The sequence below is a fragment of the Pinus tabuliformis genome, chromosome 5_2 (genome assembly GCF_031772625.1).
Source record: "Pinus tabuliformis cultivar Carrire ecotype Pingquan chromosome 5_2, CPIR1, whole genome shotgun sequence".
Classification (NCBI taxonomy): Eukaryota; Viridiplantae; Streptophyta; class Pinopsida; order Pinales; family Pinaceae; genus Pinus; species Pinus tabuliformis.
The window spans coordinates 1,095,754,015-1,095,826,103 of NC_142306.1; positions in this window are offsets into that span (position 1 = coordinate 1,095,754,015).

The following is a 72,089-nucleotide window of genomic DNA, read 5'->3' on the forward strand; positions in this document are numbered from 1 at the left end:
AAGTGGAGGCATCTGCGAAGCTCTTCTTAGCTTCCATGAATGTCTCCTTAGTGCGCTCTAAATCAAATCATGGTTCCTTTGTTGGAGCCTTACGAACCTAGGAACTCTCCTCGAGTTGCTTTCCTTTTTCATCTCCTGTCGTAATACTACTTTGGACCATGATATTTACTTTCGGGTCTTCCTCGCACGGCTCAAGCCTCATCATTTACAGGTTCTGAGTCGGGAGAGGTTGGAGTGCCCCTTTATCGTGCAACCTTGCTATCAGCGTGGGACAGTCCTCAATCTCATGATCAAACTGGGTACAATATAAGCATGATGGTCTCGTCGTATTTGTACAATTGCGGGCATAATGCCCCGGTCCGCCGCAATTGTAACATATCAGTTGTCCGCAACCTTTTCTTGGTCCAATTCCACCTCGACCTCATCTCCAACCCTAAAATCCAGTGTGCACCATCCCTACAGTTTGATCGAGGTCCCATGTTTCGGTCTGAACTCTGTAGTTAGGAGTCTGATCCATCATCAGTTCATAACTTCTACAGGTATGCTCATCGTGGCCTACTGACTTGCAGAAATTACAGAACAACTGTTGGGAATTCTGCGTATACTTCTGTAATAGATGGCAGCTATCTGTAGCATGATTTCCTCCTATTTGACAAATCGAGCACCATAATGCAGGCACTGCGCTCGGTCCTGCCTATGCCTCCGGTCTCAATGGCATTGGTTCTCCTCCTGCTAGGTAGTTCATGCAGACTAGGCAATGGTCCTTGTCATGCCTCTGACCCTTGCACATTACGCACCATACCTCCTCGCGCGCTTCTTGGCGAGCTGTCCTTTCTTGTTTCAAACTTTGCATCTCAAGGCACAATTTTTTCAACTGCGCGTGGATCTGTTGAACTCCCAGGTTAGGATCTTGTATCAGGGTCTCGTGCAGTCTCATTGTGATCTACAAGGCCTCGACCTGAGTTGGTAGCTTCTGCTGTGACAACGCGTTCGTTATATACAACATTAGTGATGCTACAAACCATGTGCGGTGTTGCCCATCTGTCAAGGTCATATTGGCTTCACGAATTGTACACTTTAGTCTCTGATCCAACTCCCAAGGGGTCTCACCTGGAAGCATCATGATTTCCTTAAATCAGATCATCGACTGTGTCTATGATTTTGGCTTGATAAATTCCTTGTTTAGCGCAGCTTGGATATCCGTGATCCCTGCCTTCGAATTGTCATTGGAGTGCTTAACGTACCACGCCAATGCGTGATCCTACAAAGCACTCACCAGCATTGCTTTCTTTATATTGTCATCCGTGACTTCCTGTGGTTCCCATACAACCCTTACCATGAACCAAAACTGGTCCAGATCTTCATTCCCTACTACTTTGAACACTGAAAATTTTATTGCACTTGCCATATTGAACTGTGGTGGTGGCGGAGGTGGTGTGGGAAAAGATGGGGGTGAAGATGGTGAAACTGGTTGTGGTGTAGGTGGAAGTGGTATGCATGAAATTCATTGCTTTATCAAACTGATCGCACTTCTTGGTGAGACCTTCACGAGATCTTCCTCATTTTCTCACAGAGGTGAAATCAAGGGGCTAGTTTCTAGTTCTGTGCTACCTTCGTTTCTGTATATCCTCCCACTCCACATAGCCCCAAACATCAGTTTATTCACATAACCCACTTTTCACACAGTATCATTTTAATCCAAGTGTTCAAATATTTAACGTACTTACCTTGCGATCCTTTGAGGAAGCATCGTTCCGCTTCGCTATAGCTGACTGAAGTATCTACCGCGAACTCGGTGATAAATCCTCCTATAATTCGATCGAGCCAGTGATCCACAACATGTGCGATCTTATCTTCCGATGCTTCTAGTCTACACACCAACTCTAGGGTCCACACAATAGGTTTGTTGAGCCTACACCTTCCTTGACTGCTTGCTAGCTTTGCGATCCACTTGTACAACTCAGAGGGGAAGGACGCAAAGAAAATTTTGTGAATTTCCGCATATAAGTAGCAATCTAACCACTCTTACTTTGATAATTGTGGATTACTATTTTCCTGCGCCGCGAACTCATGAATCTCTTTGTCCAACCACTCTTCAATTCCTTTCTTTGTCAGATTCCAGTGATACGACATCAAACATCTATTATGCAGATCCTGGTCCCGGCAATGGAACCATTTGTTGGCTTATGGGGGCCTGATCCAGGTTCGAAGTTAAGTTAGCCAAAAAAATCTCAGTACTACTGGCCCTTTCGGAAACAGTCCACGGAGGGCAGACTGAGGTCTCACCTAAAGTAGTATGGGAGGGTGTTAGAACCAGGTTTCTGAACCCTGGAGATCTTTGATGAGTTCAAGTGGTCTGCGGTTTGACCCTGCACGCAAGATGCTTCGTGCACTTTCCTGTACCTTGCAGCCCAATATACTGCCTTCGTGCAGCCCTACTCAGGGGCTGAACATTGCACTTCTGCATTATTACCCAAGACCTTACTGGTATTTGCAATGTTATTTGATTATTTTAGCCTACTTGCATGCTTTAAGTTATACTTAACAACATAAACCATTCATACAGGTGCGTGCAGTAAATAAACAGTATATTTGCAAATTATATCAAACATGCATTAACCCAAGAACAGATAGACAGAATTATTATAAAACTTCTCTTTTTTAATTCCTTCCTCGGTTACAGACTCGACTCCACCCTACGCACTCAGTTGCAGGGGTGGCGCACTCAGCTGCGGACTACTAGCCTCTGCGCACTTAGCTACAGAGCCTTCTCCTACTCTATGACCCAAAGAAACACTTTACACTTGTGACTCAAACCCTTTGATTCTTTCTTCCTTCTCTACTATCTTCTATCTACTTAGAGCCTCGCTCTATTTATACAATCCCATGGTCTGCAGACCATGGGTAGGTCTATCTAGCCGACATTACATTACAAAACTAGGGTGGACAACCCTGTGACTCTATCATACTTTCACGCCCCACGCCCACAATTCGCGGAGCTTTACAACAAGATTCGGTCAAAACTTGGGCTTTGAGCCCCAAAACATGCCTTGGGGGGATTCCATGCCCAACACCCATTGAAACTTATTTTAGTGGAAGAACCATTTTGTTGAAATAAGAGATCGTTGAGAGGGGGGGCAGTGAATCAGTAATTATGAAACTATTTTCTTTTTCTTATTATTCTTATAGTCACTTCTTATTTTTCTTTACTTGTGAGAGAATTCATTCAAAAAAGTAGTGAACCAACAATATTTTAAACACAAATGTTCATACAACAATCTCATGAGAAACATACACACATTTGACATAATGTTTTTCATGTGGAAACCCATAGGGAAAAAACCACCAAATTTGTTGTTTGTTTTTGATATAAATTAAGCACCCACTTAATTAGATCTATTTTTTTGAGAGCACCCACTCATAGGAGGCACCAAACCCATTTGGTTAGCAAGCACCAACTTACCAAGAGGAACCAACCTCTTCAATGTGCAGACACCAACTTGATCTTGTCACTATTCTACTATTTCATACAATTTTCAAACTTAAAATTGTGGCATACAATAATACAAGTGAAATACCAACAATGGTTGTTTGGAGATTCAACTTTTGCACTCTGTCTTCTGTGCTCACATGCATCAGGTATTTTCTTTTTATTCACATCAACACTTCCTCTGTACTCTGCCTACTCTATCAAGGGATCTCTATTAACTTCTCTTTAACACTACCCTTGCAATTCTCCACACAACACTCTCATTGCACTTGCTGTTGTATAACACAATGTCTTCCTTGGTGCCTCAACCTCTTTTTTTCTACTCACACCACTCACACCACAACATACTTGCAATATGCTCAACTCCCCCATATTCTCCATTGTAGGCAATGATTTTGTTCCACTGAGGCACTTTGATCAAGGCAGTCTTTTCTATTTGTCCTTTAGCTGCCCAACTGTACTTAGGCATGGATCCCCTTACCAATGTTGTGTCTCCTAGTAATTTCTTATCAAAATACTCAAACAGAGATGAACCTGTAGTTCTTCATCATTTGACTACGTAGAGCATTATGCTGAGAAATTAATTCCCAGGTGACTTGCACACTCCTCCCAGAGTACTATTTTCATTTATATCTCCACAATCATTGATAGTTCATAGAGGTGACAACTCTGTTCTCATTTATCATAACCATTTGTGCACACAAAGAAGCCCATGTTCAACTCTGCCAGATGTGTCATCCCCGATTTCTTGTCACAGAGTCTTCTATAGGTTTATCCCCTTTTTAACGATCAATACCTTTGAGACTATATTCAATTTCACCATTGTCGACCCAAACATCCCTTAACTCGCTGTAATGCATTATCAGAGAAACTCCACATCATAACTTCACAAAGGTGTAACGTTATGATATTTCTTAGCCCCAATATGCTTAGATCCTGTGACACTTATCTCCTTGAGCATTTCTCCTCCATGGAACCAAGAGTTGTGACCTGTAGGTTAGCTTTTAGGCATTAAGGCCTTTTTTAGCCGAGTGCCAATCTTCCTTTTCTAACTGCTCTCTGCCCCTGGTTCTTTGGATTTTCATGACCAAGAGCCAACTTAATATCAGAAGTCCCTTTCATCGTAACTTTTCCAATATCATCTACACTGAAGTTAGTGGGTCTTCATCATCCGTTATGCCAACCTATGAGATGATGTCATCACTACACGTGGCGACTTCATAGTGATGAAACATATCACTTAGATCTAGCATATTAGGGCACCCAATAACGTTGTATCAACCTGCCATGTATCCCATCGTGCTGCCACATCATGCTGATGTCAGACGCTACTTCAGGTTCTTGGAGTCAACTTGATGCTACCATGTGTCCTACCAGAGGAGAGAGAAGAGGACCCATCAAACCTTGGTTTCACAACAAAGTTCTTTATTAATCTTCTTTGACATTCCTTGGTGCTTTATAGTACTATCAGAACTACTAGAAATCGTAACTTCTTAGAATACCTCAGTTAAGAAGTTTCGATATTTCGATGTCTCAGTCCTCCGATATTCTGATATTATGATGCCTCAGTCTTTTTGATATGCCAAGATTTCAATATCCTATGTGTCGATGTCCTGATGTGCTAATCTTCGGGGTTTCGATATTTGATATGCCCAATACGCTGATCTTTGATATCCCTATATCTAATATGCTGACCTCCGGGTTCTAATATTCCTTCCTTCCTTAGGCTTAAAATCTCTAGATTTCGGTAGATCATATCTTTTGATCCAGGAAACCATTTTTGGACTTTCACATATCATTGGAAAACTCTTCTAGAGAAATTTGCATTGGATAGGGTTCGATGTATGCTTTGATTCCATTTTCTTCTTGTGAGATGACTACAAACTCTTTTCTCCTTGACTCTTCTACTTTGTGGTTGGATAACTGAGCTCTCAACCACCATAGTGATCATTTTATGGCTTCTTTAGTAAGCCTTCTACTATGATGATTCTCTACATGAAGCCTACAACTACCATGGAATTCCATCTGGTCCATCACTGTAATCATCATTTTATGGCTTCTTCAGTAAGCCTGCTACTATGATGATTCTCGACATAAAGCTTACAACTATCATAGGAATCCTCCTAAGCCATTCATTTGTTGCATCACACATTCTTGCCAAGTTGGTTGACATTAGTGCCAACATACATGCCAATACTAAAAAAACCACCACAAATTGTCCAACAATATCCTCCTTTGGCATCGATGGCAACACCATAAGCTCCCCCTCAGGATAGAAATGATCTTCTCCGATGCCCCAGTTATTCTCCCCCTTTGACATTAATGGGAATGTATACTTCTTCAGTGCTCCGCTTGAACCATTGCAACCTACTCTCCCTTGAGTTCCACATGCTAAGTAGCTACCACCACCTACCAAAATGAGGTCATTTGGAGGGAGGAGTCACAACTCCTATTTACTGCCTGAGATATTCAAATGGTTCTCTTGTGAGTGGCTTCGTAAAGATATCTTCAAGTAGTGTTGGATGCAACCTGTCCCCTTACGAAATGGAACTTGATAGGAATATGCTTAGTTTTTGAATGCATGACTGGATTTTTGGTGATGTTGATGGCACTTGTGTTGTCACACATTATTGGAATGGTATTAGTCAGCTCTACCTATATATATATTTCATGGTTTTCTTCATCCATAGAATCTGCATACATCAGGTAGCGACAACAATATAGTCTGTTTCAGTAGTCGATAGAGAAATGGACGTCTGTTTCTTACTGACCCATGACACTAAACATTTTCCCAGGAAGAATGCCGCACCAAAAGTACTTTCATGTCATCAAGGCTTCCAGTCTAGTCTGCATCCGTGTAGGTCTTAAACTTGAATTATTTGATCTTCGCATACCACAGTCCATACTCTGTTGTTCCTTGAAGATATTTGAAAATCATTTTGACACCAACAACATGACTCTCACGTGGGAATGCTTGAAATCTGGCCACAAGCCCTACTGCTTGCATGATGTCTGGGCTTGCAGCTGTCAGATACAGTAAGGTTCCTATCATTGACCTATATTCAGTCTGATTTACCAGCGATGTTCCATCTTCTTTGTAGCCTGTAGTCATGGGTGTGCTGTCTGGTTTGCAATCTTCCAACCCAAATTTCTTCAGAGTTTCTTTAAGATATTTGGATTGGGATATAAACACTCCTTGTGGAGAATGAATAGTTTTCAGACCTAGGAAGAAGGAGAGTTCTCCGATCATGGAAATTTCAAATTCTTCTTTAATAGATTTTGCAAATTTATGCCCTAATTGTTCCATATCACTTCCAAATAATATGTCATACACATACACCACTACTCTCAGTAGATGGTCGCCTTCAGACTTTACATAAAGGTTACTATCAAGTGTGCCTTTATTAAACCCTTTTTGTTAAAGGTACTTCCAACCTTTTTTACCAAGCTCCAAGGGCTTGTTTTAATTTGTACAGGGCCTTCTCCTTTTTGCATACGAAACCTTTATTGGAGGTGAGAAGAAATCCTTCTAGCTACTTAATATAAAATTCTTCTTCTAAATCTCCATTGAGAAATGCAGACTTCACATCCATCTAATATGCCTTGATATTCTTATGGATGGCAAGAGAAATAAATATCCTGATAGATTCCAATCGAGCTACTAGTGCAAAGGTTTATTCGAAATCAACCCCTTCTATTTGGGCATACCCTTTGTAGACCAATCGAGCTTTGTTCTTGATTACTTGACCCCGTTCATTCAGTGTGTTCTTGAAAATCCATTTGGTTCAAATACCATTTTTCTTTCTCATCCTTGGAACAAACTCCCAAGTATCATTATTTTAAATCTGATCAAGTTCTCCATTCATATCTTTCACCCAGAATTTGTCTTCACTTCTTGACAGAGATTCTTGGGTTCTATCTATGATAATAGAGCCATATTCGCATAAATTGAACTCCCAACAAGTTTCCTTCTGGTTTGGACACCATGCCTTTGATCTCCAAGAATCTGACTCTTAGGATGCTCCTTCTGTACATACCTGGAGGGTGTCTTTGGCCTTGAATTCATGCTTGCTTCCTCACCTTCATTTTCTGAATCTGTTTCTTCCATATCCACAAACCTCAAATCTGAACCTTCTTCATCATCTGAGTTCATATTTCTTTTAGAGGACTTAGGCTGTGAACATATTTTCTACTTGAGCTTTAAACATCTCGAAATGCTTGAATGCCTCTGATTTTTCTTTTAAGAGGAAAATCCAAGTGGCCTTGGTGAAGTCATCAATTCAAAACATGAAATACCTCTTTCCTTTTGAGATTTTTTCTCTAGTTGGGCCACAAATGTTTGTGTGAATGAGCTCCAGAGGTCTAGGTGAGGAGAACCCTTTTGACTTGAAATGGGTCCTAGTCTATTTGACAAACTAACATGACTTGCAAATTGTGTTATTGAGCCTTTAAAACCTTGGTAATCCTCTCATTTCTCCCATCTTACTTACTTTTATTAAACTGTCAAAATTTATATGCCCAAAGTCTCTTGTGCGAAAATTGTGCTTCACTTGTTTTTCTTAAATAGTAGTCAACCCTCGAATAGTCAAATACATATACATTATTGTGGGTTCCGAATGATTTTCCCATCAATTTTCCATTATTTATATTGCGAATATCACTGTCTTTAAATCAAAAGGTCACATCATAGCCATTATCACATATTTGTCTAACACTAAGAAGATTGTGCTTGAGAGCTTCTACATACAACACCTTATGTGCTTCTACTTTTTGATCAATACTAACTACACCTTTACGTTTCATTCTTCCTGGAGAATTGTTTCCAAAAGTCACATTGTTTCCTCTATCCTTCTCTTTCAACGACATAAATTTTCTTTTGTTCCCAGTCATACGTTTGGAACAACCAATATCCACATACCATTTGTTTTCTTTATTATGATCTAATAAGGAAAGTCCACATTGCATGCTCTTTTTAGTATTTTATTTCCAGCTCCCATTATCCTTGTGGATAACTGACTGTCTAACATACTAGGACTTAGATAGGTGTTCAATCCTACATCTGCACTCTCTATATTTGTGCCCAAATTATTACATTTGAAGCATTCTACTTCACTTAGCAAGGGAGAGAAGACATTTAGATTTATGAGAGAGGAGTTTTGAGGTTTAGAAATCTGATGCGTATTATATATGGGATTTTCATCTCTTTCAACTTTGATCCTTCTACAATCAATAAATTTATGTCCAAAGATATGACACTTATAACAATGACCATAAAAAAAATAGGCATGCCTATTATTGGAAGCATTATGAGATTGTGCAGGAAAATAACTTAGTCGTCTGACTGATTGGTTCATTCTCCATTGACGAGCCCCTCTTTTCGCTGCTTCTCTTTTGTCTTCAATATTTATTTCATGATGCTTCTTCCCATGGCTATGTGGTTCTTCGAATCCTGTAGACTTGAAGTTTATATTCCCCATAGAATATTCTTGTGGCTTAGAGTATCCCAGACTGGTTTTGATTCCTGAGGGCCTTTGACTATTCAAGATTTTAGAGAAGATTCTTCAGCGAAAATCACATGGAATACCATTTGTCAAATGGTATTCCATGTGATTTTCGCCGAAGAATCTTCTCTAACTTGATATGGATCACAGAAGCCTAAACTCTATTATTCAAGATTTTATTTAGTCTCCTTGTTGCTTTGGCAAATTTTTCATTTAAACCCTTCTTAGTAATTGTTCTCTCAATATCAGTTCTCAGAGAGACAAACTCTACTTCAAGACTCTGAAAGTTCTCTTCCCATTCTTGGATCAGATCTTGAATAAATTCTTCTTTTCATTTAGTCTCCTCTAGTTTAAATTTTAAAGACATAATATCATCTTTGCATGTCTATGAGATCATTTCCCTTTTTAACCTGAGCAACTCCTGTTTCAACTGGTTTTCCTCCTCTTCTAGTCTCTCACAATTTCCTTAATTTTCTTCCACTAGAAGGACTAGACTAATTTCGCTCTTGATATCTTCCTCAAGCTTTTATTTTTGATAGGAAAAATCATTGTCAAAGTTATACATACCTTCCTCTACACGTTGTAACTGTTCCTTCAGCTACTTATTCTTCTTCCTTTCTTTCGTTAACTCATCGAGGGCACTGATGAGTTTGCCTTCAAGGTACACTACTTCTTTTTCTTCCTCTTCAAAGTCCATAATACCTTGTTTATTGGAGTTTGTTTCGAAGGCCATAAGAATATACTTATTTGACTCATTCTTCGACGAATTTTCACTGTTTGAATTTGGTGCTTAGCTATCCTCTTTGGAGTAGAACCCGTTTTTGTTATAGAGATTTTTCTTCTAATGTGTTTGAGACTTGTTTCCAAAATCTAGATCCTCTTCCATTTCAGCCTTTTTTTTATAAGGGCATTTGGACGAGAAATGTCCAACTCTTCCACAGTCAAAACATTTAAAGGGTAACTTCCCTTTATATTTTCCCGAGTGTTATAGACATTTTTGGGCACTGCAACCCCAATCATTAATGTCCATAAACCAAGGGCTCCTAATTCCCTAAAAGTGTTGTTCCGACCCCTAAAAGAACAAGGTCAACTGATTACAGCATCTCCCAGAAGTTCTCCATGAAAAACTACTCAGAACTGGTCAAAACTGGACCATTTCACCTGCTCCGTGGTCAAAGTGCGTTGCATCCCACCTAAACACACACAGTAGGTGCGATGCATGTTGAAAAGCCCTTCTATGGGGTGCGATGGGCGAGAGTAGACAAATGGCAGGGTCAATTCGCAAGGTGGAGGATCATGGAATCTTCCAGAAACTTCTCCTGTGACACTTGCCTCTCTGCATTCGCCCAGGGATGAGTAAGAGATCATCAATCTCCAAGTGGAATCAAGAACTATCAGAGAGATGACACTAATCAAATCTCAGAAGATGACTCACCTCCCTTTCAAACATCTTTATATGGATCCCTCATCCCAGAGATCCAGAGGCTGGAATTTTGTATCTTGTAAGGAAGTGTTGCTGGTTTCTTGGTGTAACATCATAGTGTTGGGTGATCTAAGCTTTTCATGAGGTGAAGAAGGGCTTTCTTGCTGAGAGGATGATGCTGGGTCAGAACAATTGGCTGTAATCCTATTTGCTCTTTCTTGATTATCAATAAAGCTATTCAAGTTTTCCTCCACATTCTTGTATGCTTAATGATTTATGCATTTGTGTGGTCAATATATATCTGGTCCTATATTGTTTATGATAATAGATCTATGTTCTTGGATAGTGTTATGCTGCTTTGATTCTACAGGTGCTCTGTAAAGCTGGGTAGGAAAGGAAGCGAGTAGCAAAGATCTATCAGAAGGGAGAGGAATCGAGCAAGGAACCAAGCGCAAGACAGAGGTTGGTCTCCTTATTCCCCTCTTATCTATTTCTCATAAAGGAAATCGAAAGTAGTTTTAGTTTGTTTGTTTCTAAGGTAGCTACCAGCCTTAGTGGGACTAGCAGCTCTGCATAGACACTAGTTTTCCCGATAACAAAATGGCGACTCCACTGGGGAACGAATAGATTGTTTGTTTATCTACATTTGTTTACTTTATAAACTTACAGACAGAGCCTGAAGTCAAGCCAGCTAGCCTTCGAACTGCATTTGCTATGCAAGTGCAAAGTAGATCAATGCTGCTTCAGTCTATCTCTAGGTTTTGTTTATGAATTAAACAGATGATTTACAAGCTCTCTAATTACCCTTGTGGTGGCTCTAGTAACCTCCTTAGATCTACCCCTGTGATTGATTTACTGATTACCAATTTCTCGGCCTAAATCCTTGAACTGAGCTACAAACTATGACCTAGAACCCAGCTAAAGTCTTGTCCCTGGTCCATCGCACTGTCTCTTCTTTGGAACCTGAATGCATCGCACTTCCTGAGTGTAGTAGGTGCTTTGCATTTCAGTTTCCCTGTGCTACAGGTGTGCTGATCAGACCTCTTCTGCTCTTAGATTTTGGCTTATGTGTTCACTCTTTTTAGCTCTATTCAGGAGTTTTGCTATCTGTAGTTAGTATACCTCTGTTGGAAACCCCCTTCCTTGCCATTATTCTGCCTCCATTGTGCAAAGAACTGTAAATGTTTTTATGTATTTTGAGTCATTTTCAGTTCTCCTTTACAAAGAAGTAGCGTAATTATACTGTCGTTTCTTGATTTGAAAGTGTCGCAAGTGTCGTTTTCAGTCATAGAAGAGAATCCAATCGTTCTTGATAGTCGATTACATTGTTACTCTTGTATTTGATTTGAATTAGTAGTTTTTCAAGTGTCGAAAGCAAGTTTTCAATTCCAAATAACAAAGTGTCGTCATTGTCTTCATTTTGTTTTGAAAAGAAACTTGTTAGTAATGTTTTTTTGAAAAATAATTCAGATTTTCCCTTAGCTTTCTTTTTATCATTCACACATTAAGAAGGCTGAAAACAAATACATGCACGTGCATTTGCATTTAGACTGTTTGTTGGTTTGATTTAGGACAGTGCATATAGTGTGTGCTCTCTGCTCTATGTTGAAAGAAAATCATCTCTCTTTCCTTAGTAGCTAGGATTTTCATTGCAAAAAGAAGATTAAATGCTTGTTCATCATCTTAGATTGCATTTTAGGAATTGTACATCTACATCACGTGGTGAACTTGAAAGGAAAATTTATTAAGCAAGATCAACTATAAAATAATTTTAATGAATCTAAAAATGCTTTGGAACCTAACGCACAACATCTAGAAGTCTAGGCTAGAGACGTATTCCAGCGTCGTAAAGCCTGGTAACTGTTGTTTTCACTGTTGGTTGGGTGATTCCTCCACTTTGAGACGATAAGTGCCAGTACGGACTTGTGCTCCCATGTACCATCGAGTATATTTTGGGAGACAACAATAGGCTATATCCTTTATCCATAGGAAGCCGTGTCTGCCGCCCTATCAATCGCAATGCACTGAACACAACATTCAGGAAGATTGACTGCTGTACCATAAAAAGTATTCTGCAGTTTTGCAATTGGTTTGGTAATCCCTCTGTTTAGATTTCCAGAGCAGTCTCTTTCGTTCCTTTTCAGAATCCTTAAAGGAAAAGGTCCATCTGAGCACTTGTCACTTCAAGCTCATTAAAAATCGAAGGCGACTAGAGTCATCTTTTGTTTTTTCTCGACTCTTAAAAATTGAAAAAACAAGTTGTGTCAAAGCGTCTAAAATTTATTTTAATCGGAATAAACATCACCTTTCCTACGTTGGTCTTAGGTTGAGAAAAATGGAGTCCACCAACCAAGGAGTTCCCCTTGCAGGAAATCCTAGTCCCTTCTCCTCTTGGGGAGATGTTGGGGCACCCCATATGGCCACATTGTCTCTTCCAGGATTGATAGTCGGCTTGCCCGTATGGATCTTCTCAACTTCTATCGTTCAGAACACCATGATTCTAGAACAATCAAGTCAGCAACTAAACGATACCAGAGTTACCCCCCAACCCTCTACTTCGTCTAATTCTTCCTCTCCTCCTTCCTCTTCGCTTGATGAAGCTAGTAAAGCGAAAAATCAAGTAACCGAGAAGAAGAAGGAGAAGAAGAAGAAAGAGAAGAAGAAGAAGGAGCCAAAGGCGAAAAGGGGCGACCAGGCATTGTCTAGCGAAAATCCACACACTGCATCATCCAGGCCTAAATCGCCATGTGTCATTTGCAAAGGAGACCACTATCATCGAGATTGTCCTTGCATCCCTCGGATCTTAAGGGACTAGTCTCCTTGTTTGCACAATCCGGTGTCATCAACCTCTGATGATCATGTTCGAAGTACACCGTCAACTAGTGAAAGTGAAGTCCCTGGACAAAAAGGAAAATATAAATTTCCTTGTAAATTGTGTGAAGGCGATCACCACGTCCATCGTTGTCCCTTCTTAGATGAAGCTAAAAGAGTTTTGAACGGCCGTTCAGTTTCACCATTACGGCTTCGTCCTGGATATAAGAAACTCTTGATGGACTCAACAACTTGTTATAGATGATGGACTCAGCAACTTACTTGAACCTTTGAAGTGGACGCTTAAGGAAAACTTCCTCACATCAACCTGAGATATGCGCAGACTAACGCGACCCTTTCGCTTCTCCAATGCGCCTTACAAAATCACTCCTTGAGATGATCTTGGAACAGAACAATCCTCAGACTGGTGGCCCAACAGGCTTCAATATTAATTCAAGCAATAAGTTACATACCAAGTTAAGCCTCAAGATTAGAGCTTGCTAGTCTCTGGTCTTTGAAGGCTCAGATTACAAACACACACTCACACTCAAACACACGATGCTCAAACTATCTACAACACACCTATTTATAAAACATATGAGAATAATTGAGGGTCCTTGTCTGACATTACTTAGTCATGACGGTGTCTGCTCAATATTCTCTTAGTACAATAATTCAGGACGCACTATGAAAAGAAGATGCACTAACAAGGTCTGGCTGCACTTTAGTCACTATCAAAATCTGCTTCAAAATCCGAATCTGGTGGAGTCCTTTGTCGTTCCCATGAGGATGTGAGTTTTGACAGCATCTCTTCTGGCTTTTCCCATGAGGACGTAAGCCACGATAGATATTCTTTTTCCCAAGTGGGGTCATTCTGCACTTGAGCATCTTGATACACGTCAACAAATATTGTTTCCTTTTCGTCCCATACCTTTGCTTTTCCTTTAGAGTCAGATATCATTATTGAAGATTCTTCTTTCTGTGGTGCATATGAACTTTGTCCGCTATCGAATATTGCTTTTGAGGACTGTCCCGTATGAAACTTTATAGAGTCAGATGATTTTCTTAGATTCTTTTGAGGGAAGAGATAATCATCTTTATTCCACCTGTTCACATAAGCAAATGGATCAATTTCTATGCTAAGAAAAGAATCTTTCTTGCTTTTTCTAAAGTCGGGCAAGGACTGAACTGCCAACTCAACTCCATCCAATAATTCCCACTTGAATATCTGAAACATACTGACACCTTGCTCTATGGCTGACTGTACCCATAATTTGCATTGATGGCTGATATTCCCTTTTTCTTGCCATCCTAACTCAAACATCATAGATGAACATACTCTGTTTGATAACAGTAGATTAATGAGGCATACTACATCTTCAGTCCAACATCCTGTAGATATACTAATGGTGATTAGTGCCTTTTGATTGATTATCAGTCTCATTACCCCACATCTTCCTTGCATTGGCTCTAAGGTTTTGATTAACGAAACTTTTTCTGATAACTTCAAGGCATGAAATTCTTGAAGCCAACTCGAAACGTTTTTTATCTCTTCTGGATTTTCTGCCAATGTAGATTCTATTATACTATTTGTTCCATACACCTATGAAAAAGGATTAGGAACTATGGGGTTTCTAAATTCCATGCTCTGATAATCCCATGGTTCTGAGAAAGTTCTGAGATACTGAAGTGTTCTTTCAATACACTGAGAAGCTCGAACTTGAACTTTCTTCTGACACCTGCCATTTTTGATTTCCCAATCAACAAAAGGTTGGAACACTTCATATTGTGGGAAAGAGTCAGTAGCTACAAAATTTTCATCAACTTGTTGTAGGAAGGCTGCATCTAATTCTTCAAACAAATCAGGAATCCTGAGTGATTTCAAAAAACGTTCAACTAATTCATTCATATTGATTTCCTCAAGATCTAGCATTTTTGCAGAGACATAAACAACAACAGAGAAATCAATTCCACCAATTATTTGATAATAATTCAAAGTCTTTAAAACTTTGATCATTTCTTCTGTGTAGTGACTACTCCATGTGTCATCAAGCAGTTTGAAATAAACTTTCACTTTCAAGTTTGGCAGAGGATAAACCTTTACCAGTTCTTCATCAAGATTTAGAAAAACACCAACATTCTTATGTTGCCAAGCTTGGCATCTTTGAATCCATTGGTTTCTTCTCAATCGTAAGCCAACCAGCTTTTTAATTTCTTGAGTAACATCTTCTAACAGAAATTCCAAGATTCGGAACCTTTGAACAAATGTCTCAAAATTGTCATTAGCAGGGGTTTTGCCTGAAAGGATGAATATTTCATTCCTTTGCACATGAACCTTGTTCATTTCCCTGGTCAAAGCATCCGCTAGAAAATTAGAATTTCTCGGAATCCATTCAACATCAAACTCATACATTTGGAACCACATTTTCCATGCTAACAATCTTCCACGAGCTAACTGTTTTGAGATCTTTGCATTCAGAAAATATTTAAAGTTCATGGAATCTGTTCTAATTAAAAACTTTGCTGGAGCAAGATAAATTTCAAACTTCTGGATTCCATTGAAGATGGCAAGAGTTTCCTTTTTAGCAGGAAAATAATTCTTTTGATGTTTTAAAAATTCTCCTGAAGCATAAGCACAAAGAACTTCTTCTGTTTTTTCTCCTTCTCCCTTTCGTTCAAAAAGTGCGGCTGCCCAAAAATTGTCTGAAGCATCTGTCTGCAAAATTAAAAAACCATTACCTGGCGGTTTCAGTGCTGGGAGATGCTGACATTCTGCCTTTAAGAGCTGGACTGCTTTAGTTGCTTCAGGTGACCATCCGGAATGTAGATGCTGACGGATAGGAGTTGTTTTCTCTGAAATATTAGGAATATATTTATGTACAAAATTTAAAATTCCTAAAAATCTTTGAATCATCTTTACATCTGTCAACTGATCAGGAATTCAGAAATTTTTGTCAAAACATGTGGCTGCATCTGAATTTGACCATGACCAACATGAATTCCAAGAAAATCAATGCTGTCTTGAAAAAGAAACATTTTCTTCCCTGATAACACAAGACCATGTGTTTTTGCTTCTTCAAGAAACACTTGTAGATGCTTTAAATGTGTTTCTAAATCTGGACTATGTACAAGAATGTCATCTATATACACAACAATAAAATCATGTTTACTGAAGATATGGTCCATTCTTCTCTAGAAGAAAGCAGGAGCGTTCTTCAAACTGAATGGAACAACTCTCCATCGAAAGAAACCAACAGGACATGTGAAAGCAGTTTTATGACGATCTTCTTCAGCAATCTGAATCTTATAATATCCCGATTTCATATCAAACTTGCTGAAAATCTTACTACCCTGGATTTTCTGCATTATTATCTCTTGGCGAGGGATAGGATAATTAGAACTTTTAGTGATGGCGTTCAATGGTTTATAATTAATTACCATCCTATCCTTTCCTCGGACTATTTCAGAATTATTTTTAACAAGGAATGCAGAATAGGAGTAATGAGATCCACTTCTTTCAATAAGTTGAAGATCTAACAGTTCTTCAATCTGCTTTCTCATTTCTTTTTCTTCAGCGGGGGTGCAGGGAATCAACTTACCAGTTACCCCATTATCATGCATAGTGATAATTTCTTGCTTGGGACTGTCAACTGTCTAGAAAGCTTGAGGATTATTGGAACAACATTTTAGCAATTCTTCATATATGCTTACTTGTTCCGGAGACCAATCAGGATTTCTGTTGGCCTTCTGAGTAGGTTGAGATTTAGTCTTATAAATTTGCAACACCTCTTTCCAATCATGAGACTCATTCTTTGTTTTCTTTATACCTACTTTCTTTTGACTCTGCTCTCTTCTTGCTTCAGAATTTGCTAAAGTTAGCCTTGGGACTGCAACTGCTTTCTTTTTTATATTGCAAATTATTTTATCTGCACTGATTGTGACAGGAAATACTGAATTGATAAATGGCATTCCTAAGAACAAACTTGCAGAAGCATCATAATGTTGTATTGCAAAGATTTTCACAATACTTCCCCCAACTTTTAAAGAGATATTATCAACATAGTGAGTGAGGTTAACCGAACCACCAATGGTTTTTGATACTAAAATATGTTGTAAAGGTTTCCATAAACCTTTAAAAAGAGATGGATGAGCAAGATTATTGGAACCACCCATATCAATAAAAGCATCAACAGAAACCCACTCACCCTTCACTTGAACTTCGACAGGAATATAAAGAAGATTATTGGACTTGACAATCTTTTTCAGAAATGCATTCTCATCAGCAAGAGCAGAATTATTGACAGGTAGTGATGAAGAAGATGACGCAACTGTTTTGGGATATGGACAAAAAGAATTCACCATGGGTTGTGGAGACAAGGAATTTAAAATGGGGGTGAGATTCTTAGAGTCATTAGATAGAACAGTATCTATTGAAGAGTCATCTGAGTATTCTTCTGTAGAATCATCTGATTCATATTCATCACTATAATGAAGTTCTTCATATTCATTGGGTTCACTTTGCCATTCACCATAACATATGTTCATTTTCTGACTGACCTCAACAATTGACTCATTATCTGACATAGAAGCATCCGTTAAAATATATAGATAAGACACTTCATCTTGTGAATCTACGACTGACCAATTATCTACAAAATCATCAAACTCAAAACATGCTTTCAAGTTGTTAGAGGAACTCTTAGGACATTTGCGAGCAAAATGACCTTCTTGCTTACAAATAAAGCAAGCATTGTGTCGTTTGGGCTGTTTCCTCTTTTTGATATATTTGAATTTTCTGAATGGTCGCTTTGGATTTGCAACTCGCTTTGGTCTGTATTTTCCATATCTTTTGGATCTTCTTTTCTTGAAGGGAGTCCATGGTAATACAGAACGACATACATTCAGATTTGGAGAAACATTTTGAACCTGTTTTTGCCAACACATATATTTTACTTTTTCCTGACACCTGAATAAAAGATCTATCCAATATGTTTGATCTATCTTTTTGCTCTGGATTTCAAGATCTTTCATTATCATATCTCCTAAATTTCCTGGCAACTTGGACAAGAATGAAATCTTCTGAGTAGAATCATTGGTTAGATTAGCTTTGTATACTTTAGACATGTAATCACAACCAAACTGATCTAAGTCTTTTAAATCTTTGAGTTCCATTCTGGTCAAATCTGTGATAAGTTGCTTTTTCTCATCTACATGCTCAGGGACAAATTGTGTAAGCAAAAGAACTTCTAAAGTGGCTAGACCTGAAGCTACAACATTTCTCCTTTCATCATCTGTTCCACCCATCCACCAATCATATACAATACCCGCCATGCGTTTTTCTGCTAACAAGAAGATTGAATAGTTATCCAACTTTGAAACTACTTGCATCTGGTAAAGAGCGCCAATCCAGACTCTGATGGATTCGGCTGGATTCTTGGATTTATCTAGATCTAGAACATAACCAGATGAATTAGTGGGAAACAAATCTTCTTCCACTCTGGGGTATTTGGATTCTTTAAATACATTTTCTTTTTGGAGTGATGGCATAATAAAGGATGGAAACAAAGTAGCAGCATTTTCTAAAGTAGCCAATTCACTTTTTTTCTTATGGACAATAACTGGTTTCTGCGTTTCTATCTTGTATCCAACTTGACTACTGGATTCAGCTACATTTTCTTCTTGGGATTCACTAGTATCCCAATTTTGAGGCACTTCTAATGTTTTAGAAAATCTCGGAGGTTGAGATTCTCGTTTCTTCTTTTCTCTCCGTCTTCTTTCTTTTTCTTCTCTTTTCTGTCTGTCAGCTTGTTGTTCATCATGCAATAATTTGGGATTGGCAAGGATTAATTCACTTTGACAGCCTAGATCATCAAGTACTTATTTGGCATGTGCACACCAAGTGGTCAGATAATTACCGATCTGGTAAGTCTGATCCAATTCATTTGTATTCTGTGCATTATGCTCTATCAGGGGAGCACAGTCAACATGAGTGGCTGGTTGTCTGGATGATGAAGAGGTTGTATAGAACTTTGTACGAGGAGGCCACTTGCCACCTTTGACAAACCGACGATTGGCATATTGCCATTCTTCAACAGCAGGAAAATGTCCTATACGATGCATTTTATTTACAATAGGAAGAAAAGGTTTTGACTCAAGTATGTACAACTCAGTAGATGACAACTGAGGTTCAAATTGACTAACTTCTTCCACTGTAGACAAATCATTACTACTAGATGGAACTTCACTTGGAGCAATAGGAAAGACATATCTTTTTGGCTTGGTTACTGGTCGAGGCGCTTTTGGTCTTGGAGGAATCAACTTTACTTGGCCATTATCTATAACGACTCTTTTTAATTTTGACTCAGGCTTCTTTTCATCAACGATGGATTTGTATTGGAGATACCAATTGCCGGGTAATTCAGCAGGGTCATATAAAACACCTTCAACCTAGGCATTAGATAAACCAACTGTGACACAGTCTTTTAACATAGGTTGTTTCAGCTTTGGATGGGCAGTGTTTGTCAGCTGAAATGAAGCTTGTCCTATTACAGAAAGATATTCGCTTTCTTCTGCCATGGTTAGACCTTGAACCCCAGTCAACAGTTTCCAACAATGTTTTAAATGAGCATCATTTAAACTAATAGAATAATCAGGATATATCATCCCATATTGACATCCTGTGGACAGATTTCCCATTATGGTTCCAATCCTAGCATTATCATAGGATTGATGACGAGTATCGAACAGTTCAGCAATGCAAGGGGTATTTATACCATGACGAAACAATGGTGCTAGACCTATCCTTATACCTCCAAAATGAAGATAGAAATATTTTCCCTCTTTGGCATACTGACGGACCTTTTTAATTTCATCATCAGAAAATAGATTTAAAGCAAGGATTTGAACAGATGGTCCTGAAATCTTTATTGTAATTTCTACCTCTTTCAAAAAATTCTTTCGTTTCAACACAAAAGTCATAGGCAGTTTATAAATATCAGTAGCATGCAAAGCAGGAGGAGTCCATATCAAACTTGCTGAAAATCTTACTACCCTGGATTTTCTGCATTATTATCTCTTGGCGGGGCATAGGATAATTAAAACTTTTAGTGATGGCGTTCAATGGTTTATAATTAATTACAATCCTATCCTTTCCTCGGACTATTTCAGAATTATTTCTAAGAAGGAATGCAGAACAGGAGTAATGAGATCCACTTCTTTCAATAATTTGAAGATCTAACAGTTCTTCAATTTGCTTTCTCATTTCTTTTTCTTCAGCGGGGGTGTAGGGAATCAACTTACCAGTTACCCCATTATCATGCATAGTGATAATTTCTTGCTTGGGACTGTCAATTGTCCAGAAAGCTTGAGGATTATTGGAACAACATTTTAGCAATTCTTCATATATGCTTACTTGTTCCGGAGACCAATCAGGATTTCTGTTGGCCTTTTGAGTAGGTTGAGATTTAGTCTCATAAATTTGCAACACCTCTTTCCAATCATGAGACTCATTCTTTGTTTTCTTTATACCTACTTTCTTTTGACTCTGCTCTCTTCTTGCTTCAGAATTTGCTAAAGTTAGCCTTGGGACTGCAACTGCTTTCTTTTTTATATTGCAAATGATTTTATCTGCACTGATTGTGACAGGCAATACTGAATTGATAAATGGAATTCCTAAGAACAAACTTGCAGAAGCATCATAATGTTGTATTGCAGAGATTTTCACAATACTTCCCCCAACTTTTAAAGAGATATTATCAACATAGTGAGTGAGGTTAACCGAACCACCAATGGTTTCTGATACTAAAATATGCTGTAAAGGTTTCCATAAACCTTTAAAAATAGATGGATGAGCAAGATTATTGGAACCACCCGTATCAATAAAAGCATCAACAGAAACCCACTCACCCTTCACTTGAACTTCGATAGGAATATAAAGAAGATTATTGGACTTGACAATCTTTTTCAAAAATGCATTCTCATCAGCAAGAGCAGAATTATTGACAGGTAGTGATGAAGAAGATGACGCAACTGTTTTGGGATATGGACAAAAGGAATTCACCATGGGTTGTGGAGACAAGGAATTTAAAATGGGGGTGAGATTCTTAGAGTCATTAGATAGAACAGTATCTACTGAAGAGTCATCTGAGTATTCTTCTATAGAATCATCTAATTCATATTCATCACTATAATGAAGTTCTTCATATTCACTGGGTTCACTTTGCCATTCACCATAACATATGTTCATTTTCTGATTGACCTCAACAACTGACTCATTATCTGACACAAAAGCATCCGTTAAAATATATACATTAGACACTTCATCTTGTGAATCTACGATTGACCAATTATCTACAAAATCATCAAACTCAAAACATGCTTTCAACTTGTTAGAGGAACTCTTAGGACATTTGCGAGCAAAATGACCTTCTTGCTTACAAATAAAGCAAGCATTGTCTCATTTGGGCTGTTTCCTCTTTTTGATATATTTGAATTTTCTGAATGGTCGCTTTGGATTTGCAACTCGCTTTGGTCTGTATTTTCCATATCTTTTGGATCTTCTTTTCTTGAAGGGAGTCCATGGTAATACAGAATGACATACATTCAGATTTGGAGAAACATTTTGAACCTGTTTTTTCCAACATAGATATTTTACTTTTTCCTGACATCTGAATAAAAGATCTATCCAATATGTTTGATCTATCTTTTTGCTCTGGATTTCAAGATCTTTCATTATCATATCTCCTGAATTTCGTGGCAACTTGGACAAGAATGAAATCTTCTGAGTAGAATCATTGGTTAGATTAGCTTTGTAGACTTTAGACATGTAATCACAACCAAACTGTTCTAAGTCTTTTAAATCTTTGAGTTCCATTCTGGTCAAATCTGTGATAAGTTTCTTTTTCTCATCTACAGGCTCAGGGACAAATTGTGTAAGAAAAAGAACTTCTAAAGTGGCTAGATCTGAAGCTGCAACATTTCTCCTTTCATCATCTGTTCCACCCATCCACCAATCATATACAATACCCGCCATGCATTTTTCTGCTAACAAGAAGATTGAATAGTTATCCAACTTTGAAACTACTTGCATCTGGTAAAGAGCGCCAATCCAGACTCTGATGGATTCGGCTGGATTCTTGGATTTATCTAGATCTAGAACATAACCAGATGAATTAGTGGGAAACAAATCTTCTTCCACTCTGGGGTATTTGGATTCTTTAAATACATTTGCTTTTTGGAGTGATGGCATAATAAAGGATGGAAACAAAGTAGCAGCATTTTCTAAAGTAGCCAATTCACTTTTGTTCTTATGGACAATAACTGGTTTCTGCGTTTCTATATTGTATCCAACTTGACTACTGGATTCAGCTACATTTTCTTCTTGGGATTCACTAGTATCCCAATTTTGAGGCACTTCTAATGTTTTAGAAAATCTCGGAGGTTGAGATTCTCGTTTCTTCTTTTCTCTCCATCTTCTTTCTTTTTCTTCTCTTTTCTATCTGTCGGCTTGTTGTTCATCATGTGATAATTTGAGATTGGCAAGGATTAATTCACTTTGACAGCCTAGATCATCAAGTACTTCTTCGGCATGTGCACACCAGGTGGTCAGATAATTACTGATCTGGTAAGTCTGATCCAATTCATTTGTATTCTGTGCATTATGCTCTATCAGGGGAGCACAGTCAGCACGAGTGGCTGGTTGTCTGGATGATGAAGAGGTTGTACAGAACTTTGTACGAGGAGGCCACTTGCCACCTTTGACAAACCGACGATTGGCATATTGCCATTCTTCAACAACAGGAAAATGGCCTATACGATGCATTTTATTTACAATAGGAAGAAAAGGTTTTGACTCAGGTATGTACAACTCAGTAGATGACAACTGAGGTTTAGACTGACTAACTTCTTCGACTGTAGACAAATCATTACTACTAGATGGAACTTCACTTGGAGCAATAGGAAAGACATATCTTTTTGGCCTGGTTACTGGTCGAGGCGCTTTTGGTCTTGGAGGAATCAACTTTACTTGGCCATTAGCTATAGCGACTCTTTTTAATTTTGACTCAGGCTTCTTTTCATCAACGATGGATTTGTATTGGAAATACCAATTGCCGGGTAATTCAGCAGGGTCATATAAAACACCTTCAACCTGGGCATTGGATAAACCAACTGTGACACAGTCTTTTAACATAGGTTGTTTTAGCTTTGGATGGGCAGTGTTTGTCAACTGAAATGAAACTTGTCCTATTACAGAAAGATATTCGCTTTCTTCTTCCATGGTTATACCTTGAACCCCAGTCAACAGTTTCCAACAATATTTTAAATGAGCATCATTTAAACTAATAGAATAATCAGGATATATCGTCCCATATTGACATCCTGTGGACAAATTTCCCATTATGGTTCCAATCCTAGCATTATCATAGGATTGATGACGAGTATCGAACAGTTCAGCAATGCAAGGGGTATTTATACCATGACGAAACAATGGTGCTAGACCTATCCTTATACCTCCAAATGAAGATAGAAATATTTTCCCTCTTTGGCATACTCACGGAACTTTTTTATTTCATCATCAGAAAACAGATCTAAAGCAAGGTTTTGAATAGATGGTCCTGAAATCTTTATTGTAATTTCTACCTCTTTCAAAAAATTCTTTCGTTTCAACACAAAAGTCATAGGCAGTTTATAAATATCAGTAGCATGCAAAGTAGGAGGAGTCCAATTTGCAGGGTTCTCAACTATCTCATGACTTTCATTTTCAGAGATTTCAGACTCATTAGACCTTAATGAGACTTCAGTAATAACTTTACAATCAATGGAAGAGAATGAGCGTAAAAGATTTGCCATGTTTTATAAACTAAACTAGAGGCCGACTAAAGGAGATTTTATCTACTCAGCACAATGTAAAACAAAGATGCTTTTCGAAGGCTACCTGGCTTTCTTTAGGCTCTGTCTATAGTTTATAACTCAGGACTAGAACAGGGCTCTGATACCATATAGATGATGGACTCAACAACTTACTTGAACCTTTGAAGTGGATGCTTAAGGCAAACTTCCTCACATCAACCTGAGATATGCACGGACTAACGGGACCCTTTCACTTCTCCAACGCACCTTACAATCTCACTCCTTGAGATGATCTTGGAACAGAACAGTCCTCAGACTGGCGGCCCAGCAGGCTTCAATATTAATTCAAGCAATAAGTTACATACCAAGTTAAGCCTCAAGATTAGAGCTTGCTAGTCTCTGGTCTTTGAAGGCTCAGATTACAAACACACACTCACACTCAAACACACGATGCTCAAACTATCTACAACACACCTATTTATAAAACATATGAGAATAATTGAGGGTCCTTGTCTGACATTACTTAGTCATGACGGTGTCTGCTCAATATTCTATTATTACAATAATTCAGGACGCACTATGAAAAGAAGATGCACTAACAAGGTCTGGCTGCACTTTAGTCACTGTTGAGTCTTGAAAATGTCATTCATTTCCATTACACTTTCACTATTATGTCCATTATATCACCTCCATTTCACCTCCATTTCACTACTATGTCACCACATTCTTCCCACTTTCATTATCATTGGTCCACCTTTATGTTTTCCCAATCTTTATTATTTCTAAGCCTTTTAAGTGAATTTGTGGTTAAAAATTAGAAAATAATGTGCATATGCTTATACCTAACAAATGGGTTGAGATTGTTGACATGTGTAGGTTGAAAGGAGGCTTCTGGAAGACCCTTATGTGGCACTCTAAGGCCAAATTCGAATTTGAGTGGAAAGAATCATGGGATCATGAGGATATGTGTCACATCTCCTAATTGTATTGTAACTCTAAGAAGACATGTGTCTTATTAGTACCTATTTTGATTAGGACTCTAGAGGTAGAGGGAGAGATTCATGGACTCCCATTAATGAGATGGCTTCTCATATTTTTGTATAAATAGGAGATCTCTCTCCTTCATTTGTTAGCTTAGAGTTTGGAGTTCTTAAGTCTTTTTAGCTTGTGAGTTGGTAGTTCTTCCTTGATGGCTTTTGAAAGCTTTGGAGAGCTTTGTTGTACTTTGTAATTTTGAAGAATTTGAATAAAGCTTTGATGTTCTCAACATGGAAGGAGATGTGAAGTAGATGTCATGGAGCACATTAGAATGTAAGGTAGAGTAGATTTCATTTTGTAATTTTTCTTTGATTTCATTATGTCATTTGATTTCTTTCAAGTTGGTAGATTATATTTTTCATTCATGCAATTTTAATTCATGCAAGTGTGTTCAACCGGTTGATTGTAGGTTAGTAATGCACATAGCTTTTTAATGACTAATGACATGACGGAATCATCTTGTCCTTCTGCTGATTTATTTTTTTTGAGTTCTAATTCCAGCATTGTTATTTCTTTCAGTTTTGTTTTGCTCATTTACTTTCATGCAATTTAGATATCATATTACTCAACTTGTTCATGATTGCTTCCCACAAGGTAGATTGAGCTGAAGGGTAAAGGATCAGAAGAGTTGAAGTAGTGTGATTAGTTTCCTTTATGCAATTTAGATATCATATTGCTTAACTTGTTCATGATTGCTTCCCATAAGGTAGATTGAGCTGAAGGGTAAAGGATCAGAAGAGTTGAAGTAGTGTGATTAGTTTCCTTTATGCAATTTAGATATCATATTGCTTAACTTGTTCATGATTGCTTCCCATAAGGTAGATTGAGCTGAAGGGTAAAGGATCAGAAGAGTTGAAGTAGTGTGATTAGTTTCCTTTATGCAATTTAGATATCATATTGCTTAACTTGTTCATGATTGCTTCCCATAAGGTAGATTGAGCTGAAGGGTAAAGGATCAGAAGAGTTGAAGTAGTGTGATTAGTTTCCTTTATGCAATTTAGATATCATATTGCTTAACTTGTTCATGATTGCTTCCCATAAGGTAGATTGAGCTGAAGGGTAAAGGATCAGAAGAGTTGAAGTAGTGTGATTAGTTTCCTTTATGCAATTTAGATATCATATTGCTTAACTTGTTCATGATTGCTTCCCATAAGGTAGATTGAGCTGAAGGGTAAAGGATCAAAAGAGTTGAAGTAGTGTGAATTAGTTGCTTTGCTTTCAGTCTTTGAATTGCTTTAAGTTCAGTTTTTATTTTCTTCAGTTTTCTTTTTATACAGCAGCAAAGATATTGGGTTTCATAGTCACTAGCTCATTGATTGGTTATTGCATTCTATTTTGATTGAAGTAGCTGCATATTTACACTTTTGTTTAAGTACTAATTCCATCAATAACATGTTTTAAGATCTTTTGAAGTGCTAAGTTTTGGAAGTTACCATTAGGGACATAGGCCTTGTCTTGAAATCTCTATCCATACTTGTCCTTTAAAAGTATTCTTAAGACCTTAGAATAGGATTTTCATTTGCATTAGACACTTTAGGAAACCAACAAAAACAAAACCCCAAAACAAAATAAAATCTATAAAACAACGAAGTAAGAAAAAGGCTAACTAAGCACATATGGTGCACCACACTTCATTAGTTTATGATACCCGGATTGATAATTTATGTAGAGCAATTTAAGACGTTAAATTGACTAGACAGTCACTATCAAAATCTGCTTCAAAATCCGAATCTGGTGGAGTCCTTTGTCGTTCCCATGAGGATGTGAGTTTTGACAACATCTCTTCTGGCTTTTCCCATGAGGACGTAAGCCATGATAGATATTATTTTTCCCAAGTGGGGCCATTCTATACTTGAGCATCTTGATACACGTCAACAAGTACTATTTCCTTTTCGTCCCATACCTTTGCTTTTCCTTTAGAGTTAGATATCATTATTGAAGATTCTTCTTTCTGTGGTGCATATGAACTTTGTCCGGTATCGAATATTGCTTTTGAGGACTGTCCAGTATGAAACTTTATAGAGTCAAATGATTTTCTTAGATTCTTTTGAGGGAAGAGATAATCATCTTTATTCCACCTATTCACATAAGCGAATGGATCAATTTCTATGCTAAGAAAATAATCTTTCTTGCTTTTTCTAAGGTCGGGCAAGGACTGAACTGCCAACTCAACTCCATCCAATAATTCCCACTTGAATATCTGAAACATACTGACACCTTGCTCTATGGCTGACAGTACCCATAATTTGCATTGATGGCTGATATTCCCTTTTTCTTGCCATCCTAACTCAAACATCATAGATGAACATACTCTGTTTGATAACAGTAGATTAATGAGGCATACTACATCTTCAGTCCAACATCCTGCAGATATACTAATGGTGATTAGTGCCTTTTGATTGATTATCAGTCTCATTACCCCACCTCTTCCTTGCATTGGCTCTAAGGTTTTGATTAACAAAACTTTTTCTGATAACTTCAAGGCATGAAATTCTTGAAGCCAACTCGAAACCTTTTTTATCTCTTCTGGATTTTCTGCCAATGTAGATTCTATTATACTATTTGTTCCATGCACCTATGAAAAAGGATTAGGAACTATGGGGTTTCTAAATTCCATGCTCTGATAATCCCATGGTTCTTAGAAAGTTCTGAGATACTGAAGTGTTCTTTCAATACACTGAGAAGCTCAAACTTGAACTTTCTTCTGACACCTGCCATTTTTGATTTCCAAATCAGCAAAAGGTTGGAACAGTTCATATTGTGGGAAAGAGTAAGTAGCTACAAAATTTTCATCAACTTGTTGCAGGAAGGCTGCATCTAATTCTTCAAACAAATCAGGAATCCTGAGTGATTTCAAAAAATGTTCAACTAATTCATTCATATTGATTTCCTCAAGATCTAGCATTTTTGCAGAGACATAAACAGCAACAGAGAAATCAATTCCACCAATTATTTGATAATAATTCAAAGTCTTTAAAACTTTGATCATTTCTTCTGTGTAGTGACTACTCCATGTGCCATCAAGCAATTTGAAATAAACTTTCACTTTCAAGTTTGGCAGAGGATAAACCTTTACCAATTCTTCATCAAGATTTAGAAAAACACCAGCATTCTTATGTTTCCAAGCTTGGCATCTTTGAATCCATTGGTTTCTTCTCAATCGTAAGCCAATCAGCTTTTTAATTTCTTGAGTAACATCTTCTAATAGAAATTCCAAGATTCGGAAGCTTTGAACAAATGTTTCAAAATTGTCATCAGCAGGGGTTTTGCCTAAAAGGCTGAATATTTCATTCCTATGCACATGAACCTTGTTCATTTCCCTGGTCAAAGCATCCGCTAGAAAATTAGAATTTCCCGGAATCCATTCAACATCAAACTCATACATTTGGAACCACATTTGCCATGCTAACAATCTTCCACGAGCTAACTGTTTTGAGGTCTTTGCATTCAGAAAATATTTAAAGTTCATGGAATCTGTTTTAATTAAAAACTTTGCTAGAGCAAGATAAATTTCAAACTTCTGGATTCCATTGAAGATGGCAAGAGTTTCCTTTTCAGCAGGAAAATAATTCTTTTTATGTTTTAAAAATTCTCCCGAAGCATAAGCAGAAAGAACTTCTTCTGTTTTTTCTCCTTCCCCCTTTCGTTCAAAAAGTGCGGCTGCCCAAAAATTGTCTGAAGCATCTGTCTGCAAAATTAAAAAACCATTTCCTGGCGGTTTCAATGCTGGGAGATGCTGACATTCTGCCTTTAAGAGTTGGACTACTTTAGTTGCTTCAGGTGACCATCCGGAATGTAGATGCTAACGGATAGGAGTTGTTTTCTCCGAAAGATTAGGAATATATTTATGTACATAATTTAAAATTCCTAAAAATCTTTGAATCATCTTTACATCTGTCAACTGATCAGGAAATTCAGAAAGTTTTGTCAAAACATGTGGCTGCATCGGAATTTGACCATGACCAACATGAATTCCAAGAAAATCAATGCTGTCTTGAAAAAGAAACATTTTCTTCTCTGATAACACAAGACCATGTGTTTTTGCTTCTTCAAGAAACACTTGTATATGCTTCAAATGTGTTTCTAAATCTGGACTATGTACAAGAATTTCATCTATATACACAACAATAAAATCATGTTTACTGAAGATATGGTCCATTCTTTTCTGGAAGAAAGCAGGAGCGTTCTTCAAACCGAATGGAACAACTCTCCATTGAAAGAAACCAACAAGACATGTGAAAGCAGTTTTATGACGATCTTCTTCAGCAATCTGAATCTAGGAACTTGTTATATATGATGGACTTAGCAACTTACTTGAACCTTTGAAGTGGACGCTTAAGGCAAACTTCTTCACATCAACCTGAGATATGTGCGGACTAACGCGACCCTTTCGCTTCTCCAATGCGCCTTACAATCTCACTCCTTGAGATGATCTTGGAACAGAACAGTCCTCAGACTGGTGGCCCAGTAGGCTTCAATATTAATTCAAGCAATAAGTTACATACCAAGTTAAGCCTCAAGATTAGAGCTTGATAGTCTCTGGTCTTTGAAGGCTCAGATTACAAACACACACTCACACTCAAACACATGATGCTCAAACTATCTACAACACACCTATTTATAAAACATATGAGAATAATTGAGGGTCCTTGTCTGACATTACTTAGTCATGATGGTGTCTGCTCAATATTCTCTTATTACAATAATTCAGGACGCACTATGAAAAGAAGATGCACTAACAAGGTCTGGCTGCACTTTAGTCACTATCAAAATCTGCTTCAAAATCCGAATCTGGTGGAGTCCTTTGTCGTTCCCATGAGGATGTGAGTTTTGATAGCATCTCTTCTGGCTTTTCCCATGAGGACATAAGCCACGATAGATATTCTTTTTCCCAAGTGGGGTCATTCTATACTTGAGCATCTTGATACACGTAAACAAATACTGTTTCCTTTTCGTCCCATACCTTTGCTTTTACTTTAGAGTCAGATATCATTATTGAAGATTCTTCTTTCTGTGGTGCATATGAACTTTGTCCGGTATCGAATATTGCTTTTGAGGACTGTCCCGTATGAAACTTTATAGAGTCAGATGATTTTCTTAGATTCTATTGAGGGAAGAGATAATCATCTTTATTCCACCTGTTCACATAAGCAAATGGATCAATTTCTATGCTAAGAAAAGAATCTTTCTTGCTTTTTCTAAAGTCGGGCAAGGATTGAACTGCCAACTCAACTCCATCCAATAATTCCCACTTGAATATCTGAAACATACTGACACCTTGCTCTATGGCTGACTGTACCCATAATTTTCATTGATGGCTGATATTCCCTTTTTCTTGCCATCCTAACTCAAACATCATAGATGAACATACTTTGTTTGATAACAGTAGATTAATGAGGCATACTACATCTTCAGTCCAACATCCTGCAGATATAATAATGGTGATTAGTGCCTTTTGATTGATTATCAGTCTCATTACCCCACATCTTCCTTGCATTGGCTCTAAGGTTTTGATTAACGAAACTTTTTCTGATAACTTCAAGGCATGAAATTCTTGAAGCCAACTCGAAACCTTTTTTATCTCTTCTGGATTTTCTGCCAATGTAGATTCTATTATACTATTTGTTCCATACACCTATGAAAAAGGATTAGGAACTATGGGGTTTCTAAATTCCATGCTCTGATAATCCCATGGTTCTTAGAAAGTTCTGAGATACTAAAGTGTTCTTTCAATACACTGAGAAGCTCGAACTTGAACTTTCTTCTGACACCTGCCATTTTTGATCTCCCAATCAGCAAAAGGTTGGAACAGTTCATATTGTGGGAAAGAGTCAGTAGCTACAAAATTTTCATCAACTTGTTGCAGGAAGGATGCATCTAATTCTTCAAACAAATCAGATTTCAAAAAAAGTTCAACTAATTCATTCATATTGATTTCCTCAAGATCTAGCATTTTTGCAGAGACATAAACAGCAACAGAGAAATCAATTCCACCAATTATTTGATAATAATTCAAAGTCTTTAAAACTTTGATCATTTCTTCTGTGTAGTGACTACTCCATGTGTCATCAAGCAGTTTGAAATAAACTTTCACTTTCAAGTTTGGCAGAGGATAAACCTTTACCAATTCTTCATCAAGATTTAGAAAAACACCAACATTCTTATGTTGCCAAGCTTGGCATCTTTGAATCCATTGGTTTCTTCTCAATCGTAAGCCAACCAGCTTTTTAATTTCTTGAGTGACATCTTCTAACAGAAATTCCAAGATTCGGAACCTTTGAACAAATGTTTCAAAATTGTCATCAGCAGGGGTTTTGCCTGAAAGGCTGAATATTTCATTCCTATGCACATGAACCTTGTTCATTTCTCTGGTCAAAGCATCCGCTAGAAAATTATAATTTCCCGAAATCCATTCAACATCAAACTCATACATTTGGAACCACATTTGCCATGCTAACAATCTTCCACAAGCTAACTCTTTTGAGATCTTTGCATAATTCAGAAAATATTTAAAGTTCATGGAATCTGTTCTAATTAAAAACTTTGCTGGAGCAAGATAAATTTGAAACTTCTGGATTCCATTGAAGATGGCAAGAGTTTCCTTTTCAGCAGGAAAATAATTCTTTTAATGTTTTAAAAATTCTCCTGAAGCATAAGCACAAAGAACTTCTTCTGTTTTTTCTCCTTCTCCCTTTCATTCAAAAAGTGCGGCTGCCCAAAAATTGTCTAAAGCATCTGTCTGCAAAATTAAAAAACCATTACCTGGCGGTTTCAGTGCTGGGAGATGCTGACATTCTGCCTTTAAGAGCTGGACTGCTTTAGTTGCTTCAGGTGACCATCCAGAATGTAGATGCTGACGGATAGGAGCTGTTTTCTCTGAAAGATTAGGAATATATTTATGTACATAATTTAAAATTCCTAAAAATCTTTGAATCATCTTTACATCTGTCAACTGATCAGGAAATTCAGAAAGTTTTGTCAAAACATGTGGCTGCATCTGAATTTGACCATGACCAACATGAATTCCAAGAAAATCAATGCTGTCTTGAAAAAGAAGCATTTTCTTCTCTGATAACACAAGACCATGTGTTTTTGCTTCTTCAAGAAACACTTGTAGATGCTTCAAATGTGTTTCTAAATCTGGACTATGTACAAGAATGTCATCTATATACACAACAATAAAATCATGTTTACTGAAGATATGGTCCATTCTTCTCTGGAAGAAAGCAGGAGCGTTCTTCAAACCAAATGGAACAACTCTCCATTGAAAGAAACCAACAGGACATGTGAAAGCAGTTTTATGACGATCTTCTTCAGCAATCTGAATCTGATAATATCCCGATTTCATATCAAACTTGCTGAAAATCTTACTACCCTGGATTTTCTGCATTATTATCTCTTAGCGGGGGATAGGATAATTAAAACTTTTAGTGATGGCATTCAATTGTTTATAATTAATTACCATCCTATCCTTTCCTCGGACTATTTCAGAATGATTTCTAACAAGGAATGCAGAACAGGAGTAATGAGATCCACTTCTTTCAATAAGTTGAAGATCTAACAGTTCTTCAATCTGCTTTCTCATTTCTTTTTCTTCAGCTGGGGTGCAAGGAATCAACTTACCAGTTACCCCATTATCATGCATAGTGATAATTTCTTGCTTGGGACTGTCAACTGTCCAGAAAGCTTGAGGATTATTGGAACAACATTTTAGCAATTCTTCATATATGCTTACTTGTTCCGGAGACCAATCAGGATTTCTGTTGGCCTTCTGAGTAGGTTGAGATTTAGTCTCATAAATTTGCAACACCTCTTTCCAATCATGAGACTCATTCTTTGTTTTCTTTATACCTACTTTCTTTTGACTCTGCTCTCTTCTTGCTTCAGAATTTGCTAAATTTAGCGTTGGGACTGCAACTGCTTTCTTTTTAATATTGCAAATGATTTTATCTGCACTGATTGTGACAGGCAATACTGAATTGATAAATGGCATTCCTAAGAACAAACTTGCAGAAGCATCATAATGTTGTATTGCAGAGATTTTCACAATACTTCCCCCAACTTTTAAAGAGATATTATCAACATAGTGAGTGAGGTTAACCGAACCACCAATGGTTTCTGATACTAAAATATGCTGTAAAGGCTTCCATAAACCTTTAAAAAGAGATGGACGAGCAAGATTATTGGAACCACCTGTATCAATAAAAGCATCAACAGAAACCCACTCACCCTTCACTTGAACTTCGACAGGAATATAAAGAAGATTATTGGACTTGAAAATCTTTTTCAGAAATGCATTCTCATCAGCAAGAGCAGAATTATTGACAGGTAGTGATGAAGAAGATGATGCAACTGTTTTGGGATATGGACAAAAAGAATTCACCATGGGTTGTGGAGACAAGGAATTTAAAATGGGGGTGAGATTCTTACAGTCATTAGATAGAACAATATCTATTGAAGAGTCATTTGAGTATTCTTCTGTAGAATCATCTGATTCATATTCATCACTATAATGAATATGACTCCTCAAATTCAGAGCCCTGTTCTAGTCCTGAGTTATAAACTATAGACAGAGCCTAAAGAAAGCCAGGTAGCCTTCGAAAAGCATCTTTGTTTTACATTGTGCTGAGTAGATAAAAGCTCCTTTAGTCGGCCTCTGGTTTAGTTTATAAAACATGGCAAATATTTTACGCTCATTCTCTTCCATTGATCGCAAAGTTATCACTGAAGTCTCATCAAGGTCTAATGAGTCTGAAATCTCTAAAAATGAAAGTCATGAGATAGTTGAGAACCCTGCAAATTGGACTCCTCCTACTTTGCATGCTACTGATATTTATAAACTGCGTATGACTTTTGTGTTGAAACGAAAGAATTTTTTTAAAGAGGTAGAAATTACAATAAAGATTTCAGGACCATATTTTCAAATCCTTGCTTTAAATCTGTTTTCTGATGATGAAATTAAAAAGTTCTGTGAGTATGCCAAAGAGGGAAAATATTTCTATCTTCATTTTGGAGGTATAAGGATAGGTCTAGCACCATTGTTTCGTCATGGTATAAATACCCCTTGCATTGCTGAACTGTTTGATACTCGTCATCAATCCTATGATAATGCTAGGTTTGGAACCATAATGGGAAATATGTCCACAGGATGTCAATATGGGACGATATATCCTGATTATTCTATTAGTTTAAATGATTCTCATTTAAAAGATTGTTGGAAACTGTTGACTGGGGTTCAAGGTCTAACCATGGAAGAAGAAAGCGAATATCTTTCTGTAATAGGACAAGCTTCATTTCAGTTGACAAACACTGCCCATCAAAAGCTGAAACAACCTGTGTTAAAAGACTGTGTCACAGTTGGTTTATCCAATGCCCAAGTTGAAGGTGTTTTATATGACCCTGCTGAATTACCCGACAATTGGTATTTCCAATACAAATCCATCGCTGATGAAAAGAAGCCTGAGTCAAAATTAAAAAGAGTCACTATAGATAATGGCCAAGTAAAGTTGATTCCTCCAAGACCAAAAGCGCCTCGACCAGTAACCAGGCCAAAAAGATATGTCTTTCCTATTGCTCCAAGTGAAGTTCCATCTAGTAGTAATGATTTGTCTACAGTCGAAGAAGTTAGTCAGTCTGAACCTCAGTTGTCATCTACTGAGTTGTACATACCTGAGTCAAAACCTTTTCTTCCTATTGTAAATAAAATGCATCGTATAGGCCATTTTCCTGCTGTTGAAGAATGGCAATATGCCAATCGTCGGTTTGTCAAAGGTGGCAAGTGGCCTCCTCGTACAAAGTTCTGTACAACCTCTTCATCATCCAGACAACCAGCCACTCGTGCTGACTGTGCTCCCCTGATAGAGCATAATGCACAAAATACAAATGAATTGGATCAGACTTACCAGATCGGTAATTATCTGACCACCTGGTGTGCACATGCCGAAGAAGTACTTGATGATCTAGGTTGTCAAAGTGAATTAATCCTTGCCAATCTCAAATTATTGCATGATGAACAACAAGCTGACAGACAGAAAAGAGAAGAAAAAGAAAGAAGACAGAGAGAAAAGAAGAAACGAGAATCTCAACCTTCAAGATTTTCTAAAACATTAGAAGTGCCTCAAAATTGGGATACTAGTGAATCCCAAGAAGAAAATGTAGCTGAATCCAGTAGTCAAGTTGGATACAAGATAGAAACACAGAAACCAGTTATTGTCCATAAGAACAAAAGTGAATAGACGAGTTCATCACTAGTTGAAAATCCGGCTGACACACCCTTGTGGTCGGCCAAAGCGTCTATCATTGAAGATAAACCATCTGAATCCACACCAGACGAAAGTCAAAAGGTTGAGGCGGCAGTTGACCCAGTCTTTCCTTCAGAGGATCAATCTTTAGATGATACAGTCACCGAAGAGAACAAGAATGACACCGTTCAAATTCTCTTCATAAGCAAAGACTCTGATGAACATGGGGGCAGTCTACCCGTTCCTTTACCGCAGGAAGGAAGTTCATCAGAGTCATATCCGACTGTCTATTCGATCCCACCTCCAAGAAACCTGGTTGTTTCCTTTCACTGGAATCTACTAGGCAGACCTCGTTTACCGGCTAGTGTACCATTTCGAATCGTTGCTCAAATATATAGAATGGTCATGGCCGGTACCATAATAGATGAAGGGGCTTCTGTGAGTATCCTTTCCTCAATTTCTTGGAAAACACTTGGTTCGCCATCGCTTTTGCCTGAGATGAGAAATCTAATAGGTTTTGACAAAGGAACCAGTCGACCATTAGGGATCCTTCCCAATGAGTCGATAACATTGAGAGGGAAAACCGTTCACATGAATGTAATGGTAGTCCAAGGACCCCTGGATTATAATCTACTCCTTGGACGAGACTATATTTATTGCATGGGAGCCATTGTCTCCTCACTCTTTAGAGTAATGTGTTTTCCGCATGAAGGAAGAGTGGTCAAGCTCATAGACCAGCTTCCATTCCCCAGTTCACACATAGAAAATAGTCATATACCAACTCTGAATGGTATTTTCACGCAAGGAATGTCTCATCAATCCCCATTCCGTCCTCCTGATGAGCGCGAGTGATTCGGAGGATATGACTGAAACCTAGGGGGCATGCACCCTGGCTTGTTTCGATAGGAAAACCTTGGGTATAGGGTAGGTTTCCGCGGAGAGTATATGACTGGCCTGATACACCCGTCCATTTTGGAAAATGGGATTAAACTGGAATAATATACCTCTGTTAAGGTAGGCCTTTCCCGATAGAACAAATGTTTTGTCTGCAAATTGAGGGTTAACCTGAAAAGGTGGGCCTTTCCCAATAAAACAAATGTTTTGTCTGCAAATTGAGGGGTAACCTGGAAACTCTACTTCGCTATACCTGGGGGCATGAAAACCTTTTGGTGTGCAAGCAAAGAGAGACCATTTATTTTTTAAATTTATAGGTCCTCTAACCCTTTAAACTCGTAGGATTGGTCATTTCCTAACTTGCATAAAGAAAGGATGCGGGGCAAAGCTTTGAAAAAATGACGTTTTTATATGAGACATCCTTATTATACGACTGGATTATCAAGCAGTTTTAACGTGGAATTCAAGCTCGTTAAAAAATAAACATAAGCAATGAGAAAATGTTCCCCCAGAGTTTAAGCTCATTAAAAAATGAACCAATTTCCGGTAAATAACCATCATGAATGTATTACCATCAGCCTTTGAAGCCTTGGTTGTGTTCTCATCATCACCTCCACTCTGTATTGGCTGATCATTCACCTCCATTTGTTTGTTTACCCTTTTTGAGGAACAGCTACGAAGAGTGATCCTGTTAGCCATCCTTGTGACACTGTCATGATTGGAAAATTCCAAAACTTACCTGGAATCAGCTGCTACCCGAATCTATCACTTGTTCCTCAAAAGACAAGTCTCCTTTAAGCTCTTTTCAATTGACTCGTAAACTATGAAAAGATTGCCGAGCCATTGGCCTCTTCAGCTCGTTGAAGTGACCGGAAGAGCTATCCCTCCTTTAGATTTTAATCTTTTTGGACCTGATGGATTATTACACAAAAAGATCGAGCGCTTGTTTTGTTCGGCTCGTTAAAATTACAGAAAATTCATCTCTTGTGTATTGTTTTATACTTTTTCGGACTCAAGGGATTATATGACGAAAAAGGATTATTGGAGTTTTCTTTACATCCCTCTTTCAGACTCTCTAAAATTGAAAAGGATCGAGTTATCCTTGTCGTTAAACTCGTTAAAACCGAATAGTGACAAACTTGTCCATAACATACAAGAACGAGTTTCACTATTGCTAGGCTCGTTAAAACATAGCGATGGGTTTGCCTGAAGGGAAAATTATAGAACAAGAATATGTTATCCTCCTCAAGCTTGACAAAAATAAAGAGGTACTGGTCAGCAATGACTGGGGAAAAATTGGGAAGAAAACTTGAAGAAAACTTTATTGGTAGCAAGTCGCTCTTGAACATGGCACTTTCACTCCGCATCCGAGTCGGGTTGGGTTGTTCCATTCACTGGTCACATCGACATGGTTCCATCACACCATCCATATTTGGGGTTAATGCTACCAATCCATCATGTCAGTGTCGCCGAAATGTTCAAGAGAAGTCGCCCAGAGAATTCACCTATGTCTCATCCGCTGCAATACATTCATGCTCCATTCTTTCATGACCGCCACCCTGAACCTTATATCACCAGATCGTTTTCACCTCCATTAAAATCATTTGCTCCGTTCCGTGTCATTGATGTGGGATTCACTAAGGCCCTCCTATGATGGATCATTTCTTGTCGACATCAGCTCATTATCCAAGAAGTCGATCTAGGAACAACCCTTTCAGTACTTTGAAGCTTGCATGCCTCAATGGAAAGTTTCTCACTTCCGATGACAGGTTTACATCAATGGCCTTTGACCGAAATATTTTGCGTGGTGTTCAACGCCAAGTCCCTTATTCACACCACGTAAATTGTACTGTAGTACCTTGAGGGTCATCATCATTATCGGTGATTCCTCTTGCGCCTATTAACAGCTTACATCATTGGCTGGTAATCAGGCGATGTCTTTCCATGTTCGACTCCAGAACATCTCTCACATGGATTGACTTGTACTTTGAGTGAAGATCAAACGAGATTGAAGACCCTGGATCTAGTTTCATCCATCCGGGCTGCGATATATAATCAGGAAAATAAAAACATCAAATATACATCACTGCTGCACAGATAATCATCCAATCTAAGGGATGATGGCTCTACCAGAATCATCAATCTACACTCAGACGATTGTCTGTCTCATGTACATGAAAATGAATTTATAAAGCTGAGCATGGGAATGCCCGCCTCAGCTAGATCATGAAAATATTATGAAGATAATGTATTGTATTGTATCTTATTACAGGCTGCCTTCCAGCTTGAAAAAACTTCGGATCCTCATGATAAAGCATTTCACCCGACATCAAAAGATTAACGACCTCATGCTTTAGGGGGCAACTGTTATAGACATTTTTGGGCATTGCAACCCCAATCATTAATGTCCATAAACCAAGGGATCCTAAGTCCCTAAAAGTGTTTTTCCGACCCCTAAAATAACAAGGTCAGCTGATTACAGCATCTCCCAGAAGTTCTCCATGAAAAACTACTCAGAACTGGTCAAAACTGGACCATTTCACCTGCTCCATGGTCAAAGTGCGTTGCATCCCACCTAAACACACACAGTAGGTGCGATGCATGTTGAAAAGCCCTTCTATGGGGTGCGATGGGTGAGAGTAGAAAAATGGCAGGGTCAATCCACAAGGTGGAGGATCATGGAATCTTCCAGAAACTTCTCCTGTGACACTTGCCTCTCTGCATTCGCCCAGGGATGAGTAAGAGATCATCAATCTCCAAGTGGAATCAAGAACTATCAGAGAGAGGACACTAATCAAATCTCAGAAGCTGAATCACCTCCCTTTCAAACGTCTATATATGGATCCCTCATCCCAGAGATCCAGAGGCTGGAATTTTGTATCTTGTAAGGAAGTGCTGCTGGTTTCTTGGGGTAACATCATAGTGATGGGTGATCTAAGATTTTCATGAGGTGAAGAAGGGCTTTCTTGCTGAGAGGATGACGCTAGGTCAGAACAATTGGTTGTAATCCTCTTTGCTCTTTCTTGATTATCAATAAAACTATTCATGTTTTCCTCCACATTCTTGTATGATTGATGATTTATGCATTTGTGTGGTCAATATATATTTGGTCCTATATTGTTTATGATAATAGATCTATGTTCTTGGATAGTGTTATGCTGCTTTGATTCTATAGGTGCTCTGTGAAGCTGGGTAGACAATGAAGCGAGTAGCAAAGATCTATCAGAAGGGAGAGGAATCGGGCAAGGAACCAAGCGCAAGACAGAGGTTGGTCTCCTTATTCCCCTCTTATCTATTTCTCATAAAGGAAAATGAAAGTAGTTTTAGTTTGTTTGTTTCTAAGGTAGCTACCAGCCTTAGTGGGACTAGCAGCTTTGCATAGACACTAGTTTTCCCGATAACACCGAGCTGTGCTTCAACTTTCTGGCTAGTTGAGCCAACTCCTGATCAGATTTACAGCTAGAGCAACCTTGATGATCCTTATGCTCCTTTCCCTTTCTGGATACTTTGAATGTCGCTTCCTTCGGTCAGAATTTTCTATTCCTTCTCTCATCTCATAGGTTGTGAGAGTACCATGTAGCTGGTCCATCTTGATATCCTTTAAATTATCCATCTCTTCAACAGTTGAGACTTTGGCATTAAATTTCATGGGTAGAGATCTTAATATTTTTTGAACAGTCATCTCTTCCTTGACCTCTTCACCAAGTCCTCTGATCATATTAGTCACTTCTTCAACTTCGAGGAATTATTCTACTATGCTTTCATTCTCATTCATCTAAAGATTTCAAATCTCATTCTCAAAGTCTGAAGTTTTTCCTGCTTGAATTTTTCATCTCCTTCATGACTCTGATTAAGCTTTACCCACAATTCCTTAGTAAACTTACAATGCATAAATTTTACAAGTTCTGATTGATTAAGACCAAAGGGAATGGAATTTTTGGCTTTAGCATTATTCCCATAAGTTTTATACCATCTGTAGCAGTGGGAGGAATACGAGGGACATTGTAGCCTAGTAGTACTAAAGTCCAATCATCTACTTCCAGGGACGTAAGATATGCTTCCATTCTTACTTTCCAAAAGGCATAGTTTGTCCCATCAAAGAATGGTATTCTACTTGAGTAAGCTTCTTAACTCTCTTGCCTAAACATAATTCCTTATAGATCTACCTTGCAGTGATTAGACTGCTTCTAAAGAAACCTTGGATCTGATACCAATGGTTGAAATAAGGAATTGTTGAGGTGGGAGGGGGGGCTGAATCAATAATTTTGAAATTCTTTTATTTTTCTTATTATATAGTACCTTCTTATTTTATTTTACTTGTGAGAGCATTCATTCAAAAAATCAGTGAACCAACAATATTTCAAACACACATGTTCATACAACAATCTCATGAGCAACATATGCACATTTGACAAAGTATTTTTCACATGGAAACCAAGAGGGAAAAAACCACAAAATTTGTTGTTTGTTTATGATGTAAAATAACCACCCACTTAATTACATCTGTTTGTTTGTGAGCACCCACTCATAGGAGGCACCGACCCCCTTTGGTTAGCAAGCACAAACTTTCCAATATACACCAAACTCTTCAGTCTGCAGTAACCAAATGACTCTTGCCAATGTTCTACTATTTCAGAGGCATACAATAATACAAGCGAAATACCAACAATAACTGTTTTCAGGTTCAACTTCTGCACTCTGTCTTCTGTGCTCACATGCAACAAGTCTTTTCTTTCTATTCACAACAACACTTCCTCTATGCTCTTCCTCCTCTACCAAGGGCTCTCTACTAACTGCTCTTTAGCACTACCCTTGAAATTCTCCACACAACACTCTCACTGTACTTTTTGTTGTATAACACTGTTTCCTCCTTGGTGCCTCGATCTCTCTGTGCCTACTCACACCGCAACACACTTGCAATATGCTCAAATCCCCCATCTTCTCCATTGTAGGCGACAATTTTGTTCCATCGAGGCATTCTGATCAAGGCAGTCTTTGCTATCTGTCCCTTAGCTTCCCAACTGTACTTAGGCATGGTTCCCCTTGCCACTATTGCATCTCCTGGTAATTTCCTGTCACAACACTCAAACATAGATGGACCTGTAGTTATTCATCATCTGACTGCGTAGAGAACTATGTTGAGAAATTAATTCTTAGGTGACCTGCACACTCCTTTGAGAGTCCCATTTTCATTTATCACTCCAGAGACCTTGACAGTTCATAGCAGCGACCGCTCTGTTCTCATTTATCACAACCATTCGTGCACGCGAAGCAACCTGTGTTCTTCTCTACTAGAAGTGTCATCCTTGATTTCTTGTCACAGAGTCTTCTATAGGTTTAGCCCATTTTCAATGATCAGTGCCTCTAAGCTTGTATTAAATTTCATAGCTGCCGATCCACACATCCTTTAACTCGCTGTATTGCAATATCGAAGAAACTCCGCATCGTAACTTGATAAAGGTGGAATGTTATGATATTTCTTAGCCCCGATATCCTTAGCTCTTGTGACACTTATCTCCTTGAGTTTCTCCTTCATGGAATCGAAAGCTGTGACATGCAACTTAGCTTTTAGGCGTTAAGGCATTTTGTTCCTGCCGGGGGAAAATCTTCCTTTGCTAACTGCTCTGCACCCTTAGTTCTTTATATTTTAATGACCAATAGACAACCTAACATCGAAAGCCCCTTTCATCGTAACTTTTTCGATATCATCTACAATTAAGTTATGATATCTTCATCATTCAATATGCCAACCTCTGATATGATGTCATCACTACACGTGGTAGCTTCACAGTGATAACACATGTCACTCGGATCTGGCACATTAGGGAACCCAATAACGTTGAATCCCCCTGCCACATGTCCTATCGTACTTCCACATCATGCTAACATTAGATGCCACTTCAGGTTCTCAGAGCCAATCTTATGTTGCCATGTGTGCTACTGGAGGAGAGAGAAGAGGACCCATCAAACCTTGGCTTTGCATCAAAATTCTTTGTTAATATTCTTCGACATTCCTCGGTGCTTTATAGTACTATCGGAACTGATGGACATCATAAATTCTTAGAATACCTCAGTTAAGAAGTTATGATATTCCAATGTCCCACTCCTCTGATATCCCAATATTCCAATACCTCTGTCCATCGATATCCCAAGGTTCAAATATGTGATGTGCTGATGTCCTGAAGTGCTGATTTCTAGGGTTCCGATATCTGATATGCTTGGCATCATGATCTTCGATATCTTGATATCTGATATGATGACCTTCGAGGTTTCAATACTCCTTCCTTCCTTAAGCTTCAAATCCTTAGAGTTCTATAAATCATATCTTTTGATCCAAAAACAATTTTTGGACTTCTGCATATCGTTGGAAAACTATTCTAGAGCACTTTTTATTGGATAAGGTTTGATGTAGGATTTGAATCTATTTTCTACTTGTGAGATGACTACAAACTGTCTGCTCCTTGACTCTTATACTTTTTTGTTGGACAGCTGAACTCTCAACCACATTAGTGATCATTTTGTGGCTTCTTCAATAAGCCTGATACTACGATGATTCTCTACATGAAGCCTGCAACTACCATGGAATTCCATCTGGCCTGTCACTGTAATAATCATTTAATGGCTTCTTTAGTAAGTCGACTACAATGATGATTCTCAACATAAAGCTTGTAGCTATCATAGGAATCCTCCTACACCATTCATTTGCTGCAACATGAATTCTTTCCAGGCCAGTTGACATCAGTGCCAACATACATGGTAATACTAGCACAACCACCACCAATTGTCCAACACATTTCAACAATAGGGCTTAGATGTGATTTGTGAAAATTTTCCGCTCTCATCAAATAAGAACCACTACATCCTCACTGCTACATATTACTCTATGTGGTGGACAGAAGCAGTTCCACCCAAACAGTTGAATGATAAGGAAGTCATTAGCTTCCTTAATAAAAATATCATCTCGAGGTTCGAAATCCTAACTTCACTTATTTTTTACAATGCAACAAATTTCTCATTGTTAAAATTATATGATTTTGCATTAGAAATGGAATGGTGTTGAATCATTCATCAAAATACTATCCTCGGGGAAATGGTCTTATTGATTATACAAAAAAAACTCATCTGCATTATCAAGAAGACCATTTTATTTGAATAGAGGAACTGGAAGTTTGCTTTGGTGAATGCTTTATGGGCTGACCGAGTCATGCCAAAACCTTCTTTGAATAACTCTCCTTACTTTCTAGTGTATAGAAAAGAAGCCATGCTACCCCCAAACACCTACTTGCCTGTCTTTCAAATTTCACAAGAATCCCAGGGAAAGGCATGCTTATTGGTTCAATGTAGGATAAATACTCTTCACAAGCTGTAGGAAGAAAGACAAAAAGAAAAAGAAAAAATTTCACTTCACCAGAGTCGTAGCAAGAGGTGTTTCAACCAGAAGTCTACTACTAAGAATGAGTTCAGTGTAGGTGACTTAGTCTTGAAGTCCGACAAATCCCACGAGGACAAAGGCAAATACAGTAAGTTCCAATCCTTATGGATCAACCCATTCAATGTACACGAAAAGCTTGGCCAACACACCTTTCGTCTACAATCACTAGACGAGAAGATTGAATATCTTCCTATTAATGGCTAAGACTTAAAACACTATTTTCAATGATGATATGCGGTTGTTCCCTACCATGTGTTCATAGTTTCTTTCTTTCTTGTTTGTTTTCTTGTTTTCGTTTGTATAATTAAGCATCGTGTGTGAATGTGTTTTCTGACTTCTATTGGGAAAAATGATGAGAGGGGGGTGAATCAGTATTTTAACTTTCACAATTATGATCTTCCTTTTCAAATAATATATGCTACTTTACTAAAACCAGCCAGCGTATGTCCACGACTATAAAGAATGAAACCAACGTATATGTAATAAAGCTAATTCATAGTCTTTAATGTGAGTGTGATGCATTCAATACTAAACAGATGAAATAAGAACAAAATAAATCAACACACATAAACAACACACATGAACACTAGGATTTTTCAGGTGGAAGCCTAATGTGGGAAAAAACAACCACTGCTGTCATCTCAGTCTTCAATCTTCTTATAATAAAAAGTGTTTACAAATTTTGTACTGGTGTAGACATTTCCAGTACACAGGAATCTACCTGCTGAAGGCTACAACCTTCTTTCATTTTCCGAATTCTACTGGAAGGGACCCCAACCCCTAGCTCTTGTAATGGCTGATATGTTTACTAGTACGTAGGTGCCAACCTACATAAGGCTACTACCTTCACTCTTTCTCTAGGGACCACGTTTCATAAATTTTTAGAACGGATACTCCTAGTACACAATCACAAAATATGAAGGCCACGTTTCATCAAATTTTCATACTTGACCCATCAATAACATTGAAGCTCAAAATTAATCACCACTGCAATAACTACATCTACCAACAATCAGTCAATCTGATCGGTTAGATCACTATCACCAGAACACTGTGTTGAACCTAGAAACCTGCATCATCAACCAGAAACAACTATAACCTCAAAAATCATATGTCAAAATGTATACGCTACCACAGTGAAGCCAACCTACATGTATACGCTACTTCCTTTAACCAAACATGCGTATACCTCCAAAATACTAAATCATAAAAACATCTGAATCAAAACTGTACCAACTAGTAACATTCTAAAGATCTACTGTCAAATTGCATAGTTCTAAATAGACAATAACAAAGATCACCCTACTCACTTAATCAATTAATCAATCAGACTCAATCTCCTTATACATTCATTTCTACTTTCAGATCTAATGAAGACATCATTGATAGACAATAGTAAAACATCAAAACTGATCAGATAGATCAATAATCTTTGAACAACATGATTTTCTTTTGCATACGCTACTTGGAAGAGTCGAACCAACGTGTATACGAACCTTCACCAAGGTGAGCTAGTGTATATATCTGCAAATAATAACTTATAACTTCACAACTATTCCAGACTTCAATCATACTCATATGATAACATTTACAGGATAAAACATGCGTTAGTATTCAAATCTAGCCCAACAATTATCAGATCATACAATGATAAGTCATTTCAGGTCTCATGATCCTGATCCAACATTGTATCAAAAAGGTGCACAAGATATTTCATGTCATATAATAACCATAGCCCTTACAACATAAGATATACTTCATATAGAAGTATTCATGAAAAACCATTTCGCTTGCACACTTAGCCCTTTGATCTTCTCCTCCTTATATAGTTTTAGCGTTTTTCAATACCTCGGACCAAAACAACACTTACAACCTGTGGTATTCTTGGATAGGATCAAGTAACCGTTATTCTACTCAATATTGTGGGCTAATACCATGGTATGGACCCTTGGTATTCTTTCACCTTAATTTTCTATCCCATACGTGCTTTTCCTCTTGTGAATGTGCGTGAATATGTATACGCTCTTTTTGTTCTAGGAACCCACTTGTATATGCTACTTAGACTAGGTGGACCCATGTATACAACTTAAAATCACTTAAAACATTATTTTTATCCAATTGCTTGATTATGATATGTAGTCCTTTGACCCATCACCCTGTTCTTCTATACCATTAGCCTGTTACCTCTGAATTGACTTGTTACAATGTGAGTTTCCCTTTATCAAATCTGAACTAACCTCTGAGTGGGTTTCCATCAAGGACAACACCTATACCATAATTCCAACAATCTCCACCTTTGGACATGATGGCAACCATATAGGTGTCGATCACTTCAAGCTGTAGAACCTGATTGATATATCAAGCAACACCAAGATACTCTCCCCCTTTGAGAACAAGGGAAAAGGGCAGACCAAGATATTCTCCCCCTTTGAGATACACTATGTTGTCCATGCTCCCCCTGACTACATGCAAAGTGTGTGATATTTTTCAAAAGAATAACATGACTCTATAACTCAACTATGTGAGTATGACCTTCCTATCACCAATGACTCATACATACATCAATCACCCAACCAAGTGGGGATATACCAAATGTCTATACATGACTGAAAATTTGCCATTATTACATCATCCTTCCCATGCATAGTGGGGGTACAAATTACATAATATGTCCAAAAGGACTCATTAATAGACAATGATAGAAAGGGACATATTATTATACCATAGGTCTTTACATGACCTTTACAACAAATCATATGAATGTCAGAAACCATAGTTGAATTAAACAACCATGATGCCAACAATGCATAATGTTTTTGAAGGTTAATGCTCCCCCTGAACCTGTTCTACCTATGCATTGTCAACAAATCATTCATCAAGTCATCTTCATCAGTAAAACAAACAACAATGAACAAAGTATATTAGCAGATAGTAACCATCAATATCAGACTGAAAACTCATGTCAGAAACTAATTTGAGTCTGACCCACTGTTTTTCTATTAGAAAAACATATAAACTCTTGTAGCCACAGAAACTCACATATATACATGACTTTGCTTCATGAAACCCACGTATAGGAAGTATTCCTCTTAAAACTAGATCTAACAACAGGATGACGCAAAAACTACACCCAACTTTTGTCTGAGATATTCAATGTTTCTCTTGGAAGGGGTGTGGTAAATATATTAGCAACCTATTCTTTGTGTTGGAAATACTGCGAGGGAGGGGTGAATCAGTATTCCTTAGCAATTATCACTTTTAAATCTTTTCAGAGCATTAGTTAATCTTCAATTATTATTAATGTTTATGCAGTAATAACAGTAACTAAAAGAACAGAGTAGGCACAAGAAGTTTAGGTGAAAAACCCCCTCCGGGTCAAAAACCACCATATGATTTTCTAATAAATTCTTTAAATTTCAGCCCCAACTGAAATGAAAGCAACAACTTCCTAGATTCTAGAAAAGCATTCTTCTCCAGCTCCCACTGGAAGGATGCCACAATGCCCTGGTTTCTTCAGTAGTCAACTAAATGGATGCCCCAACATCCTAGACCAACCTACCACCTTGAAGTGTTCACAGGCTCCAACTTGTAAGTGACTTCATGCACCAGCCTAGGACCTCCCTGCCACCCTATAATGACTAAAATTAGACAAGAGTGTGAATTCCCATACCAGGGACAACGATCAACGATACAATATGATTTACAATGATTTTTACTGAACACCCAGTCACACTGTGACTTGCAACCCAACCATGAAATCATCCCAACAAAGACTCCTTTACCTCCCAATAATGCCTTCTCGACACTAGGCAGATTGACTCTTTTACAATAATGACTTTTTCAATGATGACACATTTACAAATGACTCTTTTACAACTTTACAATGATGGCTCTTTCTCTTGACACTTCTTCACACTATACGGATGGATATCATGTCTTCAAAGGATGTCCTACTGCAATGCTTCCTTTAATTTGATACTTATGCTCTTGAATTCTTGCTTGAAGTGGTACTTGAATCTTCTTCTACCTGCATGCAAAATTTTCCCAGCAAAACCAATCCCAAAACAAAAAAAAATACCCCTCAACTTACCTTTGCCTACAAAACACATGTAAGTGTATAATAATGAATAAATACAAATTAAGATTACAGTGCGTACCTGAAGTGTGTTTGTCAAGTTTGTCGTGGACTTGTTGTAGTAGTAGACAAAGACTCCCACTCTTAATATAGACCTAGACTCTATGCAAGATTATATCTAAAAATGACCTCAAGATATATACAATAGAAATTGATGATAGACCCTAGACTTGTGATGAACCAAGTTCTAAGTACAACAACAGAGACCATTCTATCAACTATGACAAGACAAGTAACATGAAATTACAACATCATATAGATTTAGCAGACTTGGTGTAGCATCAAATGTGTAGTATCAAGAATAGGACATCCAAAATGTGGTATTAAAACTAGCTGTGACATATAGAGACATAGAGATATAACCGAGAACCTTTATATACTTACGTTGTCCTGCAAAAACATATGTCAAATATGATACTCAAAATTTAAATATAAACACTAATAATACATACATTGATATAGGAGACTTACCCTTGACTGTTGATGTGTGGTCCTTATTGCGGTGATCCTTGAATGCCTTCTTTTTCTTGCCTTCTAAGAGCTAGATATTGAATATGTTGTATCTTTGTAATTTCAGATCTCTAGGTTCTGAAATTTCATCCTCTTGTAGCCCTCTGTGTTCTCTTTGCAACCCCATAGGTCAAATTAATATTGGATTCTTCAAGAAAGCATTATTCCCAATCTCCCACGATGACGAGACTATAGCCTGGTTCAATAGAGAAAGTTTGTACGAAGTGACACGTGTCACTGCTGTGCCCTTCGACCCTAGAAATGCTACTCATCAAACCACAGTCCGTCCTCTTTTTGTGACTATTTATGAACTTACAGAGATAGTTATGACGGGTTTACCAACGTCACCTGTTTGACATGGAATTTGGGAGCCTGCAAAAACCCTAACTTCCTCAGATCATATCTCCGAATATATAGTGCACCAAGATCTGAAATTTGGTCATGAAGTTTAGAAGGATTTTGGCTCAAATGGGTTTTAATTAAAGCTTCTCAAGCTTCACAAAAAAAACATTCGAGCAAAAAGGCCACGATGACCTGTTTGAAGCCACAAAATCCCTACAAGAGGAGGATATGAGTGTCCTTATTGAATGTCTTGAGTTGAGAGGGTCCTCAACAAGTGAAATTTGGAGGGATTTTAGGAGAAAATAAATATTATTAATTATTGACTATTCAATGACCACAATCAATTATCAGTGCCATGCCATAACCCCATAGGGTTTTAGCTCACTAAGTGAGTTTACTAACTTCAAAGATGAATATCTCTCAAACCATCAAGAATCACTTGGCACGCCATATATAAATGGAAAATATCGACGAGTAGAACCCATATAGAATATCCTTGACTCATAATAGAGTAAGTTGTCAAGTCAAAATTCCCATGCAAGATTAGGGTAGCACCTGGTGCTGCTTGGGTTGACATCAATGACAACCACTAATAACAAATCTCCCCCTTTCGCATTGATGGAAACAAAAGTACTCCCCATGCAATCATGACACCTATTCCTATTTCCTTATTTCCCCCTTTTTCATTAATGGAAAATGGTAACTCCTCTTGACAAACTATCATCCTACGGACCTGTACACACCTCCACTCCCCCTTTCTACTTAGTTAGATAAGAGAAAGATTCTAATGAGAACTTGGGAGAATCCCAAGCTTTTGGTGAAGATACTCAAATGATTCAAGAGGTAATGGTTTGGTAAAGATGTCAGCAATTTGTTCCTTTGTGACAACATATTCAAGCTTGATATTCCTTTCGATGACCTGCTCTCTAACGAAATGATATTTAATCGGAATGTGCTTCATTTTAGAATGCATCACAGGATTCTTGGAGATACTGATAGCGCTGCTGTTATCGCAAAAGATGGGAATAGGCTCATCGAACTTGAATTGAAGATCGTGCAAAGTTTGCTTCATCCAAAGAAATTGAGTACAACAAGCTGTTGCTGTGAAATATTATACTTCTTCTGTGGATAACGAGATTGAAGACTACTTTTTTCTTAACCATGAAACAAGACAAACAACTAGATAGAATGCTGCTCCACTAGTACTCTTATGATAATCAACACTTCCTGCACAATCTGCATCTGTATAAGCTTGGATGACCAAATCATTTCCTTTGGGATACCATAAACCATATTCCATTGTGCCCTTAAGATACCAAAGAATTATTTTAATGAAAATAATACGAGATTCTTTTGGTGCTGCTTGGAATCTTGCTACTTGTCCAACTGCTTACATCACATCAGGTCGGGAAGCTGTGACATATAAGAGACTACCAATCATGGATCTATACAAACTTTGGTCCACATCGTTTGATGAATTCTATAAGCATAACTTGCAACATGTTACCATGGGGGTAAGGATTGGATTGAAATATTCCATCTGGAATTTCTTGAGCATTTCTTTGATGTACTTGGTTTCATATATGAATATTCCTTTATCTTGCTAAGAAATCTAAAGCCTTAAAAGGTATTTCAGTTCACTAATCATAGACATTTCAAACTCACTTTGCATTTTTGTGGCAAAGTATTTACTTAATTTGTCGTCATTGCTTCCAAATATTATATCATCCACATATACTTTGATAATTTTTAGGTTACCTCAATCTACTTTCACATAAATATTGTTGTCAACACTTCCTTTCTTGAATCGTTTTTTATGTAGATGTCCATCAAGACGAGCATATCAAGCCCTAGGAGCTTGCTTGAGACCATATAGAGCCTTCTTTAATCTACAAATGTAGTCTTCTTTATTAGAGAGAAGAAAACCTTCGGGTTGTTCAATGTAAACATCTTCCTCCAATTAATGATTTAGAAAATCTAACTTAACATCCATTGGGTAGACCTTGATTTTTCTCAAGAAAACATAAGCAATAAACATCCTGATAGCTTCCATTCTGGCAACAGGGGAAAATGCTTCTCCAAATTGATTCCTTCAACCTATGCATATCCTTTGGAGACTAACCTTGCCTTGTTCTTGGTAACCTGTAATCCTTCAACTGTTTTTCTCCTCCTAAACTTGTAATGAAACTGCCATCTTGTTCAAACTACCTTCCTGTCAATCGTAGATTTGTGCCATATGCTGCTGCATAGAATCCTCCTGTACAAAAATTAAGGAGTCAACAAGCCAAATTTTTCAAAATAGTGAGTCACCTAACATGCCATATTGAATTGAGTCACTATCTAAAGCAACTGCTAATTCCTAATGACCTTTTTCTTTTACAAATCCTGAAAGCATAACTACTAAAACCTTGTTATCTGCTTTGTCTTCCTGTACCTGTTTCCTTTTCCAGACCTTCTTATTCTTTCAATCTCGAGCCATGTGACCATTTTTATTACAATTGAAGCATTCAATGTTGTCCATAGGTGATTCCATCTGATATTTACAACTGTGAGCGCTATGGCCATAGTTATGGCATTTGAAACATTCAATATTTAGCCCATCTAGCATGTATTCTCTTTTGAAAAAATCATCGTGGAACCTATCTCGTGATATTGCAAACTTGCTTCTAGGGTTTTACAAATAATGATTGTACCTATCAAAAATTTCACAATCCCTAGCCATATGTGTATAGTTAGCACATAGAAAGAAATAACCATTAAATAAACGAACACAATTGGAAGATTTTTCATTCTTCTTTGGAGGCGGTGTTGTAGTTTGTTGTGGTCCTTTGTTCTTGATTGCTTTGGTATTATTCTTTGGAGTTGCAACATTATTCTTTGGCTTTTCACTTTGATCAACTTCCTTCTTAGAATCATCATGTGAAGATGTGGAGCTTGTACCTTCATCAATTGGAGATTTACCATATTTAATTACCTTCATTTTTTCTTCTTCGTATATCTTATCTGGTAAGTGTTCTTTTTGTGACCCCTTGAGTTTGTTGATCTCATCACAAGTTGCATCAAGTTATTCTTGATTTTGAGCAAGGTATTCTTGAAACTATCTTTTCAAGATCTTCCTTCCTTTTTCTGCCTCCTCAACTTGTAGCTTGAGAAGAGTGGTATTCTCTACTTCTCTATTGAGAACCTGTATCTGTTCCTTCTGGTTCTCATTTTCAATCCTAAGCTTTCTTATTTCTTCTAAATATGTTTCTAATTCCTTTTTATTTTGGTCAAAAATGGATATGTATCTTTGATCAGATTCCTTCCTTTCAATTTCTGTTTCCTACATCCATTGTGTGATCTTGCTAATCTCTCCACATGCTGTGTTGAGTTCTTGTTGCTTCTGTTGGACTTCTCTCTTGAGTTTTCATGTCATTGTATTCTTGATTTCTTCCAATTAAGTTCTAAGGCTACTAATCATCTTCTCAGACTCTTCATTTTATTTGATGAGTTCTTTTGCTGTCTTCAATGCTGCTTCCAAAAGTCTTATCTTTTATTTTTGACTTTTGAGTTCCTTTATCACCTTGATCACTTGATTTTGAAACTCTATTTTACTAATTTCTCCCATTTCTTCATCATAATCAGAAGGACCTGAATTTTCGATAATATCTTGACTTGATTTCTTTGTTGAATATAGATTACGAAGCTTTTCCCAAAGAGCTTTAGCTATTAAACATTGAACAACTTTTATTTTCACAGTATTTTGGAAAACATTCAAAATTATCTTCATGGCCTTTGAATAGTAGCTTTTAGCATTTTCGGTAGATGTGCCTCCAGAAACAATTGATTCCCATACTCCATGTGCCTATAGATGTACTTCCATTTTGGATTCCCATATCCAGTAATTATCTGCATCAAAATCAGGGGTTGCTACACAATGCTCACTTTCTTCTGATTTTGTTGTACCTATACCTTCCTTTGAAATCCATGTAACTTGATTCTTTGACTTTCCCATCTCTATGATCTAAAAAAGGACTTCCAACGGTTAAGCTGTTACTAAAGGAACCAATCTTTGATACCAATTGTTGGAAATACTGAGAGGGGGGTGAATCAATATTCCTTAGCAGTTAGCACTTTTAAATCTTTTGAATCAATATTCCTGCGATCTCGAGCCATGTGCCCATAGTTATGACACTTGAAGAATTCAATGTTGTCCATAGGTGATTCCATCTGATATCTGCAACCGTGAGTGCTATGGCCATAGTTATGGCATTTGAAACATTCAATATTTGGCGCATCTAGCATGTATTCTATGCTGACAAAATCATCGTGGAACTTGTCTCGTGATCCTGCAAACTTGCTTCTAGGGTTTTGCAAATAATGATTGTACCTGTAAAAAAATTCACAATCCGTAGCCATATGTCCATATTTAGCACATATAAAGCAATAACCATTAAATAAACAAACATACTTGGGAGATTTTTCATTCTTCTTTGGAGGCGGTGTTGTAGTTTGTTTTGGTCCTTTGTTCTTGATTACTTTGGTCTTGTTCTTTGGAGTTGAAACATTCTTCTTTGGCTTTTCACTTTGATCAAATTCCTTCTTAGAATCATCATGCAAAGATGTGGAGCTTGTACCTTCATTAACTGGAGCTTTACCATCATTAATTTCCTTCATTTTCGCTTCTTCATATGTTTTATCTGGTAAGTTTTCCTTTTGAGATCCCTTGAGTTTGTTGATCTCATCATGGGTTGCATCAAGTTATTCTTTCTTTTGAGCAAGATCTTCTTGAAACCATCTTTCCAAGATCTTCCTTCTTTTTTCTGTCTCCTCAACCTATAGCTTGAGAAGAGTGGTCTTCCATACTTCTCTTTTGAGAACTTGTATATGTTCCTTCTAATTCTCATTTTCAATCTCGAGCCTACTTATTTCTACTGAAGATGTTTCTAATTCCTTTTGCTTTTGGTCAACAATGGATATGTATCTTTGATCAAATTCCTTCCTTTCAATTTCTTCTTCCTACATTTGTTGTGTGATCCGGCTAATCTTTGCACATGCTGTGTCGAGTTCTTGTTGTTTCTGTTGGACTTCTCCCTTGAGGTCTCCTGTTGTTGTATTCTTGATTTCTTCCAATTGAGTTCTCAGACTAGTAATCATCTTCTCACATGCTTCATTTTCTTTCATGAGTTCTTTTGCTGTCTTCAATCCTGCTTCCAAAAGTCTTGTCTTTCCTTTTTGACTTTTGAGTTCCTTTATCACCTTGATCACTTGATTTTGAAAAATCTGTTTTACTTATTTCTCCCATTTCTTCATCACAATTAGAAGGATCCTAATTTTTAATAACATCTTGACCTGATTGCTTTGTTGAACAGAGATTACAATGCTTTTCCCAAATATCTTTAGCTTTTGAACATTGACCAACTTTTGTTTTCACAGAATTTGGCAATACATTCAAAACTACATTCATGGCCTTTCAATTGTACCTTCTATCTTTGTCAGTAGATGTGTCTCCAAAAACAATTGATTCCCATATGCAATGTGGCTACAAATGTACTTCTATCCTAGATTCCCATATCCAGTAATTATTTGCATCAAAATCAGGGGTTGGTACACAATGCTCACTTTCTTCAGATTTTGTTGTACCTATACCTTCCTTTGAAATCCGTGTAACCTACTTCTTTTACTTTCCCATCTCTATGCTTTGAAAACTAACTTCCAGTGGTTAAGCTGTTACTCAAGGAACCAAGCTCTGATACCAAGTTTTGGAAACACTGAGAGAGGGGCTGAATCAGTATTCCTTAGCAATTAGCACTTTTAAATATTTTTAGAGCATTAGTTAATCTTCAATTATTATTAATTTTATGCAATAAGAAAAGTAAATAAAAGAAAACAGTGGGCACAAGAATTTTATGTGGAAAACCCCCTCCGGGTCAAAAACCATCGAACGCTTCTCTAATAAATTCTTTAATCTTCAACCCCAACTGAAATGAAAGAAACAACTTCCTAGAATTCTAGAAAAGCATTCTTTTCTAGCTCCCGCTGGAAGGACGCCCCAACACCCTAGTTTCTTTAGTAGTCAACTGAATGGATGCCCCAACATCCTAGAACAACCTACCACCCTGAAGTGTTCAAAGGCTCCAACCTGTAGGTGAATTCGTGCACTAGCCTACCACCTCCCTGCCACCCTATTATGACTGAAATGAGACAAGATTGTGGATTCCCATACTAGGGACAACAATCCACGACACAATATGATTTACAATGATGTTGGCTGAACACCCAATCACACTATGACCTACAACCCAACCATGAAATCATCCCAACAGAGATTCCTTTACCTCCCAATAATGCCTTTTCGACTCTAGGCAGATTGACTCTTTTACGTTAATGACTCTTCTAATGATGACACTTTTACAAATGACTCTTTTACAACTTTACAATGATGACTCTTGGCCTTGACACTTCTTCAAAGTATACAGATGGTTGTCATGTCTTCAAAGGATGTCCCGCTGCAATGCTTCCTTTTATTTGATACTTCTGCTCTTGAATTCTTGCTTGAAATTGTACTTGAATCTTCTTCTACCTGCATGCAAAATTTTCCCACTGAATCCAATCCAAAAACAAAACAAAATACCCTTCAACTTACCTCTGCCTACAAAATACATGTAAGTGTATAGTAGTGAATAAATACAAATTAAAATTACAGTTCATACCGGAAGTGTGTTTGTCACTTTTGTTGTTGACTTGTTGCAACAGTAGACAAAGACTCCCACTCTTGATATAGGCCTGTACTCTATGCAAGACTATATCCAAAACTGAACTTAAGATATATATAATAGAAACTAATGACAAACCCTAGACTTGTGATGAATCAAGTTCTAAGTACAAAAACATATACCATTCTATAAACTATGACAAGACAAGTAACATGAACTTACAACATCATATAGATTACCAGACTTGGTGTAGCACCAAATGTGTAGTATCAAGAATATGACATCCGAAATGTGGTATCAAAACTAACTGTGACATATAGAGACATAGAGATATAACTGAGACCCTGTATATACTTACATTGTCTTGAAAAAACATATGTCAGAGATGATACTCAAAATTCAAATGTAAACACTAATCATACATACCTTGCTATAGGAGACTTACCCTTGACTGTTGATGTGTGGTCCTTACTATAGTGATCCTTGAATGCATGATTTTTCTTTCCTTCTAGGAGTGCAATATTGAATTTGTTGTATCTATGTAATTTCAGATCTCCAGTGTCTGAAATTTCATCCTATGGTATCCCTCTAAGTCCTATTTTCAACCCCAAAGGTATGTTTAAGATTGGATTCTTCAAGAAAGAGTTATGCCCAATCTCCCATGATGACCTAATTATGGCATGGTTCAATAGAGAAAACTTGTATGAAGTTCCACGTGTCCTTGTTGCGACCTTCGGTGAAAAAATGCTACTCAAAAACTTACAGTCCGTCCTATTTCTATGACTATTTATGCAATTTGCATCTAATTCTTAGATAGAAAGTTATGTTGATTTTCCCAACGTCACCTGTTTGACATGGAATTTGGGAGCCTGCCAAAACCTTAACTTCCTCAGATAATATCTTTGACAATATAGTGAACCAAGATCGAAAATTCATTCACGAGGTTTCTTAATATTTCATCTCAACTGGGTTTTAATTTTAGCATCTGAAGCATCACAGAAAAAACATTATAGCAAAAATTCCACGATGACCTGTTTGAAGCCACAAAATCCCTACAAGAGGAGGATATGAGGGTCATTATTTATATGAATGTCTTGAGTTGTGAGGGTCCTAAACAAGTGAACGTTGCAGGGATTTTAGGAGAAAAAAAGTATTATTAATTATTTACTATTCAATGACCACAACCAATTATGAGTTCCATGCTCCAACCCCATAGGGTTTTAGCCCACTAACTGGGGTTACTAACTTCAAACATGAATATCTCTCAAACCGTGAAGAATTATTTGGCATGCCATATATTAACAGAAACATCTTGACGAGTAAAATCCATATAGAAGATCATTTACTCATAATAGAATAATTTCCCAATACAAAATTCCCATGCAAGATCGGGGTAGCCCCTGGTGCTTCTTGGGTTGACATTAATGAAAACCACTGATCAAAAAACTCCCCCTTTGGCGTTGATGGAAACACAGGTACTCCCCCTGGATAATGAAACTTCTTCCTATTGCCTTCTCTGCCCCTTTGTCATCAATGGAAAAGGGTAACTCCCCTTAACAAACTGTCATCCTGCGGACCTCTACACACCTCCACTCTCCCTTTCTACTTAGTTAGATAAGAGAAAGGTTCTAATGAGAACTTGGGAGAATCCCAAGAATTTGGTGAAGATACTCAAATGCTTCATGAGGTAATGGTTTGGTAAATATGTCAGCAATTTTTTCCTTTGTGCCAAAATATTCAAGCAATATATTCCTTTCAATCACCTACCCTATAACGAAATGATATTTAATTGGAATGTGCTTCATTTTGGAATGCATCATAGGATTCTTGGAGATATTGATGGCACAAGTGTTATAAAAAAATATGGGAATAGGCTCATCAAACTTGACTTGAAGATCTTGCAAAGTTTGCTTCATCCAAAGAACTTGAGTAAAACAAGCTGTTGCCGTGACGTATTCTACTTCTTCTGTGGATAACAAGATTGAAGACTACTTTTTACTTAACGATGAAACAAGACAACCACCTAGATAGAATTCTACTCTACTGGTACTCTTATGATCATCAACACTTCCTGCCCAATCTGCATCTGTATAAGCTTGGATGACCATATCATTTCCTTTGGGATACCATAGAACATATTTCGTTGTGCCCTTAAGATACCAAACAATTCTTTTAATGAAAATAATATGAGATTCTTTTGGTGCTGCTTGGAATCTATCTACTTTTCCAACTGCCTACATCACATCAAGTTGGGAGGTTGTCAGATATAAGAGAATACCAATCATGGATCTATACAACCTTTGGTCCACATCCTTTGGTGAATTTTATAAGATTAACTTGCAACATGTTACCATGGGGGTAAGGATTGGCTTGCAATCTTCCATCTGGAATTTTTTGAGCATTTCTTTGATGTACTTGGTTTGATATATGAATATTCCTTTATCCCGCTGAGAAATATAAATCCCTAAAAAGTATTTCAGTTAGCAAATCATAGACATTTCAAAATCACTTTTCATTTTTGCGGTAAAGTCTTTACTTAATCTGTCATTACTGCTTCCAAAGATTATATCATCGACATATACTTTGATAATTGTTAAGTTATCTCAACCCACTTTCACATAAAGATTGTTGCCAGTGCTTCCATTCTTGAATCCTTGTTGATGTAGATATCCATCAAGATGAGCATAGCAAGCCCTAGGAGCTTGCTTGAGACCATATATGCTTTCTTTAATTTGTAGACGTAGTCTTCTTTGTCAGAGAGGAAAAAACCTTCGGGGTTTTCAATGTAAACTTCTTCCTCCAATTCACCATTTAGAAAATCTAACTTAACATCCATTTGATAGACCTTGAATTTTGTCGGGCAAGCGTAAGCGAGAAACATCCTGATAGCTTCCATTCTGGCAATGGGAGAAAATGTTTCTACAAAATTGATTCCTTCAACCTGTGCATATCCTTTGCAGACTAATCTTGCCTTGTTCCTAGTGACCAGTAATCCTTGAACTATTCTTCTCCTCTTGAACCTGTAATGAAACTGCCAATTTTGTTCAAACTACCTTCCTGTCAATCGTAGACTTGTGCCATATACTGCTACATAGACTCCTCCTGTACAAACATTAAGGATTCAACAAGCCAGATTGTTCAAAATAGTGTCACCTAATGAGCCATCTTGACTTGAGTCATTATCTGAAGCAACTGCTAATCCCTCATGACCTTTTTCTTTTACAAATCTTGAAAGCATAACCACTGAAACCTTGTTATCTGCTTTGTTCTCTTGTACCTGTTTCCTTTTCCAGACCTTCTTATTCTTGCAATATCGAGCCATGTGCCCATAGTTATGACACTTGAAGCATTCAATGTTGTCCATAGGTGATTCCATCTGATATCTGTAACCGTGAATGCTATGGCCATAGTTATGGCATTTGAAACATTCAATATTTGGCGCATCTAGCATGTATTCTCTGCTGACAAAATCATCATGGAACTTGTCTCATGATCCTGCAAACTTGCTTCTAGGGTTTTGCGGATAATGATTGTACCTGTCAAAAATTTCATAATCCCTAGCCATATGTCCATAGTTAGCACATAAAAATAAATAACCATTAAATAAATGAACATACCTGGAAGATTTTTCGTTCTTCTTTGGAGGCGATGTTGTAGTTTGTTGTGGTCCTTTGTTCTTGATTGCTTTGGTCTTGTTCTTTGGAGTTGCAACATTCTTCTTTGGATTTTCACTTTGATCAACTTCCTTCTTAGAATCATCATGCGAATATGTGGAGCTTGTACCTTCATCAAATGGAGATTTACCATCTTTAATTGCCTTCATATTTGCTTCTTCATTTGTCTTATCTGGTAAGTGTTCTTTTTGTGATCCCTTGAGTTTGTTGATCTCATCACAGGTTGCATCAAGTTCTTCTTGAAACCCACTTGAAACCATCTTTCCAAGATATTCCTTCTTTTTTCTACCTCGTCAACTTGTAGCTTGAGAAGAGTGGTCTTCTCTACTTCTCTGTTGAGAACCTGTATCCGTTCCTTCTGCTTCTCATTTTCAATACTGAGCCTACTTATTTCTACTTAAGATGTTTCTAATTCCTTTTGCTTTTGGTTAACAATGGATATGTATCTTTGATCAGATTCATTCCTTTCAATTTCTACTTCTTGCATCTGTTGTGTGATCCTGCTAATCTTTGCACACGCTGTGTCAAGTTCTTGTTGCTTATGTTGGACTTCTCTCTTGAGGTCTCCTGTCGTTGTATTCTTTATTTCTTCCAATTGAGTTCTAAGACTACTAATCATCTTCTTAGACTCTTCATTTTCTTTGATGAGTTCTTTTGTTTTCGTCAATTTTTCTTCCAAAAGTCTTGTCTTTTCTTTTTGACTTTTGAGTACCTTTATCACCTTGATCACTTGATTTTGAAAATCTATTTTACTCATTTTTCCCATTTCTTCATCATAATTATAAGGATCCAAATTTTCAATAACATCTTGACCTGATTTCTTTGTTGAATAAAGATAATGAAGCTTTCCCCAAAGAGCTTTAGCTGTTGAACATTGACCAATTTTTGTTTTCACAAAATTTGGAAAAACATTCAAAATTACATTCATGGCCTTTGAATTGTACCTTTTAACTTTGTCGGTAGATGTGTCTCTAGAAAAAATTGATTCCCATACTCCATGTGCCTGAAAATGTACTTTCATCACAGATTCCCATATCTAGTAATTATCTGCATCAAAATCAGGGGTTGGTACACAATGCTCACTTTCTTCAGATTTTGTTGTACTTATACCTTCCTTTGAAATCCATGTAACCTGCTTATTTGAATTTCCCATCTCTATGCTCTGAAAACTGACTTCCAGTGGTTAAGTTGTTATTGAAGGAACCAAGCTGTGCTACCAATTGCTGGAAATACTAAGAGGGGTGTGATTCAATATTCCTTGGCAATTATCACTTTTAAATATTTTCAGAGCATTAGTTAATCTTCAATTATTATTAATGTTTATGCAGTAATAACAGTAAATAAAAGAACATAGTAGGAACAAGAATTTTAGGTGGAAAACCTCCTTTGGGTCAAAAACCAATGAACACTTTTCTAATAAATTCTTTAATCTTCAGCCCCAACTGAAATGAAAGCAACAACTTCCTAGAATTGTAGAAAACAATTCTTCTCTAGATCCCATAGGAAGGATGTCCCAACGCCAAGGTTTCTTCATGTAGTCAACTGAATGGATGCCCCAACATCTTAGACCAACCTATCACCTTGAAGTGTTCACAGGCTCCAACCTGTAGGCGACTTCATGCACCAACCTAACACCTCCTTGCCTCCCTATAATGATTGAAATGAGATAAGAGTGTGGAATCCCTTACTAGGGACAACGATCCACGATACAATATGATTTACAATGATTTTGACCGAAAACCCAATCACACTATGACCTGCAACCCAACCATGACATCATCCCAACATAGACTCATTTAGCTCCTAATAATTCCTTTTCGACTCTAGGTATATTGAATCTTTTACAATAATGACTCTTTCAACGATGACACTTTTACAAATGACTCTTAGCCTTGACACTTCTTCACAGTATACGGATGGATGTCATTTCTTCGAAGGATGTCTTGCTATAATTCTTCCTTTGATTTGATACTTCTTCTCTTGAATGCTTGCTTGAAGTTGTACTTGAATCTTCTTCTACCTGCATGCAAAATTTTCCCGCTGAATCTAATCCCAAAACAGAACAAAATACCCTTCAACTTACCTCTGCCTGCAAAACACATGTAAGTGCATAATAATGAATAAATACAAATTAAAATTACAGTGTGTACCTGAAGTGTGTTTGTCACTTTTGTTGTTGACTTGTTGCAGCAGTAGACAAAGAATCCCACTCTTGATATAGGCCTGGACTCTATGCAAGACTATATCCAAAACTGACCTCAAGATATATACAATAGAAACTGATGACAAACCCTAGAATTGCGATGAACCAAGTTCTAAGTACAACAAAAAAGACCATTCTATCAACTATGACAAGACAAGTAACATGAAACTACAACATCGTATAGATTTAGCAGACTTGGTGTAGCATCAAATGTGTAGTATCAAGAATAGGACATTCAAAATGTGGTATCAAAATTAACTGTGACATATAGAGACATAGAAATATAACCGAGACCCTTTATATACTTACGTTGTCCTGCAAAAACATATGTCAGAGATGAAACTCAAAATTCAAATGTAAATACTAATCATACATACCTTGATGTAGGAGACTTACCCTTGACTATTGATGTGTGGTCCTTATTGCAGTGATCCTTGAATGCATTCTTTTTCTTTCCTTCTAGGAGCTTGATATTGAATATGTTGTATCTTTGTAATTTCATATCTCCAGGGTCTGAAATATCGTCTTGTCATAGCCCTCTACATTCTCTTTGCAACCCCATAGGTTTGATCAATATTGGATTATTCAAGAAAGCGTTATGCCCAATCTCCCACAATGATCGAAGTATATCCTAGTTCAATAAAGATAATTTGTATGAAGTGACACATTTCATTGTTGTGTCCTTCAACCCTAAAAATGCTACTCAAAAAACTATAGTTTTTCCTCTTTCTGTGAATATTTATGAAATTTGAATCCAATGCTTAGAGAGAAAGTTATGACGGGTTTCCCAACGTCACCTGTTTGACAAGGAATTCAGGAGCCTGCAAAACCCTGACTTACTTAGATCATATCTCCGAATCTATAGCGCACCAAGATCGGAAATTTGGTCACGCGATTTAGAACGATTTTGGATAAAATGGGTTTTAATTAAAGATTCTAAAGCTTCGCACAAAAAACATTATAGTGAAAAGGCCATGATGACCTGTTTGAAGCCACAAAATCCCTACAAGAGGAGGATATGAGGGTCCTTATTTATATGAATGTCTTGAGTTGAGAGGGTCCTCGGCAAGGGAATATTGGAGGGATTTTAGTAGAAAAAGAATATTATTAATTTTTGACTATTCAATGACCTCAACCAATTATGAGTGCCATGCCAAAACCCCATAGGGTTTTATCCCACTAAGTGAGGTTACTAACTTCAAACATGAATATCTCTCAAACCGTTAATAATTACTTGGCGTGCCATATATCAATGGAAACATATCGATGAGTAGAATCCGTCTAGAATATCCTTAACTCGTAATAGAGTAAGTTGTCAAGTCAAAATGCCCATGCAAGATCAGGGTAGCCCCTGGTGCTGCTTGGGTTGAAATCAATGACAACCACTAATCAACAATATCCCCTTTTGGTGTTGATGGAAACACAAGTACTCCCCATGCGATCATGACACCTATTCCTATTGCCTTCTTTCCCCCTTTTTCGTTAATGGAAAAGGGTAGCTCCTCCTGACAAACTATCATCCTACGGACTTGTACACACCTCCACTCCCCCTTTCTACTAAGTTAGATAAGAGAAAGATTCTAATGAGAACTTGGGAGAATCCCAAGCTTTTGGTGAAGATACTCAAATGATTCACGAGGTAATGGTTTGGTAAATATGTCAGAAATTTGTTCCTTTGTGCCAACATATTCCAGCTTGATGTCCCTTTCGGAAACCTGCTCTCTAACGAAATGATATTTAATTGGAATGTCCTTCATTTTGGAATGCATCACATGATTCTTGGTGATATTGATGGTGCTAGTGTTATCGCAAAATATGGGAATAGGCTCATCAAACTTGACTTGAAGATATTGCAAAGTTTGCTTCATCCAAAGAACTTGAGTACAAAAAATTGTTGCCACGACATATTCTGCTTCTTCTGTGGATAACGAGATTGAAGACTGCTTTTTTATTAACCATGAAACAAGACAAAAACCTAGATAGAATGCTGCTCCACTGGTACTCTTACGATCATCAACACTTCCTGCCCAATCAGCAGCTGTATAAGCTTGGATGACCAGATCATTTCCTTTGGGATACGATAGACCATATTCCATTGTTCCCTTAAGATACCAAAGAATTATTTTAACTACAATAATATGAGATTCTTTTGGTGCTACTTGGAATCTTGCTACTTTTCCAACTACGTACTTCACATCAGGTCAGGAGGCTGTCACATATAAGAGACTACCAATCATGGATATATACAACGTTTGGTCCACATCCTTTGACGAATTTTATAAGCTTAACTTGCAACATGTTACCATGGGGGTAAGGATTGGATTGAAATATTCCATTTGGAATTTATTGAGCATTTCTTTGATGTACTTGGTTTCATATATGAATATTCCTTTATACCACTGAGAAATATAAAGCCTTAAAAGGTATTTCAGTTCGCCAATCATAGACATTTCAAACTCACTTTGCATTTTTGTGGCAAAGTCTTTACTTAACCTGTCATCACCGCATCCAAAGATTATATCATTCACATATACTTTGATAATTGTTAGGTTATTTCCATCCACTTTAACATAAATATTGTTGTCAGTGCTTCCTTTCTTGAATCCTTGTTTATGTAGATATCCGTCAAGACAAGCATATGAAGCCCTAGGAGCTTGCTTGAGACCATATAGTGTCTTCTTTTATCTGCAAATGTAGTCTTCTTTGTCGGAGAGAAGAAAACCTTTGGGTTGTTCAATGTAAACATCTTCCTCCAATTCACTATTTAGAAAAGCTAACTTAACATCCATTTGGTAGACCTTGATTTTTATCAAGAAAACATAAGCGAGAAACATCTTGATAGCTTCCATTTTGGCAATGGGAGCAAATGTTTCTTCAAAATTGATTCCTTCAACCTGTGCATATCCTTTGGAGACTAATCTTGCCTTGTTCCTGGTAACATGTAAACTTTCTACTATTTTTCTCCCCCTAAACCTGTAATGAAACTGCCATCTTGTTCAAACTACCTTCCTGTCAATCGTATACTTGTTCCATATACTACTACATAGACTCTTCCTGTACAAACAGTAAGGAGTCAACAAGCCAGATTGTTCAAAATAGTGAGTCACCTAACGGGCCATCTTGACTTGAGTCATTATCTGAAGCAACTGCTAATTCCTCATGACCTTTTTCTTTTACAAATTTTCTTTTACAAATCCTGAAATCATAATTGTTGAAACGTTATTATCTACTTTGTCTTCTTGTACCTGTTTCCTTTTCTAAGCCTTCTTATTCCTGCAATCTCAAGCCATGTGCCCATTGTTATTACACTTGAAGCATTCAATGTTTTCCATAGGTGATTCCATCTGATATCTACAACCACGAGCGCTATGGCTATAGTTATGGCATTTGAAACATTCAATATTTGGCCCATCTAGCCTGTATTCTCTTCTAACAAAATCATTATGGAACCTGTCTCGTGATCGTGCAAACTTTCTTCTAGGGTTTTACAGATAATGATTGTACCTGTCAAAAATTTCACAATCCCTAGCCATATGTCCATAGTTATCACATAAAAATAAGTAACCATTAAATAAACGAACATACCTGGAAGATTTTTCATTTTGCTTTGGAGGCTATGTTGTGGTCCTTTGTTCTTGATTTCTTTGGTCTTGTTCTTTGGAGTTGCAACATTCTCTTTGGCTTTTCACCTTGATCAACTTCCTTCTTAGAATCATCATGCGAAGATGTGGAGCTTGTACCTTCACCAACTAGAGCTTTACCATATTTAATTGCCTTCATTTTTGCTTCTTCATATGTCTTATCTTGTAAGTGTTCTTTTTGTGATCCCCTGAGTTTATTGATCCCATCATGGGTTGCATCAAGTTCTTCTTGCTTTTGAGCAAGATCTTCTTGAAACAATATTTTCAATATCTTCCTTCTTTTTTCTGCCTCCTCAACCTGTATCTTGAGAATAGTGGTATTCTCTACTTCTCTGTTGAGAACCTATATCTATTCCTTCTGATTCTAATTTTCAATCATGAGCCTGATTATTTCTATCGAAGATGTTTCTAATTCGTTTTCCTTTTGGTCAACAATGGATATGTAGTTTTGATCAGATCCCTTTCTTTCAATTTCTACTTCCTACATCTACTATGTGATCCTCATAATCTCTGCACATGCTGTGTTGAGTTCTTGTTGCTTCTATTGGACCTCTCTCTTGAGGTCTCATGTCGTTGTATTCTTGATTTCTTCCAATTGAGCTCTAAGACTACTAATCATCTTCTCAGACTCTTCATTTGCTTTGATGAGTTCGTTTCCTGTATTCAATTCTTCTTCCAAAAGTCTTGTCTTTTATTTTTTACTTCTGAGTTCCTTTATCACCATGATCACTTGATTTTGAAACTTTGTTTTACTCATTTCTCTGATTTCTTCATGATAATCAGAAGCATACAAATTTTCAATAACATCTTGACTTGATTGCTTTATTGAATAGAGATTATGAAGCTTTTCCCAAAGAGCTTTAGCTATTTAACATTGATCAAATTTTGTTTTCAAAGAATTTGGGAAAACATTCAAAATTATATTCATGGCCTTTGAATTGTACCTTTTAGCTCTTTTGGTAGATGTGTCTCCAGAAACAATTGATTCCCATACTCCATGTGCCTACAAATGTACTTCCATCATGGATTCCCATATCTAGTAATTATCTACATCAAATTCAGGGGTTGGTACACAATGCTCACTTTCTTTAGATTTTGTTGTACCTGTACTTTCCTTTGAAATCGATGTAACTTGCTTCTTCGAATTTCCCATCTCTATGCTATGAAAACTGAATTCCAACGGTTAAGCTGTTACTGAAGGAACCAATATCTGATACCAATTGTTGGAAATATTGAGAGGGGGGTTGAATCAATATTCCTTAGCAATTAGCACTTTTAAATATTTTCAGAGAATTAGTTAATCTTCAATTGCTATTAATTTTTATGCAGTAATAACAGTAAATAAAACAACACAGTGGGCACAATAATTTTAGGTGGAAAACCCCCTTCTGTGTCAAAAACCGCCGAACGCTTTTCTAATAAATTTGTAATCTTCAGCCCCAACTAAAATGGAAGCAACAACTTCCTAGAATTCTAGAAAGGCATTCTTCTCCAGCTCCCACTGGAAGGATGCCCCAACGCCCTAGTTTCTTTAGTATTCAACTGAATGGATGCCCCAACATCCTAGACCAACCTACCACCCTGATGTGTTCACATGCTACAACCTATAGGTGACTTCATGCACCAGCCTAGCATCTCCCTTCCACCCTATAATGACTGAAATGAGACAAGAGTGTGGATTCCCATACTAGGGACAACGATCCATGATACAATATGATTTACAATGATTTTGACCGAACACCCAAGCACACTATGAACTGCGATCCAACCATGACATCATCCCAACACAGACTCCTTTACCTCCCAATGATGCCTTTTTGACTCTAGGCATATTGACTCTTTTACAATAATGACTCTTCTAAGGATGAAAGTTTTACAAATGACTCTTTTACAACTTTACAATGATGACTCTTGGACTTGACACTTCTTCACAGTATACAGATGGCTGTCATGTCTTCAAAGGATGTCTCGCTGTAATATTTCCTTTGATTTGATACTTTTGATCTTGAATTCTTGCTTGAAGTGGTACTTGAATCTTCTTCTACCTGCATGCAAACATTTCCCAGAGAAACCAATCCCAAAACAAAACAAAATACCCTTCTACTTACCTCTGCCTGCAAAACACATGTAAGTGCATAATAATGAATAAATACAAATTAAAATTACAGTGCATACCTGAAGTGTGTTTTTCACTTTTGTTGTTGACTTGTTGCAGTAGTATATAAACACTCCCACTCTTGATATAGGCCTGGACTCTATGCAAGACTATATCCAAAACTGACTTCAAGATATATACAATAGAAACTGATGACAAACCCTAGACATGTGATGAACCAAGTTCTAAGTACAATAACATAGACCATTCTATAAACTATGAGGAGATAAGTAACATGAAATTACAACATCTTATAGATTTAGCAGACTTGGTGTAGCATCAAATGTGTAGTATCAAGAATAGGACATCCGAAATGTGGTATCAAAACTAACTGTGACATACAAAGACATAGAGATATAACTGACACCTTGTATATACTTACATTGTCCTGCATAAACATATGTCAGATATGATACTCAAAATTCAATGTAAACACTAATCATACATACCTTGTTGTAGGAGACTTACCCTTGACTGTTGATGTGTGGTCCTTACTGTAGTGATCCTTGAATGCTTGCTTTTTCTTTCCTTCTAGGAGCTCGATATTGAATTTGTTGTATCTATGTAATTTGGTATCTCTAGGGTCTGAAATTTTGTCCTGTAGTATCCCTCTAAGTATTCTTTGTAACCCCACATGTCTGATGAATATTAGATTCTTTGAGAAAGAGTTATGCCCAATCGACCACGATGACCTGATTATAGCCTGGTTCAATAGAGCGAAATTTTACGAAGTGCCACATGTCACTATTGTTAGGGTCCCACCCTAACCCCCTTATTTATGTCATGGGATCACGTCATAGTCAAGAGTCAATAAAGCCCATATTAATATTTGTAAGTGGTTAACCCGCAATTAATGACGGGACCACAGTTAGTTGCAAATGGGCGGTAGTATTAGATAGATGGTATTAATAAAACCCACGATATTGGCCCGTGGTATTGTATGTATGAGTCATATATAAAGGATAGAGACTCCCTGCGAGGAGTATCGTGTCTTGTTTTGTAATCGAGCTCTGCTCTATTGGAGGTTGCCCCCTCGAAGAGGCCTGTGAACATTTCTCTCTGAATAATAAAATCATTGCTATTTTGTGCTCTGGGTATATTTTCTTCGCATATTCTGTGTTCTCGGTATCTTTTCTTCGAAAATTCTATGTTTGGGTATTACTTTGTAGGTTAAGAGCATAACAAGTGGTATCAGAGCACTTTCCAGGGCTCGGTGGGATCTCAAAATTTTAGCAATTTTTTTTTTGGCTAGAGACGTGTTCCGGTGTCTTTAAACCACGGGATCTGTCGTTAAGCGCATAAACCTGCGGATTTGGGGAGGCATGCACGCAGGAAATACAAGAGGTGGTCATGTCTGTTGGACTCCCTTGTAACCCCTGTGGGTACCCCTTCGAGTAGTAGCGCATTAGACAGAACTGCGCACGGACTGTCTTCCACGTACCCTCTGGGTATATAGGAAACCCCCTAGCTCCCTTAAAACCTCGCCATAGATAAACCTTCGGCCGTCTTGTGGCTACAGTACACCGAGAACAACACTCGAAGAGATTACTTGCCCGTACGATAGGGTAGTCGGGTTGTACGGCTAAGGGTACGGTCGATCCTCCTTAGTTAGAGCCCTGAAACATTGGGCCGAGTACTACTGTCAGACCCTTATGTATATTGTGATCTGTAGCGATATTGGGCAGAGTCTGAGATCTTCCGGGGCGCTTATTGGTGACCTAGCCCATCAGAATCAGGACGACGAGCTGAGCAAGGTGGTACCATTCAATTTCTTAGTACAAATTTTTAGGCGGTCCCAATTTTTTCCTTAGGTTGGTGTATGGTAGAAACTCACGCTCAAGCGATGGCCAATGAAAGGATTGACAAAATTGAAGACCATGTGCACTCCCTCCAAACTGCGGTGAATAATATCGAACTTGAGCTTAAAGGAATAAGTAACCAGATACATGATGCACTCCCAAAGGGCAAGGAGCCAGCCCACGAGGAGGTGTATAATGGCCATGAATACCATGAGGGTGAGTCTAGCCACTCTCATCACGTCTGGCCCACCCATCCACCACCTAGTCAGCGACCTCCCAAGTTGGATATGCATAAATTTGACGGTTCTCACACGTCCGCATGGCTAGCACAAATGGAGCAGTATTTCCAATTGAATCATATCATAGATGAGGGGACTAAGCTTATGGTGGGCACCATGTACTTGGACAATGAACGATGGAAATGGAAGGAATGGCATCAGCGTTGCAATGGACATTTTCAGAATTGGGCCCAATTTGCCAAAACTCTTTGCAGTCGCTTTGAACAGGAAGACTCTTTTTTGGGGCGTCTCACTAAGCTCCGATAGACGGGTACAGTGGAGGAATATATTACTGCTTTTGAAGCCTTAGCCTTCCGCACTAGGGGTCTCACAGATGAGTTCTACATGGAATGCTTTATCAGCGGTCTTAAAGAAGCCATCAAAGCTCAGGTTCTACTCCACCACCCTCCCACATGGACAGAGGCTTGCCAGGTAGCCCGTAAGGTGGAACGTGCATTAACAGCCCAATCCAGCCGCCCCAATTTCCCCGCTAAAGGTCGTCCCTCACAGGCTCCCAATACGACTCAGACACTTAAGATACAAAAGGTGTCACCTGCGGAAATGGCCGAAAGAAGGAAGCAAGGACTATGTTATTACTGTGATGAAAAATATTCCCCGGGTCATAAATGCAAAGAGCACAAGTTTTTTCAAATAGATGCCACTGACTACAGTTCCACCGAGGAAGATCCACCACTTGAGGAACCGGAGGAGATCGAAGAAGATAACCAAAAGGAAATTGTATCTGATGAACCAATTATTTCGCTAAATGCATTGGCAGGAATTTCTTCCCCTCAAACTCTCAAAATCAGGGGTTTTCTTAAACATCGCCCAGTAGTACTCTTGATTGATAGTGGAAGTACCCATAATTTCATCCATCAAAAGATCGCTAAAGCAGCACATTGTTTCGTCCAGGCAGTTTCTAACTTCCAAGTCCAGATTGCAGATGGGGGCACAATGAAATGTGAAGGTCGCTGTGAAAATGTCAAAATTCAAATGGGGGATTATCAATTGAAAACCCACATGTTTGCAATACACATGGGGGGTTGCGACATTGTCCTAGGCGCGGAATGGCTCCGCACTCTTGGGCCAATCACAATGGATTTCCAGGAGTTATATATGAGTTTTAAGCAGAACAACTCCACACATACCCTCCGTGGACTACAGGCGGGAGCTCCCTCTATCATCAGCTCGCATAGGATGGAAAAATTGTTAAAAAAGGGCCATCATGGAGTGGTAGCTCAATTTAATGCCATCCAGGTAGTAGACACCATGTCTCCGCCAATTCATCCTGAGATGCAACAGATTTTAAATAAACATCGGACGGTCTTTGACAAGCCTCATGAGCTTCCAGCCTCGCGAGGGGAACATGATCATAGCATCACATTGGTTCCAGGGGCCCAACCCCCAAATGTGTGGCCATACAGATATCCGTTCACCCAAAAGAATGAAATAGAAAAAATCATCAAGGAATTTTTGGAAGCAGGTGTCATTCGTCCCAGCATTAGTCCTTATTCATCCCCAGTGGTCATGGTCCTCAAGAAAGATGGGGAGTGGTGGATGTGTCCCGACTTCAGGGCCCTCAATAAGTTAACAGTCAAAGATAAATTTACCATCCCAGTGGTTGACGATTTGCTGGACGAACTCAATGGGGCTCAATTCTTCACTAAGTTGGATCTTCGCTCAGGCTACCACCAAATTCGCATGAAGGAAGTCGACATTCCCAAGACAGCTTTCAAAACTCATGAAGGCCATTATGAGTTCCTGGTCATGCCATTTGGTCTCTGTAATGCCCCCTCTACTTTTCAGAGCCTTATGAATCACCTCCTCAAACCATATCTCAAAAAATTTGTCCTTGTCTTCTTCGATGACATTTTCATCTATAGTGGCACTTGGGCAGCACATCTTCAGCATGTAGATCTACTCTTGCAACTGCTCCGCACGCATAAATTATTTGTCAAGATGTCTAAGTGTTCGTTTGGCATGGAAGAAGTTGAGTATTTGGGCCACATTGTGGGGCGTGAAGGTGTCAAGGTGGACCCCAAAAAGATCCAGGCAATGCAAGAATGGCCTCAACCTAAGACCTTGAAAAGCTTGAGAGGATTTTTGGGTCTCACAGGCTATTATCATAAATTTGTCCGCAACTATGGCCGCATAGCGAAGCCCCTAACACAACTCCTAAAGAAAAATTCCTTCTTCTAGAACGAGGAAGCACAACAGGCATTTACCGCTCTCAAAACGGCCATGTGTTCCACTCCTGTCTTAGCACTACCGGACTTCACCAAATCATTTGTCATTGAATGTGATGCTTCGGGAACAGGTATTGGAGCAGTCTTAATGCAGGAAGGGCGACCATTGGCCTTCACCAGCCAACAACTAAGTGGGAGGAATCTGGGCCAATCTACCTACGAGAAGGAAATGATGGCCATCTTACATGCAGTCGAGACCTGGCGACCTTACTTGTTGGGGCGACGTTTCCAAATCCGCACAGATCATCACAGTCTTAAATATTTTTTGGAGCAACGCCTATCTTCCCCACAACAAAATAAATGGTTAGCCAAAATGTTGGGATATGATTATGAGATCATTTACAAGAAAGGGAAAGACAACAGGGTAGCAGATGCATTGTCGCGCCAATTTGAGGACGAAAGTACTCTGCTCGCAATTTCCCTCCCCATTCCCGACTGGATTGAAGAGGCTCGCAGGGAATGGTTTTCACATCCCGGGCTCTCCCAACTCATTTCTCAATTGCAGGTAGATCCTAATTCCAGCAAGGGCTACTCGTGGCAGAATGATATTCTTCGCTACAAGGACAGAGTCATAATATCGCCAACATCCACCCTCAAAAGCCGCATTTTGGCAGAATTGCACTCATCTCCCATTGCAGGACATTCGGGCTTTCAGAAGACGTATGATCGCACCAGAAGATCACTTTTTTGGGCCGGCATGAAACAGGACATCCTTACTTTCGTAGCCGAATGT